A 72,089-nucleotide genomic window follows, 5' to 3' on the forward strand; every position below is an offset into this window, starting at 1 on the left:
CAGTGATGGACAGCTCCACTACTAGAGCGCCCTTTCCCACTGGGTATGCTTGTAAATGTACAGGATACAGTACACCTACTCTGCTCTTTCTAGTGGAAACCTACTTGGCTCATTTCTCTTTCATACTGGATGTGTACTGAGGTGTTGTGTGTGTGTGTGTGTGTGTGTGTGTATATATATATATACACACACACACACACACACACTACCGTTTTTCCAGTTTTTATTGAAATTTAAGCAGTTCAAGTCCAGTGAATAACCTGAAATGGTACAAAGGTAAGCGGTAAATTGCCAGAGGTTAAAAAAAAAAAGTTTAGGTTACCAAAAACTGAAAAATAATGTACATTTCAGTTATATAAAAAGGCCTTTTTCAGGGAACAAGTAATGGGTAAACAACTTACAGCTGTTCTGCAGCAATGGAAGTAAATTAAGCCTTGAAAGTTGATGCTGACAATTCCTACAGGTGTCCCAACCTTTGTTGTTTACTTACAAACACTCTGTCTCTATAAAAGCAGTGTTGGAACAGACTGTGTTACTATACCCTCTTAAGCATTACTTGGACAATATTGTATTGCGAGAAGTAGTATATTGCTATCGTAATGGCAAGAAAAAGGCAATTAACAAAGGAATACAGACCATTATAACCCTTAAAAGTTTAGGTCCTTAGAGAAATTGCAAAGAAAGCCAAGGTGTCAGTGAGTACAGTTTCCTACACCATCAAAAGGCACTTGGAAACTAGAGGAAACTGACAGGAAGAGGTCTGGCAGACCCAAATCCACAACAGAATCAGAAGACAAGTTTCTAAGAGTCAAAAGCTTGCGTGATAGGCGGTTCATAGGACAACAGCTTCAAGCACAGCTTAACACTGGTCGAAGTAAGCAAGTCTCAGTTTCAACTGTGAAAAGAAGACTTCGAGCTGCAGGTTTGACAGGTCGAGTGGCAGTAAGAAAGCCATTGCTAAGATGGCAAAATAAGAAAAAGAGGCTTGCCTGGGCCATGAAGCACCGCCAGTGGACTACTGAAGACTGGAAGAAGGTCTTCTGGACCGATGAATCAAAATTTGAAATCTTCGGTTCATCACACAGGGTTTTTGTACGCCGCCGAGTAGGCGAAAGGATAGTTCCTCGGTGTGTGACACCAACTGTCAAACATGGAGGAGGAAGCGTGATGGTCTGGGGCTCTTTTGCTGGATCCAGAGTCTGCGACTTGCACAGAGTGAGTGGCACCCTGAACCAAAACGGCTACTACAGCATTTTGCAGCGTATACGCCTAGTTGGTCAGGGGTTCATCCTACAGCAAGATAATGACTCAAAACATACATCCAGGCTATGTCAGAACTACCTTTAGAAGAAAAGAACAAGATGGTAGGCTTCAAATCATGGAATGACCTCCAGACTTAAACCCCATCGAGCTGGTTTGGGATGAACTGGACAGAAGGGTGAAAGCAAAGCAACCTACAAGTGCAACACATTTGTGGGAACTTCTGCTACAGTGTTGGGAAGAACTTTCCGAACAATATTTGATTTCCATCATAGAAAGAATGCCACGAGTGTGTTTGGCTGTTATATCTGCAAAAGGTGGCTACTTTGATTAGTCAACAATTTAGATTAAATTTTGTTAAACAAAACGATTCCATGATTTCTTTTTTATCTCCAATTGTTTATTTGTTCTATGCTTTAATTTAATAGTACATTGAGACATTAAACTGCGTAAATTCCAATAAAAACTGGAAAAATGGAGGTGTTCTAAAACTTTTGACCGGTTGTGTGTGTGTGTGTGTGTGTGTGTGTATATATATATATATATAAATCGATGCACCCTCTTTCAGATCCCTTACAAGAGATTCTTAAAAATGGTCCCAGTTGTATCGGCTGTGCCTTAAAAGTCCCCATGAGCTTAACTACAGTGCGCCAAATGTCACCAGTTTTATATTTGCTGTTGATATTACCTCAGTGGTTATTAATAATGACTGAGCTTGGACTATGATATTGTTATAGCTCATGATACACTGACCCAGATGTCTTTGAGGGACTTCAAATTAACCTTGAAGGGAAAAGTGGTACAGAATGTAATATTTCTCCAACAATCCCATGTATCACAACAAGAAGATTGTTTTAACACACACGTGTAAAAAGTGGTTATTTCAAAGTAACGTCACATGCTGCGTTCAAAAGGCTTTTTGATGTAAACGTAAATTGCTGCAGAAGAATTCAAAGTGTTTGTAGGTGAAGAGGAGGCTGAATGAAACAACTGTGCTTGTGTGAATAAAACTTCATCATGCTTACTAATAACGTAGGGAATGCTTTGTCTAATCAGAGAACCATGTACAGTATGCTAGGTTAGCTTTGGTGGGGGAATTAATAACTTAACATTAATTGTATCAACCTGCTTTAGAATTTCAAAACAGGTGTTGAAAAACAAGTATAACTTGTTTAGTTTTATTTCTTGTTTGATTCTAGTTTTGTAAAATTATTTAAGTGTTTTAATCTTTCAAAAAAAAAACTAAATTTAAGTTTTTAAATCTTGCCTGCATTTTTTAAAGAGCACAAATCTGTGTTATATTATACCTAGTCAGTTTTTTTTTTCTATTATTAATTAAAGGATTGTCTACAGTTGAAATCCTAATAACTAACCCTTCAGTTAAAACTCCCCTCTGTATGTTAACAGATGGCTGAATGGCGTGGTTGTGAAACTCCTTTTTTCTGCTTTTATGAAGCTTCTTTTTCTTTTGGGTTTCACTTTCATGTTACTGGGAAATCGTAACTCACTGATTTTGAAAGCAGAGCAATATATGTAAGTATTTATGTACTGTATAGAGAGATTTATGAATGCTTAAAGGTTTGTTTCAGTCAATGCAGCATCACTTGCTAAGCTCAAGAATAATTACACTTGCAGTACTTAATATATATTGGTATTGTCAAGTTTGAGCCGTATAAAGGTACAGCTCAGAAGGAACAATACTTCAGGTGGTTTAAAGATGTTTTACTCATGCACTGGCTCAAGTGAAATGAGCTTATGGACCCAATAAACTCTGAGAGGAACAAAAACCAGAGATGGCTCTTATAGTGGAATAGCAGCTTCCTTCGGAGAAGCTATATTTAATGAAGAACATGCAACGCTTCTATTCAGAACGTATCTCATTCTTAAAAAAAAAACATTTTACAGCATACAACAGACTTTTCTACCATTTGAGAATACCATCCTATTTTATTTAATTAAGCTTTGCAAAAAAAAAAAAAAAAAAAAAAGTTGAAAGAAAAGTAGTTCCTACAGAGATTATGTTTTAAAATAATAAAAATCCTATTTAAGAACTCAATTCTTATAAGAAACTTTACTGAAACAATGCTGTTATTCAGGCTTACAGATCTGGCTAAACCACCCCGCACGTGCATGTTCTACTTCTAATTCTCTTTAATACATGAATATTTGCTTGCCTTCTTTCCTGTGTATTTCAGAGCAGGTAGATGATGTCAAGTAGGTGAGGGTTTTTCAGGCAGAGTCTCGATTCTGGATTCAAACTGCAGTGGCTGGGTCCGGCAACTCAAGAACTCAGGTCGAGATTGAAGATTGAGGACAAATTGATATGCTTTGACTACAGGTATTTAAGGCCTTTTTCAAATGCCAACCCGTCCTGCTTGACATCACCACAACCCCTCTGCTTATGTGGTTACAATGTTTTTGAGAACTAGCAAACTCACTCAATGTTTAATAAAAATCATGCTACAAAATACTTATATATTTAAGCAAAAATGCACCTACAGCAAGTAAAAATAATTATAATGCATTTGATTGGTTATATATGAATGATAAGCTTATTCAACATTTTAACTAGAATAATAATTTCAGCAAGCTAGCAGTGAAGTTAAACATGCTGACTGGATCTTGTTCACCAGCAAAAATATACTCTGTGATGTTTCTTTAGAAGCACATTACTAGACCACAACGACCAGCCTTAGCCGATCATACTACAAGGCCAAGCAACACATTGGTTTTTAACTGATGGGAAATGCATAGTCTAGATGGCTATCACTGGGTACTAACTTATTTTCAGAAAAAGAGTTAGTTTGGAAAGTACTGGGAGTTTGAGATGTTTAAAAGAAATTGTTATTTTTCAGAATCTGTGTATGTGCAAGTCTATACAACACTACTGAAAACAAACAGGCTCAATTCTAGTACATTCACCCTTATAAAAGGTTCCCATATTAAAAGCATAGCAAAGTGTAATAAAGCACATTGAAAGCAAAGGTAAGCACTGCAAAGCCCAGAGAGGCATGGTAAAGCACATTAAAAAGCATGGCAAACCTGGGTAAACTATGGTAAATGCATAGTGTTACCATGGACAGAACATGGGGCAAGTAAAAACAATACCATGAGTAGCTTTATAAGAGCAAACTTATGGTCATGAGATATGAAAGACTAAAACTTTCCACATGTCATGGGTAGAAAGGGTATGTCTATGACGTGACACCTTTACAGCTGGATGCACATGGAGAGACAAAGAAAAAACGTGTAAAAACAAAAAGCTACACAATGCTTCCTTTTCTGTAATTATTCTTACCTTTTCTCACACGGGGGGAAAAAATCAGAAACAAACTATTATCTTTATCTTTGTTTAAATTGATCGGTATAAGACAATCACCTTTAAATGTGTTGATATACTGTATATGAGGGTCTGGATATTTGTGTCATTGGGGAACTAGGGGTTGTACATTCACTTTCTATCACAGCTTTTCTGTGCAGTTCAGCTTCAAGGCAGACTGAAGAATGTGCTCAAATTGAAAGAGTGGAGCCCAACCGGGGCCTTTATATCTTCCAATCTTGCTTCACCGATGCCTGGAGATAAAACTGAATGTCGCTGGCCACTTTCTGTACGACAAAGAAAATCCTTTTAACGAGGACAATTGATAAAAAAAAAAAAGAAAGAAAGAGTTTTTACCTGATTTACAAACAGCAAAAATGGTAAGTATCACTTCCACATTCTTTTTTTAATATCAAGTAACTATGATCAGGTTATATATTTTTACTCTTAATTCTTTTGAATGTAACTCAGGATATCTTATTAAAGAGTAGACTTTAACACATTTGTGTTTATTTGATCAGAAATACGATTATGCCATGTGCACATAAATAGGCTCACATAATAGGATATGAAACAGCTAGAAATAAAATATTCAGAAAATATTATAATAATAAATTATTATTTTTTTAAGTTGTCAGTTTTTCATTAATATATGATATATATATCACTAATATGAAAACTACAAAGCAGTATGCAATTCAACATGTTAACGTAACATTATTGGGCAGGCTTTATTCGGCTTTATGAAGCAACATTAGTTAATTCTATAGGGTGATGCAAAACTTTTGGCCATAGCTGTAGATAGTATGATGTTTCCATCAAGGCATATAAACAGTATAATAAGATTTTTTTTTTTTTTTCAGCACTAGTGCCTTCATCAGTTTAATGATGATAAAGGCAGTAGCCAAAAAGTTTGTCTAGTTGACAAAGGGGTTGATTTCAGCAAGCTCTACCCACCCAGGATAAGTAACATCTGTTGATGGTTATCCCTGGATGAATCTAGAAATGAGGTTATACAAACCAGTGGGATTCACGAATACTTTAAAATAGTTTCCCTTTAGTTTTAGAACTTTACATTTATAATCTATTGTTGAGTGTGTTTGAAGTTATGAGTGTTTTTTAAATTATATATTGAAAAAATATGGTAATTTGTTGCCACTGTTAACCCCTTTTGAGATATATATCATTTTGCTCCCCATTTTTACAGTCTAGCTGCGCATGCCTTAGCTGCACTATACATAAACAATTTCACTTAGAATTACTGTTCGTTTTATTTTGTATTGCACATCACAAACTAAAATATACAGAACAAGTAAAAACAAAGCATTAATTTCGTACTGTTATCATATACACACGCATTGCACAATAACACAAAAGCAATTCATTAGCAAAAGTGACAGGGCAGTGACGTCAGCTCCCTACCAACGTGTTGGGAATGGATTTTTCCAATGCAGCGGTTTGGACATTTGAGAAAGGAGAGGAAGACTCATGAAATTAATTGGAGACTTAAGTTGATGAGAAGCAATTACCCTCCGGAGTACGAATTATAACGGTGTGCAGATTTTTGCACAAAAAATGAGAAAAAGCAGGTTGTGTAGAGGATTTATATTGGATCCTGGTGCCCACGATAAAACAAGGGAGTGGTTGTACAGTATTTGTTATTGCATGGGTCTCCCTAACTCATATTTTAGGAACTAATCCTGTAATACAAGATGGTTAATAAATTACAGGGGGATTCCCCATGATCTCAAAGAATCCAAGGTGTAAATAAACCACTTAAGGCTAATAGCCTTAACAATCATTGTATTTTTTAGACATCATGTCTAGTCATGTGATTCAATGAACATGACTTGCCTAAAGTAATTGGCATATGTGAGTAAGAGTAAGATAACTGTGGAAAGATTGATTTTCCAATGTATTCACTTCTGTATGCTTTTAAAAAGGGAATTTATGCAACAGCTGTTTTTGAAGCATTTTTTACAGAAATATAGTTGTATTTGTAAGGTAGTTCCCATTACTCTAATATCTACAAAGCAAGCTGGTAAAAAAAAAAAATGTATATGGCCCGTGCTATTTAAGCAGATAGTAATATAATAATTTTTCATTCCAGATTTTTTGGAACAGCTCATTGAGTTGGATGACCTGCATCCTCTTTTTTTGCTACAGTGCTTCAATGCTCACTGCAGCCAACTGGTATCCCAAAAGCCTTCCTTGTGATGTGTCTGTGGGAAGAAATGGAACAACTGTCCTAGTTGAGTGTAATGAACGTCGACTTATAGAGGTACCAAAGGGATTTCCGGCAAATGTCACAAATTTAACTCTCACCATTAACCATATACCAAACATTTATAAGACGTCCTTTGCTGGACTTGAGAACATCACTGAAATCGATTTCAGATGTAACTGCATGCCTGTTAAAATAGGACCCAAAGACCATGTGTGCACCAAAAGTCTTCATGTGGAAGATGGAAGCTTTTCCTCACTTCCAAATTTAAGATCACTGTACTTAGATGGAAACCAGCTCTCCAAAATACCTAAAGGCTTGCCTCCCAACTTGCTGCTGCTAAGCCTTGAAGTAAACAAGTTTTCTGCAATTTATAAAGAAAACCTCTCAGAATTAACAAATATAGAAAAGCTGTACTTGGGACAAAACTGCTACTACCGCAATCCATGCAATGTTTCTTTTGATATTCAATATGGGGCTTTCTATGGTTTGAATAACCTTACTTTATTATCTCTCAAATCAAATAATTTATCTCAAGTTCCTCAGAACCTACCCCCAAGTTTAAAGGAGCTTTACCTATATAATAACAGGATTCAACACATAGCTAGATATGATTTCATGAACTTGACTAAACTGGAAATACTCGATTTGAGTGGGAACTGCCCTCGATGCTACAATGCCCCTTTCCCATGTACTCCATGCCCTAATAATGCCCAAATCAATATTGATCTATTTGCTTTTGACACGTTAAAAGATCTGAAGATACTACGTCTTCATAGCAATTCTCTTGAGACAGTGCCTTATCAATGGTTCCAACATACAGGAATGCTAAAAATTCTAGATCTTTCCTCAAATTATTTGGCTAAAGAAATTGAAAGAGCCCAGTTTTTGACGAATCTCAGCAAGCTGGAAGAGATAGACCTATCATTTAATTTTGAGCTAAAGCAATATCTTCCATTCTTAAGTCTTTCGAAAACCTTTTGTAATTTAATCTCGCTCAGAGTTCTAAGAATCAGGGGTTATGTTTTTAGAGAATTAAATGAAGCAGCCTTTGAGCCGTTGAAAAGACTTAAACAACTGGAAATTATTGACCTCGGAACCAACTTTATTAAATTGGCCAACCTGAGTATCTTAAGAGAGTTAAAGGCATTTGAAATCATTAATCTTTCTGATAACAAAATATCACCTTATTCTAACGATTCACCCTATATTTCAAGGTCTTGTTCAACTGCAAACACTAACAGGGCTCCATTGGGAAGTAGGACACAGATCTACCATGGAGAAGTCCAGGATATTCACTATTTCAGGTATGATGAGTATGCACGCAGTTGCAAGTCCAAGGACAAAGAGGCTGGTTCCTTGAGTCCGATTGTTAATAAAGATTGCAGTCGGTTTGGAAAAACACTGGATTTAAGCAGAAATAATATATTTTTCATTAACCCAACAGAGTTTAAGTATCTTGGTAACCTTAGATGTCTCAATCTATCAGGCAATGCCATGAGTCAGTCTTTGAATGGCTCTGAGTTCTCTTACCTTTCTGAGCTGGAGTATTTAGATTTTTCCAACAACCGCATTGATTTGATGTACTCTACGGCATTCCAGGAACTGAAAAATTTGAAAGTTTTAGACCTCAGTCATAATAACTTTTACTTTTTGTCAGAGGGGATAACCCACATGTTGAACTTTACCAAAAACCTGCCTAAACTTCAAACTCTACTGTTAAACTATAACAAAATTTCCACCTCGACGAACACAGTTATGGAAAGCCACTCCCTGGAAATATTGGAGTTCAAAGGAAACCGTCTTGATGTTTTATGGAGAGATGGAGACACAAGGTACAGTTATTATTTTAGAAATTTATCAAACCTAGTCCATCTTGACATCTCTCACAACAGCCTTAATTTTATACCTCAACTGGTTTTTAAAGGCATGCCATCAAAACTTCGTGAGCTGTACTTAAACAACAACAAGCTGACGTCTTTCAACTGGGGGAAGCTGCAATTGCTCACACACTTACAAGTCCTAGACCTCAGCAACAATAAACTAAAGACTGTTCCTCGTGTGCTTTCCAACTGCACCAAAACTCTCACCAAAATGATTTTACACAAAAATCAAATCCCAAAGCTCACCCAATATTTCCTTGAAGATGCTTTTAGCCTGAAATATCTGGACCTAAGTTTTAATCAACTCCAGTTTATCATGAAGTCTAGCTTCCCCGAAAATGTTGTCAATCGCCTGGAGGTCCTACTGCTGAACGGGAACAAATTTAAATGCACTTGTGAAAATCTATGGTTTGTTATGTGGGTTAACCAAACGACAGTCCACATTCCCCGCCTGGCTACAGATGTGACCTGTGCAGCTCCTGGAGCCCAAAAAGGCCGCAGTGTCCTCTTCGTCGATCTTCACACATGTCAGCTCAACTCTCTTTCCATCATATTACACATCTTGTCAACATCAATCATTCTCTGCCTCCTCGTGATTTCAATTTTAAGTCATCTCTTTTACTGGGATGTATGGTACAGTTACCACTTCTGTGCTGCAAAGCTCAAGGGATATCAAACCTTGTCCTCGCAAAGCAGCTGCTATGATGCATACATTGTGTATGACAAGAAGGACTCTGCGGTTTCTGACTGGGTTTTAAATGAGCTGCGTGTCCATATGGAAGACAAAGGTGACACCTGCTTCCATTTATGTCTAGATGAGAGAGATTGGATCCTTGGTCTTCCAATCATAGACAATCTTTCCCAGAGTATCCAACAGAGCAGAAAGACTGTGTTTGTACTAACCAACACATTCCTCTCAAGTGGGCACTTCAAGACAGCTTTCTACTTGGCTCATCAACTACTTATGGATGACAAATCTGATGTGATTATCTTGGTTTTTCTTGAAAGATCGCTTCAGAGTTCCAAGTATCTAAGACTTCGAAAGAGACTCTGCAGTGGCTCTGTCTTGGAATGGCCCAAAAACCCTCAAGCCCAGCGTTATTTTTGGCAGTGTTTGAGGAATGCATTGGCTACAGAGAACCATACACAGTATAACAAACTCTTCAGGGAGACTCTATAGTTCAATGTGCCTTTTTATAGCAATACAGCATGTTAAAAAATAGACATATTATTGTAAAATACTACTGAGATAACAAAAATGCATTTTCTTTTTCACAGCAGCTGATATTAATAAGAAATTATATGTATAAACATAACTATTAACACCATTTTTAACTGATAAATGATGACTATGCATGTGCTGGGCCAAATGCAAAATTGGATTAAATATGTACTGAATTACTGAGGAACACAAATGTAAAAGTCACTTTTTCTTTTGTAATCTGTTATGTGTTATGATACTGTTGTATCATAACACTTGTGTACCATTAATAAATGTATGTTCTATCTACTGTATTTCTGTGTACATATACTATGGTTATTAGTGTTAGTTAATGTGAATCTGCAAACATTTTAAAAAAGTGCTGCCATGCTTGCTTACACTACTACTGTTCCAGTTCATCTTAGTGAAACTCCTGTAATGTCATACAATGTCATGCACTTATTTGTTACTTTATCATTTAGAAATTTAAATTAACTGTTGAGTATTCAAGACACATAAAACTCAATACAGTAAAGAAAGCAAGCAGTACAGTCAGTGCTGCTGAAAAATAATGTACTTATCTGAGTGGAGCTTAAAATACTTTATAGTCAACGGAACCTGGAGTTTTCAATAGCGGTTGTCTAAAATATCAGTAAAAATACAGTAGGCTCTTAGTTATTGTTATTTTATTAGCCACAGTATTTTTACATTGAACCACATGAAGATAAAAGAGGAACTGAATAACATATGCTTAGGTTCTGTTTTTTTGTCAACTGCTCTAAAACAGAGGCTACTTCCTAGCATTTCAGATACTGTACTATTACAAACAAAATATAGCAATGTTTACTTTTACTGTTGTTTCCTGCATGGACCTCTGATATGGAAAGAAAATAAACCTGATAATGTTCCTAAACTAACCACATAAAACATAATATTAATTTGCCAAATAGAGGCCATAAAGTCCAAAATGCTGTAATAGTGATGTCGTGCCATGTGAAAATCTGCTCAACTACAGTCAAAGGAACACATTCAGACCAATGGGCATGTTGAGCTTCAGTTGGTGCCGAAGCAACAAGGGGATAGATGCTTGATCGGCAAGGGATAGAGAATCGAGCTGAAAGCACTTCTAATGCCAATCTGACATTATTATTATTATTATTATTATTATTATTATTATTATTATTTATTATTATTATTATTATTATTATTTTTATTATTTCAATTGTATTGTTCAGAGTATCTAATAAAAAAAAAAAAAAAAAAAAAACGTAAAGCAATGCATTTGGTCGAGTGCCTCTTTGGAATATTTTTAGACAGTTTACAAATGTTTCATAAATATCAGACTTTACATTTTTCATTTTAAAAGTCTTTACATCTTGAAGAATGTTCCCCAGTGTATCTTTATAATGTTGAACTTCTGTCTGAATACAGCTGGTGCAACAGAGCGGCTGTCCTCCACTTCCTGCCAATATGTAGCTCATATGCACGATTATGAAAGAATCTAATTTTACAACAAATGCATTTGCATTTAAAATTACATATGATACCATACTTTTGTAGGTTAGCAAAATTTGTCATTTCATCTGGAGGATGAAATTGTCCCCTCCCCTTGAACTGTTGGTGATATGTGAGCTACATTGCAGATTGAAGTGCATCATGAAAGGTCAGATGTATAGATTATTTCATTAGCTCACTGATTCTTGAGAGTTGGGACAAAACCTGCCTCAATTAAAATTACACCCTAGGATGTACTACACAAAGAATGAGAAGTCAGGTTTCTGGACAGTTACAGAATCCAAATGTCAGGATGCAGTATCAATCCAGGCATATACGGAACAGTTGTTGAAAAGCATCCGTGGGAAACATCCAAGTATTGAAACCAGCTGGTCCAAGTAAGCAATATAAGAATAAGGACACTGCCTGTCTTTTTTCTCTTGTTCCACCTACACAGAGATTCATGAGAGAGATTTTTATTCCAACCTTACATGGAGAGGGTGGAATTAGAGGGTCCGTTAAAAGGATAGCTGACAGCCTTGTCCTTAAGAAGAATGATGTGCCAAGCAGTCTACGATCTATCCACCTCTGCTATGTTGAGGACAGTGCTATTGATAAGTTTGATTGGCTTCTGCCTTCAAATCTTAGAACTTTGCCATAAACCATGATATGGTTCCTGATAGAAATCTGTTACGTCACAGAATACTGTCACAAGCAATCTTTCTGTCCTCGTTTCAACTTGGGTTGCACAAGTTTGCAGGTATACTTTCAGAATTAATCTTTTTTTATAACATTTTTATAATCTCAAATTAACAGTAATAACAGTGGCTTGATCTAAACTTTCCTTCTTTCTCTCCGTCAAATATTGCGGCAATTCTGTCAAGTGCACGTCAACACTGTCATACGGATATTATGCAGCGTTTTAGACAAAATAGTTTACAATTTCTTACTATTTACACTGTTTATAGTTCTTGTTGTCATTTTACTAGTGTTAGGGAAGGGAATTTTAACCCAGAACATTTCCTGTTTCTGAAGAGTGACATGTACACCCCACATTACAGGCTGAGGAGAAGTTAAGAGCTGGCTGTTTCTACTAATCTTTGGGCATAAAGTACATTTTCTGAAAATGGTAAGCTAACCTTATCCATCTATTATTTTTAGGTATAATTAACATATTGCTGATCATCTCTTGTTATGTACCTAATTAGAAAATGCAAACTAATAATTCATTGATCAGATATGTTATACTCTATGCTTATAATCTGCTTTACCAGCTACCGGTGCTATGATTTGACGATCCGTGTATACAATTGCATCGTGGTCCATTCATTTGGAGTGCATTCCAAGACTCAATTTTCCATATTTCTATGTAAATCTAATCCTATTCAATTGACTTTTTAGCTGGGAAATATTTTCAGTTTTGTTGTGTAAATGGACAGTATGACTCAACAACTGTGACAGTGTGGGTGATACAACACTATGGGTTTAAAGATCATTTTAGTCCAACAGAATGAGAACAAAGACCTTAACAATAATGAGAGAAATAAACCATGATTGGAAAACAATTCAAAACGTATGGTACTACCAAGCATATGCACTGGGTTTGTACATTTTTTGTGGTGCGCAGGGGTAAGATTTCTCTATACTTTGGGGTCTAGAGGAGAAGTTCTGAAAAAAAAATAGAAATAATCTCTTCTAGAACCTTGTTTTTAAACAAAATGTTTTTATATTTTCATTAAATCAAATTATTGGATAAAATGCCTACCTTATGTAAAATTATAGTTGCTGTGTACTTCAATATACAATTTTGGTGTGTACAGTATATATTGCTTGTCTAGTACGACACATTGCTTGTACTATACAATGGTATATATAGGAGATAAATGGAAAATATGCAGCAAAGTCCAGATGGATCCATAACCCATGAAAGTAGAGTGGGTTAATGAAATGTTCTGCACTTTCTTGTGTGTTTTATGTATTTAATGGGGATTTATCGTTTGTTTTATTTATACCACAACACTAACATTTAATAATAATAATAATAATAATAATAATAATAATAATAATAATAATAATAATAATAATAACAAAAATATGCAGTGTATATTTAATTGTAATAACAATAAGATGCAGTGTAGATTTAATTGTATTTTATTTTCAAACAATTTTAAATATTAAAACAAAAAACATATACTCTTTTTTAATGCAAGGCCCTGTATGGTTTCCAGTTAAACTGTAAATGTTCTTTATGCTGCTGCTCTGGCTGCTGGCTGTGAACACACTTGGCTTTAATTTCTGAAAGAGCAGGGAGTTTCACTCACAGTTTAATTGAGTATAAACAATAACTCAGATCAAGTCATTTTTAAAGTAGCAACATAGAAAGAACTCAAAATACAATAAGATACACAGTAATGAATCTCAATTACCGTAAATAAAGCATAAGTATATAATCAATAAATAACAAAAATATGTATAAATTACGTTATAATGATTGACTGCATCTACACAGCTGAAGTAAGACTTTCAATCATGTTTTGTAAATTGGCTTATAAACTAAATCGCTTCCCAAAATATAAAGGATATTTGAAAACCCATTTTATAAACATTATCATTTCATACCCTATTGTTACTGTGTATGCCATATGGACAGGACATAGTGCACACAGCTGAACTTCTACACCAAAATAATTAAGCCCACAAACCAGGAGAAACTAGTTAACTTAATTATAAATTTATGTTTTTACAAAGTAAAAGTTAATATTGATTAGTAAAGAGTGAAAACACTTTGCCACTGTTCAGTTCACAAAATACAGTAGTTAAGATTATGTCCATTTAATTTGTAAGGTTCTTTTAAACGTGCAGAACTGCCAAGTGATTCGGTCATTCTTGGCTCATACATAGTGGTTCACAAGGGATTTTTTAGTCTTCATAGGCAGACTTACACACAACTATAATATTGGACCCACTCAAGCATGCAAAAAATATTTGTAATTCATAATTAAGGCTGCCACCTTTAAACGTGTAAACACCTCAGTTTAGTTTACTAGTAATAAACATGTAGAAAATCCATAAACTATAAACTAACATTAAGCAGCTGACAAGTCAGTATCATTTTATCTGCAACATATTTTTTTTACTACAATATGCTGCAATCACTCCCTCACTAAACGGCATTCAGCTTCATTATTAAACAGCCTAGCCTTTTTCACGCAAAGATGCTTGTAGATGTAGTTTTCTTAACGTACTTGCATGCCAATACAGGTATACAAACGCTTGTTAAAAAAAACTACAATGCACCTGGCTGGAATCACCTTCCTGCAAAATGAATATTTAGAGGATGTCTTGTTGCCTTACTTGTTTATCATGATGCACTGTCAACATTGTAAAATACATGTTCCTCTGTATGTGGAACAGAAGGTAAAGGAAATAACTAGGCAAAATTATGTTGTTGTTTCAAATGATGATATATCTATAACTTACCCTGTGACACTTGTAAGTCACCTTGGATAAAGGTATCTGCCAAATACATTAATAATAATAATAATAATAATAATAATAATAATAATAATAATAATAATAATAATAATAATAATAACACCATGAGGTTTTCCTAATGCTCTGTATTCACCCACAGAGGCACAGGTGTGCAAACTTTTCCTTATGCATCTATTTTTTTCTGCATTACAAGAAAGTGTTGTGTTCTGCATAGTACTTGATAAATGTGAAATACTGTTTAATAGCCCATTAAAAATAAATGTTTTTTATTATTATTTTTATTACGGCCCCATCCATTTAAATATTGCCATTCAGTTTAATGCAGGTAGTTTACAAAAAAAATAAATAAATAAAAAATAAACGTGGAAGTCTTATTCAGAATTTATACCAATAAAATCCAAGACTTTACATTCAGTAGATAAACACAGGTAAATATAACTAGTTTTAGTGAAATACAAGGCTGTCTGTTTAGAATAAATGCTAGGTATAGGGAGATACTGTAATTACTGGTAAATCTTGATATCAAGTGCAACCAAAACGTTTTGTTTGAAGCTGTACCTTTCAGAGCTCCTCAAACAGTTTGTCTTTCTTTTCTTTATTAGGTTGTCACCTTCCTTGTACTGTTCGGGTTTGCTTCTAAGCTCCTTGCCCTGCAGTGGGTTTCCAGGACACTTCCATGCGAAGTCATTGTAAAGAGCAATAACACTTCGATACTTTTCGACTGTAGTGCTAGACGACTCACCCAAGTGCCTAATGAAATTAACAGGAATGCCACTAGCCTGAAACTTTCACCAAATAGAATACATCAAATTTCAAATCAGTCCTTCTACAATTTGAGAAATCTTACATTCATTGACCTTAACTGGAACCATCACACAGGAGGGATTTATATTGCAAACAAAAATATTCTTTGACAAGACTACAGGTATTACTTTTAGATGGAAATTTCCTTTGGAAAGTACCAGAAGGTGTCCCATCAGGACTGAAAATTCTAAGTCTAAATGCAAACCACATTTTTAACATCACTAATGAGGACTTCACTGGTGTGCCAAATGTAGCTGAGATCCGTTTGGACAAAAACTGTTACTATGGTAACCCTTGCAATATTTCTTTCTCTATAGAGAATGGAAGCTTCTCACATCTTACCAGTTTGAATGTGTTATCATTGAACCATAACAACCTATCCTGTGTACTCCAAAATCTGCCAACGTCTTTAGTGAAACTATATTTAAGTTTGAATAAAATACAGCATGTTGATCAATATGACTTCCAGAACTTAACCGAACTTCAAGTTCTTGACTTATCAGGCAATTGCCCCAGGTGTAATGATGCCCCATTTCCTTGTGAAGTTTGCAAGAATCCTGCCTCAGTTGAAGTACATCCTTATGCTTTTCAGAACCTTTGGAAACTGGAAGAACTAAGCCTTTCTGGTAACTCTCTTCGTATATTGAACAGCACCTTGTTCCAGAACTGTACAAACCTAAAATTTTTATACCTTTCCTTCAACTACTTAGTCAGTGAAATTGCTAGAGGGCATTTTCTCAGCATTCTACCACACCTGGAAGTGATTGATTTATCCTTTAACTTTGATGAAAAATCCCTCAGAGCCTTACACATTGAAGCCTATGTGTTCCAAAACATTGTTAAAGGTTCTCTGGACCCTCTCAAAAACCTAAAAAATCTGTCAGTGCTGAACGTGGGTACAAACTTTCTTAAGCATGTAAACTTTGTTGAGTTCCAAAAATTCTTTAACTTTCTTATAATAAGATTGACCTAGCCTATGACTATGCTTTTGCAGTTACAGCAACTGGAGATGTTGGATCTAAGCTACAATTTGCATTATTTTGTTGTGGCAGGAGTCACCCACAATCTGAGTTTTCTAAAAAACCTTCAGGTTTTAAAAGTGCTTAACTTGAGTGGGAATGAAATTTTTACTTTAACAAACAATGAACTGAGCAGCAAATCCTTAAAAGAGCTGATATTTCAAGGCAACCGACTCGATATCTTATGGAAGGGAAATAACAACAGGTATATCACACTTTTCAAAAATCTTTCGAATTTAACATATCTTGATATATCTTACAATAGACTTAAAATAATACCACCCAGTGTGTATTGTAGTTTACCATCTAACTTAACTGAGTTCTATTTAATTGGTAATGGCCTCCAGCTTTTTGACTGGGAGAAGCGCACATATTTTAACCAACTTGAGGTTCTAGTACTCAGAGACAATAAGTTGACATACATCACTGAGAAGCTCAGCAGTTACACAAATACTCTTAGATCACTTGACCTGAGTCATAACAAGATTACTCAGCTCTCTGACGGCTTTCTCCAACAAACAAGTAGCCTTCATTATCTTTATTTAAGTCACAACTACCTGAATCTCATAAACCAGCCAACCTTCCTATCTGGGCCAAACAATTATCTGAAGACATTAGATCTGGAAGGAAACCCATTTCAGTGCACCTGTGATATTTTGGATTTCATTTTGTGGATAAAATTAAACGATGTTGCTATACCATGTCTGGCCACAGATGTCAAATGTGCAACGCCTGCAGATCGAAAAGGAAAGGGCATCATAACCTTTGACCTTTATGAATGTGAAAACAGCATCACATCAGCCATATTGTGTTTGTGTTCGTTCTTTGTTGTTACGTTCACAATGGTGATAGCTGTTATAAAACGTTTATTTTACAGGGATGCTTGGTATTTTTTATCATTATTTTAAGGTAAAGGTGAGGGGCTACTGATCCCTTGAATCAACAGATAATGTCTAAGATGCCTTATTACATATGATACTAAAGATCCAGTCATATCAGACTGGGTTCTGAATAATCTCCGAGTCAGTTTAAAGGACTAGAGAGACAGGGCCTTGCTAATGTGTTCAGAAAAAAAGGGATTGGCAGCCTGTCATAGACAACCTTTCTCAAATTATCCGACAGAGCAGGAAGACTGTATTTGTGCTGACTGACAGCTATGTGAAGAGTGGGAACTTTAGAATAGCCTTTTACATGACGCACCAAAGACTAATGGATGATAATGTGGATGTGATTGAGCTTGTTTTACTGGAGCCTGTGTTACAACATTCTCAGTTTCTGAGTTTAAGGAAAAGGTTATGCAGAAGCTCCATTTTGGAATGGCCAACAAACCCCCATGCTGAAGACTGGTTTTGGCAATACCTGAGAAATGTGATCAAAGTGGACAATTGTGTGCTGTATAACAATCTCTATTCAGGTTACTTTACAGCTCAGTAATGTTAATACATATTTTTATATTGGAAACAAATAAACAACAACATTTTGATTAATTTGTGTATGTCACTATTTACCTTTAGTTTACTATGGTTGCCATGTGTTCTTCCTGACAAAATATATTGTGCTGAGCTGCTATGAGCATATTTTATAGTAAAGTTTGATACACTAGAGTAGTAAGTGTGCACAGTAAATAATATTGGCATTTTTTAAAATTAATTCATAGCTACTTCAGTATTAACCTAGGTGGACAAGAATATAAGACAGACTACATATTGGCTTTACCAGACAGCCTTCAATTCTGCAAACAACATGGAGGACACAGGGCTGCAGATCCAAAACATTCCACAAGGTGTCAGTGTATCTTAATAAATAGAATAATCTGTAACGATTTGAATTCAGTAAATTAGATGCAAATTCAGGGAAATTGTAGAGGTGAAGTGGGTTCTTATTGAAATATGCCACTGCTTAGATCATTAAAATAGACCCAATTATGTTGCATGATGAGGATAAATTGTTGTTTACTTTAGATGACAATAGCACTTTACCTCATTGTCTGTGAGAATAGGGGAATTCCAATAAATTCTGGGGAGACTATTAATTGTTTTGTTATACAACAAAAAATAATGGTTTTTTTTTGTTTGTTTGTTTTGTTTTTGTTTTTTTTTGCTAAAGCAAATCTAACTTTTGAAGTTTTATTAAATAAGTTTGTAAATACACAGTTGGTGACACATATTTACATAGCTGGCCAATATACTTTGTATAATTATATAAAAAACAAAACAAAACAAAAACATTGCACTACAGGTTCCTTCACATTGTCCAGTGTGGGTGGTGTAAACTGGTGTTTCTGCTACCTTTTAATCCATAATAACTTCAGGACTTAAAAACAAATATTAGGAAACACTATTAGAGAATAAAGCAGACATAACACTAGGACATCTTGCTACATGACTTACTGTACAGTACAAATATCTAAGAGCTGTTAGCTGTTAAGTAAGTTGTTTTAAACAAAACAAATAAATAAAAGCTTGAGTTAGAAAGTGGTGGATACCCAACTGCCACTGGAAAATCAAGGACCAATAAGTCATGTGTCTTCCGGGACTTGGGATCATCTCAAACTATTTAATTCAATATGGTAAATAAACCAAAAACTGTGGCATAAAATGGATTTCCATCCACTACTGATAGTTTACCCCTTCTTAATATAGTGACCAGTCTGTAGATGTAGAGGTGATGTATGTATAAATAGCTGGCATTAAGTCTTGGCTTGACCATCAAAGTGCTGGATTTTAGTACTGCTATAGAATAAGCCACAATAAAAACTGGCCCATAGGAGGAGTTGTCGTCCAATTCTAAGTGTTCAGGAAACATGCACGCTATGTGTAGATACTCCAGGAAGCGTGGATATTACTGGAGAATTTGACTCCAGACGAATCAGCAACACTCTGTTGCAGCGCATATCACATGGTTAATTAATTATGAGTGTTAACATCATTGAGTTTGTTTTTGCATCATTGTGTTTTCCGTAGCCTGTTCTGTGCCAATACCAAAATTCAGTACTCTACAAAACTAAATAAGCCAATACATGTGTGCTTGAGTCATGTTTACAAAAAGAAAGAGCTTTTTGCTGAGATATCTCTCTGTGTTCTATTTTAAATATGCTGAGGTCGTCCAAGGAATTATCTGTAGTGCCTGAAAGCAAACAAGGAAGTGTGAAGACGAATAACAGAAACCAAGGTGTGCTGGATCTGAGCGCAGTACTTTTGCTTCCTGTAACACATGATCAAAGTTCACTCTTTGTGTCTTTTTGGAGATTCCAAAAGTAAATAAATAAATACTAATAATTTAGATGATTTCTGCCAGTTGCCATCTAAAGGGGATTTTTGTGAACACAGTCACACTCACACCGTTTACTGAATTTAAAGCCTGATTTTAAACGTACAACACTCCAATGGATTGGTTAAATGTAGTAACTGTAGTAACCCAGAGCCATAGCTCAGAGGATAACAGCAACCTAATAGAGTGTCAGAGTGTGAATGAGGAAGCAGGCAGCATTATTTCATATGCATTATTATAATTACTATTATTAAAAATCCAACAATCAACCAGACAGAAGAGGTAAATATGGCATTCACATTTTCTAAATACATCTATAATTACAGAAGAGATTGAATGTCAATATAATTTTGCAATGGCATTTTGAAGGAATATCAGTGGAACAGAGATATGGGTCCCACACATGCCTATGTGGCGTGCAGGGTAAGTCATACAGTCAGAGGAGCACAGGTTTGCAGCATGGCTGTATGAAGATTTTTTTGCTGGGTTTCCTGCAGAATAGGGAACCAAAATCATCTAGAACTGCTTCTCCGCACTGTGCTACAGCACTGCAGCGGTGAGCTCCAGCAGACAACACCAGGGCTGGCCTTTGTCCTCCAGGATGACATCTGCTTTTTAGCTCCTGGGTGTAATAAGACAGAATAACTGAGTACTAAATTATATTAATTGATGCTACTGTACTAAAAACAGAAATGTGAAAACTAAGAAGAATGCAGGCAAGTTCATGCACGCCTCAAAAATGTCCTGCATGGATTATGCTGTTTCCTTATAAGCCCCTGCTTAAAGTACCAGCTGTTTTGATATTTCCTAGTAAATGAACAGTGTAACAAAAGCACCATCCAGGATAAAAAAAGACTGTAATATAGCTTTAAGTTTATTTATGACTACTGTTGTAATCAGTAGAAGACATTGTGTAGTGGAACATTATTGTTGGATACAGCAGTAGAATATTGCCTAAAAATATTCTGCTTCTTATTTTACTGTTTTCTAAATTATAGATCATATATTTTGGTAAGCCCGTATAACCAGAGAATATATATCGGTCAGGGCCTGCCTGTTGCTGCTCCCTTCTTGATGTGACTGAGATATTCCATTCTGAAAGTAACATGTCAGAACCTGTGAAATCACTGGCATTCTGTTGTCATACACATAATGGTCCTCCATACAGTAGTATAACTTTCCTCTTCAACACAAAGCTTTTGGCTTGAGTCGATTAAAGAACCTTCTAAAATGTTGTGAAATGGCTTGGGTGTGAAAAGGGCCCTGCGATTGGCTAAACAATATTCCTCATTTATGTGATGTGATGTTGAGTTGAGGTTGTGTCCTCCTATTTACCTGCATAGTGCCACTGAATAACAAAATAATGCTGCTGTAAATGTCTATTGAAACATGACAGAAACAGAACTTAAATACCTGAAATAACATGCAGGTAAATATATGTTTTTTGGATGTTTAAGTTGCAGCAGTCACTAGTTTTAGAAAACATTTTGCTCTTCCAACCCAGATAAGGGGCCCCAAACGGGCAAGTATTCTATGTTTATATGAGCCTGAATATACCTACCTGGTGGTCCTAGAGTGTAATACAAATACAGGTACTTTAAACTTTTCCATAAATTAACTCCATCCACCTCCAGTTAGGAGGTTCAGGAGAATCAAAATGACTGGAACTAGTTGAAACTGATTTCCAATGCAATTACATTGTTTCCATTTTAGACTGCATGTATTATAATGACGTGACCCCAGAGTCAGGCCAATCCCTAAAGCAACTCTTCAGAGATTGAACCACGTTGTATTGAAGTTTTGAAATGAGCACTCAGCCATGCACACTGGGGGCATTCACAGAGAGGCAGGGTGGCACGATGAAAGTCTAGGGCATTTTTTGACAAATCTAATGTTTTTCAATAAGGTCTCATTCACACCAGTGGCAGAGCGAAACAGCACGCAATGCCTTGACAAGCGATCCATCATTTTGGAGCAATGATTTTTTGGATACTGGAAAACGAATTTCTGGCAGTGCAACCTGTATCCTTGCCCCCTGCAATAGTTGGAACCTACAGTAGAGATGAATGCATTTTGAAATATGCACTGTATACTTTATTAGCATATGAATGCTTACAGATAAAAGCAGGGCATTTGGCCATCAGTGCTTGTCCGGTTCCAAGTAGCTTTGTCAAGTTGGATCTTAAAGGATCCCAGCATTTTAGCATCAATAACACAGCTAGGTGACCTTTCCGTACCCTCACCATTCTGTGTGTAAAGAAGTGTTTCCTACACTATGTCCTACCTCTTGGATGGTTGTCAGTTTCCCCCGCTCCTTATCCTGGTCCCTAACAAAGGCACAGCAATAATATTATTAATGATCTGATTAATTTAGTTGCAGTTTTCTGTAGCAGTGTAGCAATCCATTGTTTTAAATCCTCTGGAGGCAGTACTTAAACAATGCCATTGCTGGGAGCTAATATATAACTTATTTTCAATAACATCTTCTTTCTCACAACATAAAAGTAGCAGTATTGTATTGACCTACTCACAAACAGAGTTCTGCTATGTTTCATTGACTATAGGTGTAGTGTTTTCTATATTGTGAAACTCTCAAATCATGGTGAGACAAACGATACACCCTTTATAGTGACGTTTTGTTTTTTGAGTTTTTTCCAGGCCCCCCAACCCTTCCTTCAAGTTTGCCATAGTAAATTTGCACAGCAATTTAGCAGCTTTCTTATCTGTAATTTAATATGGTAAACTTGTACAAGGCTTACCATATGGAAACAAATCATCATAAACAATGTTGTGTTTTGACTGCAGTTGATTTCCAGGTAACATCCAAATTCAATTATCCAGTATAATTTATGCTTATGGAAGCTACAGTATTTACAAATAAGTTGATGGAACTCAAGAGCTGCCTACAGTAAGGTAAATATTAAGTGAAATAAAACTGGTATAAATGTTACCTTATATTTTCGATTGAGTGCTTTGAAGTTATGGATGATTGGCCATTAAGTTTTCTCTATACTGTAAGCGTTTTTTAAAATTGTAATACCAGATGCAGTATTTTTACAGTACTGGTACCATTGATTGCCCGTATCATAAAGACCACTAGTCTTTAAGGTGCTGGTCTTTTCGAACAGGTTTGTTTGACTGTATTAAGAAAATCATTTTTAAATAGGTACCCAGGAACACCCCAAGAAGGGGAGCTCTGTCTCAGAGCAGCAGATTGGATATCTGATGGAAATTGTGTTTGGTATAATGGAGCTGGACAGAATCTACCTTATGGAGATGAAAGGTCATTCCATATTGGGAATTTCAACCTGCTGTCCCACTTAAGCTTCAGTTATGGCCCTGGAAGCCTCTCTCGTTCAACCAGATGTCCCAATTGACCTCAACAGCCAAGATATGTCATGAGACTACTGTTACCAAATGCATCTTCATTGGGAATGCAGCAGCAATACAGTATCAATTTAGTGGTTATTTATGAGCTATTGGTGGGAATAGTACGAGCCAGCAGTAGCTAACCAATGGTGTAACAATAGTATGACACGCTACACACTAACATGAAACATTAGTACACCATGACTTGTGTATCCACTGTAGGGTCATGTAAAAATGTCAATGTGACATACAAACATTTGACTGATACATCCCTATACTCCCAGATTCTGATACACATCATGACTTCTGCTATAGAATGTCCTTTTCAAGTTTATCATGAACAAATGGTTCTCTAGATATATGTAAAAGTGTGACATACGTTCGCCTGCCTCCACTATATTCGTGGTGGAGATATGCACCCCCCTGCAGAACATAATAAGGCTGTATAGCACTTTAGTGTGGTCATCATGGTGTATTCACCCTGTCACAAAATGTTCATTTCCGGCAATGCTATGTTAACATCAGTGTTATCAGCTTATGTCTAATGATCAACTTGATAATTATTGCAAAGATGTCTACTAAGTTGTGCCACATCAAATGGCTTGCCAGTTCTGGAATAATGTATTCAAGTTTATTATTATTATTATTATTATTATTATTATTATTATTATTATTATTATTATACAGAAAAATGCAGGATATTTTATTTTTAATCTGCATGGGGAAAGAGCCACCAGGTGTCGCTAAGTTAAAGATTTAAAAGAAAGTGATGACACGTCCAAGCAAACAACACTTTTTTTATACATATATGGCATACATGTATATCTTAACTAAAATCGTTTTATTATCTAAAATAATGATATTGCATTACTATGTCCACATGAAAACATGTTTTTTGGTTTCATTATTTAAAGATCTGCGTGTTGCATTTTTGAGTTGGCCCTGACGTCATGGCTGTTTGATTTGCATATCTCAGAGTATAATAACTGTTCTTCAGCCGTCCGATTTCAGTCCACAGCTGCACCCAGCAACATAGTGATTCTTCGTACGTCTGTGAAACTCTGGTGAGCAGTAAACACTATTGTCTTTCTACATTTCTTTCCTTTTTTTTCAACACTGTTGTCTAAAGGACGCTTTTATTCTTTATGGACTAACATTTTGCATTAAAATATATATTACGTCACGTGTTAGGAAATATTTATTTGTCATCACTTATATATATATATATATAATAATTGCAGCTGTCTGCATGCTTTTTGTCTGGGGCTAGGAATGGATTTTACATATATTTTAATTGCTACTGTAACTCGGTAATATAGCTGGTATGGAAACATGCCAGTTTAAGACAATACTTCTTTCGTCTAAAAACATATTTTTAAATAGGTAACTTTGCATGTAATGTAATGCTTGGTAAAGTATTGGGATACACGTTTGGAAAAGTTTTTTTTTTTTTTTTCCTACAAATGTCCAATTGTATAGCTTGTGAACGAATAGATTTGTTTTCTATGTCAATCCTGGCTTTGTTGCATTTTTGTAACCTGCGTGATAATGAAGATGTCGAATATGGGCGGTGGTTGGTGCTTGTTCCTCAGACTGCGGGCTAAGCGCGGTTATCGGAGTAGGGGGATGGAGTGTTTAATGTAAAATGGAAAAAAAAAAAAAAAAAAAAAGAAGAAAATATATATATATATATATATATATATATATATATATATATATATATATATATATATATATATATATATATATATAGATATACACACACACATACACACACATGCACACATGCGAAAAACAAGAAATCTCTATATATATATATAATTATATATATATTATAGATATTATATATATATATATATATATATATATACCGTTATTTTTCTTGTACAGCCAAGCGTCAAGGCAGTTCCTTAGAGGGGAGGTGGCACGTCTCAAGAAAGCCAAGCGTGCAATTCCTTAGAGGCTAGGTATCATGTCTCACTAAATATTCTTTCATCCTTTGTGTCTGAAGATCCTGCAGATATGGATGACAAACCAAACCTGGCTGAAGTCACGAACTTCGACAAGACCAAGCTGAAGAAGACGGAGACTCAAGAGAAAAACCCCTTGCCCACAAAAGAAAGTATGTATATTGTGCAATACAAATTACTATATATATATATATATATATATATATATATATATATATATATATATATATATATATATATATATAAGATGTATTTCATATTAGGTAGTACAGTAAAATAACGCAATGCAAATAACTGCTTTCATTTCACAAGTCGAGGTATGCATTGCAAGAAGTTTATCAATCTGTGCAGAACTAACATGTATCTTTTTTTTTTTTTATAGCCATTGAACAGGAAAAGCAAGCTGAATCATGAAAGCGCACCTTCCAATACCCACTGTACATTCCACAAGCATTGCCTTCTTTTTTTCACTTCTTTTAGCTCTATAACTTTGTAACAATAAGTTGCATTGTGATGATTGGACGAAAACAGATGACTGTGCTGCCCCCTTTTTACAACAATTAATGAAAACAACTGACACTGTCATGATGGAGGAGCAGTCTGTCCGTCATACCTGCCTTGGCTTTCTTTGGTCCTGTTGCTGGCACTAAAGATCTTGCATGTCAATGAGGGAAAGACAAGGGTGTGACTACAGGGATCTCATTTAACATCTGAATACTATAAGGGGTCCTTGATCTGTAAAATGCTTTGAATTGGGTGCCATTTTTGTTGTTGAAATGATTTGAGTTCTTGGAATGCACACAATTTTGTTTTGATATGCAAATAAAATTTTAAAACATGTAACAGCTTGTTATACTTTTTGTGGAATCGTGGTGGGGTTTCATGGAATTGGAGTGTTGAAGAAGAGTTCCCACTTACTGTTATGTATAACTGTAACGCAAGGGGATCTGAATTGTATTACAGATGCAGATTTTACTGGACGTTCATCTTAATGGATAGCAGTACGTTTTATTTTTCAGTCTTTTAATGGTTTTCTGGATTACTTTGTTAAAATGTGAGTACAGTAAGTATCCTCAGCATACATGTAAGAATTTTGTTTTATTATTATGTTCCGAAGTAATTTTTTACTAAAATATATACTCAGTAGTTTAACTTAAAAAAATAAAAATGCACATAACATTTTAAAAATATTGGAAAAAAATGTTATTTTTTATGCAGAAAATCATATACGATTAATGCCAATATGCAAGCTTCTATAAAGGCCATGGTAAGATACTTACATCAGCTTGAATCTTGTAAATAGTGTTCATAGATCAATGTTAATTCACGGAAAGAAAATTACTTTTCGCTAATACTCTGTTATACAAATACTGCTAAAGGTTAATCAAATGTTTATGTTTATGCTGGAAGCAATGCCTATGTAAAAACATTCTCTGAAATGGAAGAGGATACTTGTACCTTAAAGTAAGAAGAGACTAGGTCTGCAAATTGTCACACGTTTATTCAATTCATGGCTGTCAGATAAAATCACGCCTGAGATGCTGAGCCCTGCTGAGGTCACACTCCTGTCCTATAATGCTCTTTGTGCAACTAGAGAAGCACACAGGACTCCTGAACACGTCAGTTTAGCTTTTTAAGGTATCCATTTATTAGTCTTTCATTAATGTAGCCAGACAACATGAGTCTCTGGGAGTGCAATATTTATTTTAAAGAGTACTCTTAAGGCAAGTATTTTTTGTATATAAAAAAAAAAACATGTTCATATTTCCTGGTGGAATGCTGCAGTACATTTCAATTTGAAGTTAAGCTTTATTTTATTCTGGCTATTCATTTTAATGTATGCTTCATAACTAGACAGACTCTAGATTTCCTGTTATGGATATATTATGGTAATCAGGTCATTTCTAATAGTATGAACACTTTCTAGATCTAGAATTAGGGTTTGCATGTATAATTAAACATGGATCTTCAAAATAAAATTGAGCAACATTAAGTTGTCTTGCAGAACAGCACAGAAACCGCCCTTTAATCTACGTGCCATTGTCTTCATAGTGCTGATAACAATCTATGGAAGGAGGCGTGCTAAAAATCAACTGCAGAGAGGGTGAGGTGTATTTACCGTAAGCCACAGTAAATCTAATTTAACTTGTGCTTTAAAAAAAAAAAATATTAATAACATGCTCTACGTTTTGCACTTCAGTATTAATGATTTAATTCACAAGAGAAATTAAACTGTACAGTACGTGTATAGCCGAATGTCACAAATCTGTTGGTGGGTAATGTACTATAATTATACAGTCAGATCAGCCAATATTCTGCAGAGAAAAGGGGGTGTTGCCCACAGGAGACATCCTTACGAAGGAGGTTTCTGGTGTTGACAAAGGCACCTCTGATGTGAAGTAATTTACTGGAAAGTGAGATCTTCAGTTGTCACCTTAAATTTATGAAGTCTGATCTACTAATACATTCCCCACAAGTTTTGTGTTACACTCTTACCTAACAATCTTAAACCTGGCACCTGCCTGTAACTCTCATAAAAAATGGAATAGGATTACTGATTCCCACAAAAAATATCCAGCCGTCATAAAAGGCCAGCTCTGCCTTAGAATGACCTGGAAGAAAGAAGTGAGTAACTGAAAATTAGAGGATTATTAACAGAACAGAGATGCAACTTTTCAACAATTTAACCAGGAGTTGTTTAAATTCTGAACCAACACTTGCAGCAGAGCATCTGCTGGGACTGTTTAGTGACTCTGCACAACTGTCTTTCCTCCATTTTGTGCATGCGTCAGTACGAAGTCAGGAATCTAAATGTAAATGATGGCTACATTTAATCACAAGCCTTTTGCCTTGCAGGAACTACCAGCAGTGCTATGCAGTTCCCTGGGGGTAAATATAGTGTCCAGATGATCCTACACCGTTTTTGTTTTTTGTCAATGTACTGTACCTGTTATTACAGTGTCTGGGTAGTATTTAATTCACTCTAGCAGGATCTTTGTCATACATCTCTTTCTAACTCTGCAGGGTTTCCAACGTGTTGTTGCTGAAGTTCTTGTGTTTTTTTTGTTTTTGTATTTAATGTCCCTGAGATAGCTTGAATTGTGTTCAAATCTGTACATGGCTTAAAAAGACTGCTTCAGAAGGTACCGTTATGGTAAAATGTATTGAAGATTTTACAGGTTGATATATTATGTTTTTTATGGTTACTATGATACACTGCTATAACAAAATTATGTTTTTTTGGTACAGGTTAATACTACTTTTGATGACAATATTCAGTGGATTTGTTTAAATATGTGTGCTTATTTCAGTATTCAAAACTACTGCAAACGCTGGTATGTTTAATTGCATCCTAAATGCTTAATGTAGATGCCAAACAAATATTGTTTTAATCGATGTGCAATTACTGTAATCATTTAAGAGAAGCTGTAGAGATTGACTGTATTAAAAGTGTAAGGAGTAGTTTCCTTACATTTACATTGCATTTTATTGGCAAGTGTTTCAGTAGCTTTCATGCTGGTATGGCAAGCACAGCCCTACAGTACATCATGAACTAGTCTCTTCTTTGTTGTATTTGATAAGTCATGGGTCTTATGGCTCAAGGGGGTCCATTGAAGCAGCCCCTTCACATGTCACTATTGGCCCAAAGATAGTGTCACATGGACAATCAATTGTTACGTAAGACATAAGATTAAAACATTTCAAGAGAAGCCTGGCCTTTATCTGCAGCCCCAGATCATTCTGTATACATAGCAGAATGGTCCCTCCTGTATATTAAACTTTTTTTTTTTAATGTCCAGCCTGAATGTTGGCTTAGAAACCCTGTCAGGGCCCCACTAATCTGAAAACTCTCTCCTAGTGATGTGAAAGATCTTCATGCTTCTAAGCAGAAGGCTTGCCCTCCACAGCATGCTAGTTCATTACCCTACTTGGATCAAAAGGAAGGCCAAGGTCAGCACTCCTTGTTCTCAAGCCAGTGAGAGTTCCTGATGATCAAACATTGGCTTGCCTAGAAGCTGTTCCCTTCTAACATTGTTGTAGGCCAAAGCACAGACTACCGTGGCATAGCACATCTGACAAAGAAAGGGAGAGAATTATTTATTTTAGCCTCACAATTCCTTTTTAGATACAGTTCAGTAGGACACTTTGTAATGGTACGACTGAAAACCTATTTCCCGGAAAGCATTGAAAATTGCATGTGGAGGCACTAAACGATGGTGGCTTTTCAATCTCTCTTCACTTTGACTATGATAAAATGCAAAGACAATCTTGATGTATTTTTTTTCTTTGTTTCTGTATATTTGTTTCAAAACAAATCATTCTGTCTTCATTGTTAGCCCCTTTCATAGCTAAATACCTAATTCAATAAGTCTTCCTTGTTGTGTACTTCTAGTCACTGTAGTTTTGAAAGAACCATGTTACAGCAAGTAGGTCTTTTATTTATATCTAATACCATATTAGGTAAAAGATAGTTATTCGTTTACTCTTGTGCTTCCTAGGTAATATCACCTTCCGGGCAAGTAAGGCATTACCTGAAAGTAATGTACAAATGCTAACTGAGCCAGACTAGATTGTGACCAAATAACTTTCCTAGTACAAAACATTTTTATGCAATGAGATTTTATGACACTCAAGTGGTAGAATACCTACATAATGCTTTGTTTCCAATTTATTTAATGTTATGGTGTTAATAGATGTTTATTATGATTATTAGAGTAAACATTTGCTTTCACTCATGAAATGGATGAGTCATTTGTGTATATATATATAGCAGGAACCCCATTCTAAATTGAACAAGCAATGACAAGTCTGTGTGAATTTTCTTATCAGATTAGCAATATCTAAACAAGTCATTAACTATGAGGCCTAACGTAAACATGCAGCTAGAGCAGACTATGTTTACTAAGAAATAAAGGGAACTGGTTTTACATTTGTATTTAATAATGCACAAAGGGACCCTTTAGTTGCATCAACACAGGTGTAGGGGAAAAGCAAGCTACAATAAAACTATAACACCATCACCTTAATATGTTTTTAACAGGGTATGCTGTTACAGTACAAGGTTTTTGGAGGTAAGCAATGATATCTTTAAATTTAAGCGTGGGGCCTATTTAGGTGTACATGCATGGCTTTCCATCACTGTGGAGTTGGATCTGCAAATTCCTTCGCTCTAAATTCTCTCTTTACTTTGTTCCGGTCCAAATTTATACCTCATTGTGACTGCGAGGCATTTTTAAGCTGGCACATGAGTGAAAGTAATTTCTTAGAGGGTTTTATTATTACATGTAATCTGGATCTCTGGCAGGATTACTAAATTGCATCCTCCTTATAAAAATTAATAATATCTGTATTATTACTCAATCACACAGCACCTGCAAAGAGAAGTAGGTTTAAATGTAGCTGGATTTTATTTGTAGCTGACATTGATTGAAGGTTGATTCCCAAATCAAATCTCTGCTCGACCTTTGGAGATGGTTTCAAAGATTTATCTTCCAATTCTCATTATCGCAGGTGGAGCATTCTGCATTAATCGTTAAAACCCTTTGCGTTCTTGCTGCAGAAAGCTATATTTCTTCTTGGCCATTTCTTCTTGTTTAAAGTAACTTCAACAGCACAAATATATAATAATGGATTCCACTGAATAAATTAATAATCAGTATCATTCAAATCTGAACACAGGTATTCCTCTTTAAGAAAACAAGTATAATAACATCGCAGGTAGTGCTCAGTGGTTTTAAGCAAAGCTGGTTAACGTTAGAGACCTTACTAATTAACAGGAGTTTAGAATCACAGATTTGACCAATCAATAAGAAGGAGAGTAGCAAACAGTGTGATATGAGATCAATAGCTTGTTAGAAACTAAATGCAAATCACAATAGGAACCGAATCACTAAGGCTGTAAGTCTGTGATAAATAGATTACAAGTTTAAACCTTCAGTGCAGACAGTTGTTTATTTGATCTGTATGCACTGTGTTTCTTCCATTCCTCTTCACGTTGTGCTTATTTTTTTCATTACTGGTTAAACTGTTTTCATTGTATCCCAGAAATTAACAACAATTAACAATGGTCCCACTTAAGAATCTATTAAAAAAAAACAAACAAAAAAAAAAACATCTACAACATTTAACATTTTAACATTATTAACAAGAAATGACCATTTATTACTTGATATCCAATGCAAAAAAAAGAGCCAGTATCAAACAAGCCTATTTTCCAATAGCTGTCAAATTTGGTATACCAAGACATGTATGGATAAACATGCAGTATAAAGAATATAGTTTATTAATCAACTAATACTAACATAAGCTGGCCTGATTAGCTGTACGTTTGCTAATGCACATTATTGCATGTGTCCTGGGGTGGCCCCTCAGAAGGGACATACTGGTGTGGCTAAATCAGACAAAGACAGTATTTTCTGCCCTTCCCCCCACTCTTACATTATGCCAAAGCTTCCTTCGCTTCAGCTTCCCCAGTCTGGGTACCATTTCTCTTTTTGTGATCTGATAAAGGTAAGCCCTTCCTTGTAATGCAGTTCACATCTGTGGATGGTTTTCAGACAGTCAGCTGGCACAGACACAAAGGGAAGATACCAGCTGATGTCTCGACTCTCTCTCTGTGCATTCCACTTCCCTGCCACACACATCACGCAGGAGCCAAGTGAAGCTGTGCTAATGATTGAAAATGATTGAACATAACAAATAGCTGCAAGAAATGTTCTCTTGAGTCCTGTTACTGTTTCTATAATGTGCTCAGATACAGATATACAACATATTTGTGGAGTTCTCTCATTGTAACATCAGTTATTTGGTATTCTACTGCTGATTAGAAAAAGATTGAATGTGAACAGCCAATCAGCTTCCAGATCTAGCAGGCTTCTATTTTGCTTAGATGCCCACTGGAACATTGAAGTGCTTAATTGTGAATTAAATTTTAAATAAATACCGGCTTTTTCCCTTAACTTTCTAATTTACAACTAATCTGAGTCATAAAAAGCTACTTAAACATTGATACTTTCTGATGCTGGTCTAGAGACAAGGAAAATCATGTCTGTGACAGGACACCATAATGAAGGCTCAATTCGCAGCTACTGGACAGCAAATCAACAGGAAAGACACGACTGGTCCACAATTCTGTCATCAGCTGGATCCAAACAACACCCTCCCTCAAAATCAGCCAGTCAAAAACTGCCATCCCTGTTTCAGTTCTTTCCGCACCAGCCAATCCACTCCCTGCCAGCTTGAATGACGCCCCGCCTCCAACAACAAGTTTCGAGTCTGACAATATACTACACTGACTGTTCAACAATCCTGCAGTTAATTTATCTGGCAATGTCATAATAATAATAACAATAATAATAAAGTTTTCTCTACGTGTATGTCATTTATCTATTCTAATTATAATTATGCAATTATGAGACTATTTTCCTCAGCCGAAGGTTACCCAGCAAAATATCACAGGTTCAAGGTAAATATAGGTTTTAAAGGTTTTTTTAAAGAGAAAATAAAGAAGAGCCCTCGCCTTTCTTTAGTACCCTCGCTTATGACGCATAACTCCAGTCGCGGTCATCTACCACACGGTAGAGCCCACATCGACAGGCTCTATTGCTTAATAAGAAAATCCTAATAATCTTTTCTCAAGTAATAGTAACACCTATAGTTAAGACCTGATAAGTAATGAGTTATAAAAACAATAGTAATATACAATATGATTCTGCATAATTAGCATAGTTTAAGCATTATTGTGTATTTGTTATTACAGTGCTCCCCCTTTATAATTCTGTAGTCGGGAGCCATAGATAGGAGACCGCGTTGTTTGTGTTCTGCCTTATAACGAGAATACTAGTGTTAGTGTAATGGTATTATGGGGCAAATGGGAACCATGACCGTACCACCTTATAACCTGTTCTGCAGTATAAAGGGCCGCCATAAATAATATGACTTCATATGAATTTAAATGGAATATGATAGTTCTGTAAATACTAGCAACATATTTCTACTAACAAAATTAGGCTATTCCACTGAAAAGTATTTTGCAGCTATTTTTTTTTTTTTACTGCTATGGTGAATGGTGCTCTGCGGTTCATTGGTACTAAGTGTGCTGTTACCACTGCAAGCCCTGTGTTATATGGTAGCCTACTCTATTTGTTTTCAGCACTCCCCTCTCTGACATGTGTAGCTCTAAGTGGGATGTCAGGAGAAAAATTGCTGGGCTTCCTGGACTGTATATAATTAACTAATTTCACGTCGAACGAAACCTGATGAATAATTTTACATTAACATAGTGAATTACATACTGCTTTGTAGTTTTCCATGTACCTAACAAAAAACTGACAAAAATCGCAAAATGTGACATTTTTAAATCTAACATAAAATACAGTACTACTATTATGGCTTCAGGTAGACTTTTGCGATACAATTTTGTAGTTTCTTTAGCCCCTTTCACATTGGCAATCTGTACCCAGGTCAGGACCTGGTGTCATGCGGGTCGGGTACGTGATTTCACATTGCTTTTGCTAAAGCAGGGTTGGCCTGAGTGACAGGAGGCTATGTGGTCCAGTTGTTAAAGAAATGGGCTTGTAATCAGGTTCAAATCCCAGCTCAGCCACTACTCATTATGTGACTCTGAGCAAATCACTTAAAAGCCTTGTGCTCCATCTTTCGGTTGGGATGTTGTTGTAAGTGACTCTCCAGCTGATGCACAGCCTAGTCTTGTATCTTGTAAAGTGCTGTGGTGGTGGTCCACCTATGAAAGGTACTACATAAAGATTATTATTACTATAAACAATGCGCGTATCAATGCCCTGGAAGCAGCTTGTTACTGACACTTCCATCCAAGCTTCTCTGGATTGAACCATTGGCCCGCATGTTAATAAGAGCAAATGTTTTTACATCCCTGCTGCAGTCTGGCTCATGCTGTGTCTCAATCTACAAAAATATGCCTAAACAGAATAAACAAAAATGTTCCTTGCAGAAGTGAAACCTTCATGCAGGCGTGGCTGTTTGTTATTATGTCGGCTCACAAATGGCAATCAAGCATTTTGTCTCACTTAGGCGAGTCAAAGCATGTCAACCCATGTCCTGAGGTGGGTCACTGGGACCCGGGTAAGTGGTTTCACACTATGAGGGATTGTGACCCGGTTAGCCAGGACCCGGGTCCAGACCTGGGTAGGAGTGCCAATGTGAAAGGGGCTTTTGATTACATGATGTTAAAAAATATCAAAATTATGTTGTGGCAAGCTGGCTTGGGTGGTGACATCAGACCTGGAAGAAACACAGCACTGCGAGTGAAATTAATGCGCTTCTTGTGTGTTTTAATAAATAACCAAATAAAACAGTTGAAAAAAACAAAACACAACACAAAACCAAAGGGCACGTTGGCCAAAACAAATAGACAAAACACGGTGAACACTAAACACACAAGCAATTGCTTTTTAGTTTTAAATTTAATCTCCGTCTCTCCCATTCTTTCGCCCGCAACAAAACAAAACTGTGATTTGTGCCTCTATATATACAGCTGTGCTGGGATTCAATTACTAATTAATAAGAACATAAGAAAGTTTACAAACGAGAGGAGGCCATTCGGCCCATCTTGCTCGTTTGGTTGTTAGTAGCTTATTGATCCCAGAATCTCATCAAGCAGGTTCTTGAAGGATCCCAGGGTGTCAGCTTCAACAACATTACTGGGGAGTTGATTCCAGACCCTCACGATTCTCTGTGTAAAAAAGTGTCTCCTATTTTCTGTTCTGAATGCCTCTTTGTCTAATCTCCATTTGTGACCCCTGGTCCTTGTTTCTTTTTTCAGGCTGAAAAAGTCCCTTGGGTCGACACTGTCAATACCTTTTAGAATTTTGAATGCTTGAATTAGGTCGCCACGTAGTCTTTGTTCAAGACTGAACAGATTCAATTCTTTTAGCCTGTCTGCAATCATTCACTTGAATCCCAGCATGTGAACTAATCTGTGCAATCCACATGCCCACATATTAATACACATTTTATCTGCATGTGAAGTGATTGTGCAATCCCTGTGCCTAAATACAAATACACATTTTAAATCACTTTGCTGCATAACCCACACTCCATGCACCAATACATACACACCATATGAAACATAAAAATATGCACAGGGGTCACGTCACAGATGTTCATATGATATTTTTCTGAAATTATGTCTCAATCCTAAAATTCTAGGTGATGCAAAATGTTTGGCCATAGCTGTCCACTCAACCACGAGGATGACAAATGGTTGGAAAGAGAAATGATCCCACGGGCCCTTCCACTTTCTTTGGATAATTCTGTCTGTGTACAGTATAAGCACAGTAACATATAAGCACCATTTTTTAAGATTACTTCAGATGGAGGGAGGAAAGTCATAATGCAGGAGTCGACTAATAACCAATTAGATCAGTCACCAGCAAAATAAGCATTAAAATACAAAAGGGTTGATGCAACAAATGTGCCTCTTTTAAACTGTGAAAATGTGTTCATTAATACAGTGTATTTGTATTCTTTATAGCTGACTGTACTGTACTAATTAACTGTCAAAAAGCTATATTCATAAATTGCAGAGTTGATGTATTGTGCTACTATATGTCAATACTTCACAACAACTAAACCACAACTTACATGAAAACATTCTAATCCAATGCTTTGCTATAGCATGCCTGCCACCATTTGGAAACTGTTCAGTGGGACAGTCACTGTTAAACAAGCACTTAGTTTTTTGTTTATTTTACAGATGCAATTTTCATTTGCTGGACCTGACCTTATTTAATATATATCTCAGAACCTTCAACACTACACTTCCAGTGACCAACAAATGCTGTATGAAAATGAAGGGTGTAGCTAACTTCTGTCCTTCACGTTCCATTGGCTCCCACATTTTACTCCAAATCATACACATCCAATCATATTGCAGCAGCGGTGAGGTCATGTGAACACAATCCCTGCCAGGCAGTGCAGTGCATGAGGGCCAGCAGCCGCTAAAGAGAGAGAGACAGCAAAGAAACAGAGCAGTGTGAGAGCAACATTTGTTAGAAAATCTGGACTGTCGTGGCCATAGGGACTGTTGGCATGTAAACTGACTTAAAGGTTGATATAAATGAATTATGTGATCAATGCAATTGGTATTAATGGGACTTTGATATTATTAGGAGCTATTTCCTGGGACATTTCATTGCATTAGTTCCAAGTTGTAAAAATCTTCATTCTAAAATTCATGGTCAAAGTAACACATTAAATAAGAACATTGTACATTTCATTAATTTATGTGTGCCTTCAACACAGTAATAGTCACTGTTGTAAGGGGAATACACTGTAACCTGAGCCAACAAAGAGTACAGTGTCAGTTTCTCTAGAATGAGGAAATACAGTCACATGACAAAAAAATATGCCCTGCTCCAAGCAAGTTCAAAGCCAGGCAGAGACAGCCAGTGACATATATAGAGACATATTAATCCATATTGGAGAAACAGAGCTACGAGCTGATTGCAAATATAAATAGGAAATTGTGGTTTTAGCTATAAACTTCTAGGTGACTTCAGAACAAAACAATCCCAGGTCCAAGTTGTTGCAGTTTGGAACAGTTTGAAAAACTCATTGCTTTCTTCCATTACTTGTCTGAGCCCCAAAACACTTCAGAACGGCTTGTGTTTCAAATTCCTGGGCAGCTGTTCCCAGCAGTTATACAGTCTCCAAAGAAATACAGGAAACTTGAAAATATGGTAGGTTCAGGTTGTACTTAAGAATAAGCTGTAATGGCACAAACACTTAATTGTAAATGTAATTGTATCGTACAGTATTATAGTAACAACTAATTAAACCAGTTGGGAGTTTTTAATTCTAATCTATTTTCATGTTGCTATGACGATTGACAAACAGAACACCAACTGTTGTGCTGCAAGTTACTCAATCAGATCTAATGCTTCAGTAATTAAGATCCTAATAAGCCCTCATTGTTGTAATCTTTAAGGAATTTTCCATATGTGAGTAGAGCAGTGTGTACATATATGTTCCTGTATACTGCAATGGGAGTTAGTGTTTCTAGCAGTGGGAAAAACAGAACACATGTTTTAATAGACTACGCATGTTTATATTCCAGACTCCATGATGATTACTCATTATTGTAATATGTCGGACTGATGACATAAACCCCAAAGGAAACGGCCAACTTGGAGTTATAAAATTCTGTTGACTCTTTTTGATACTTCAGTCCAGAACAGCAACATGATTTAAAATATCTTTGAGTCGCAGGACTACCATATTGTTTTAGCTCTGTCGCTTAGCATCCTTAGCCATCTTTAAATCTTAAGTGGTAGCCCTGCAAACATCTATACATATATTGAAAAGGTGAATTCTTACAAGCGATTTCCAGATAATGAGTTTAAATGTACAAAACATGAAACAACAGTAAGGGGATTTGATACTGAATAGAAAAGAAGTAGCAACCTGCTAAAGAGGAAGCACACTTCACTGCTGCTTCTGCTTCCTGTGTAGATTATGAGTAGATTTGGCATGCAATACAGTAGGTGGGTGTCTGCCTTGAAAAACTGGTCATTAGATTGTATTTAAAAGACCATCACTGATTTTAATTGTCTCAAAACCAATTACAAGTATCTAATATAATAAGTGTGTAATGCTCACTTTCCAATTGCAATTCAAACTTCAGATGAAATCAGCCTTGTATTGTATTAAAGCATTTTATTATATTCATTAAGACACAAGAATAAATGTACATTGCAATTTCAGAGTCGTCAGCTTTCATTAATAGATTTTTTTTTTTCTGTGTGTGTGTTTTAATTTACCTTCATTGTTCTGGGGTTCAATTGCTCTGGCCTGATAAGAAAGAGAGATATTAGTGAACTTCCTTGAGGGAATGCTCAATCTGAAATCTTACAGATTCATGCCTGTTGCTAGAAACATGGCTAGAATCTAGAATTAAGGTTGCTATAGAAACTTTTTTTAGGAAACGTTATGTAACTCAGTGTTCTAAACTAATTCATTTGAAAGTTGAATACTTACAGATATATTTTTCAGCTAACTTGTCAAATTCCAGGTAAAGGTTCTCTGGGTTAGCAAACTGTTAGCTAGCTCCAGCACTATGAATATTGTTTTTGTTGCAGAAGGTACTGGGTATGATCCCTGCTGCTAAAGCTTGTCTTAGTGTAACTGTGACAGGATGACGTGTGGTGACGTCAGGCCTGAATGCAGGAACCAAACACACAGACAAGTACTGCAGTGAAAGCGCTGCAGTGCAGTTTATTTTCAATAACACACAAATAAAAGGTTTAAACAAAAACACTGCTCACAGAGCAAAATAAAGGTTCAAACAAAAACAAATCACAAACACAAAACACTGGTATGATCGAAGTCAGGCTGGGCAAATCGCCTTCTCTGTTCCTACATGTTTTTATTTTCTCTCTCCCTTCTCGCTCTCGTTCCTCCTCTCAAACACCCACCATGAGTGCAGAGAGCTGCAGGCTTTTATGCAGGTGACCATCTCCCGATCAGCAACAAATGAATCATTCTAGTTAATTTGGGAGATGACCACCTTCTGCACAGGTTTTTTAATTATTAATGTGGATGGGCTTCCCATACATGCTGCAACATAAATACAAAAACAAAACATATGGCTACGCCATCAAAACAATAACTCTTGCCGTAATTTTCACACATAATAATAAATAAATCATAATACATAGCTACAAAATAATACAAATGAGACACTGCGGCGGAGAGGGAGACCCTGTTCTAAAATAAACAAATAGAAAATAAAAACAAAACAATAACGTGGCAGATGGCACCTCTCTCTTCCTCCACATACAAAAACAAACATTTTATGGCAGGGCTTTGCCCTGCCCCCTTTTCATGTACAGGGCTCCTGGCCCTGTTACAGTAACATACTGAGTAATTAAATTAAAATCACTAGTGTTGGTAGTTTGAGTGGATATGTTGGGATACCTGGTCAAAATATGGCTCCATTGCAATTAAAGCTGCTCATTGGCTTGGTGTTAGTGGCCAGATTCAGAGAGGTGAAATCTTGGGGCAGTCATCCCAATGTCCCATTGCAAAGCAGAAATGTAAATTCTCCAGCACAATTTAAAACTGTATGCTTGTGACCTGGCAGACCAAACCACAGGACTACAATGGATTTTTTGACATAAAACAGTCCAAATAATTCCATTCCTTTCTAAATGACATCCATATCTGTGATGAATTTCATTTTTAGTGTTTCATAGCAAGTTTGTCCAAAGTTCACGTTTGCCTAATTTCAAAAAGCCTGGTTTCTCCAAAATAGATGGCTTGTTTTCCATAGGAAAGATGGTTTGTATACTGTGTTGGTTCATTAGTTCTCAATAATTTTCTTGGGATATTGTCGGGTAATATTAGGAACCACAAATCTGAGGTCAAGCTTTGTAACATAGAATTTAAGTTTGGGGGGGACTGACTATTAAATCCAAAAGGCACTGCTCTATTGATTCCTCACTAGAGAAGCATGGACATAATGTCTTCTCTTTTGGGCCGTGTGGCAGGCTGGCGAGTGGATAGAGGCCCAGAGACAGACTGCAGTTCAAAAAATCATAATTTTATTATAAATAAACACAAAAATAAAGTGCACAAGGGCAAAACAAAGGAATTGAAACACAAAAAGAAAAACCAAAAAACAAAATTTGCAAAATAAAGGTTTCTAGGCTGGGCAATGCCTTCACTGGATTTAACAACATTTCAAAAATACAAACAACCACAAAAACCACCAACCTGCTTCCTCAGCTCCCTCATCTCAAATGAGAAGCAGAGGCCTCCTTTTATGTCAGGTGGCTGGGCACTGATTGATCATTAATTAACCTAATCAACTAATCAACCCCAGCCACCTGAACATAATAAACCCAGGCAGGTAGGGGAAATTAACCCCATCCCTGCCAATTTAAAAAGGGCGGAGCTTTGCTCTACCACAGGCCTTGTAACAGAATTTCATCAATAAGTTTCAGGAAAAGTAATGTGCCAACGCCAGAATAGAATTATTGCCAACAGCTGCAAGATTTACATAGAGAAAGAACAACAAATGCGATGGATTCCCCTATTCAGTAAGTTCCTGTTATTTTTATTAGTTTTTTCAGGATGTATGGAAAAAGAAACTTGAGATGTCTGTAACTTCAGATGTCTAACCGAAACACCAGGCAGCACAAAATGAATGCAACTCCCAAGGCTTCACATAATGGCTTCTACTCATGTCACTCACTTCAGATAACTGCCCTGTTTATATTTATAGCCTGTTGTCTTACCAAATCTAAAATTGCAAGGTGTTCTCCAGGATGTTGCCTTGCTTATGGTCTTTGTAACTCAATATACAACAGTTATTGTTTTTCTACAATTGTTTATGTACCTGGAATCCTGTTATTTTAAAACCATGTATCTAATCTTCTCTAAAAATTACTTTGGGTACATCAGGAGTGGCCATCCTGCAACTATAAAAGTGGGTCAAATAATGTCTTAAAAATAGTGTAAGATTTAAGTCATCATTACCTCATGAGACATGTTTAAGATTGCAGCCTTCTAGTTGTTTCCTGTAAAAAACTTTATCCGTACAATTATTGTTAAATATACCGATTTTGTTTCTTGAGTAACAACAGAACTGCAATGTTTCAAATTTAGCCTTATGCTGTTGCAAACATTTAGTAGGGATATCTTATTATTGGGCCATTAACAATGTTGTGGATATTTTATTATTGGGCCATTAACAATGTAATTAAATGCAGCCCAGAAAATGATAGTTAATTCTTTGGAGGACAATATTATTTCCTTTTTCTCCTTCCTGTCAGCCCTCTCTGCAGCTGCAACATTATTTTGTGCATTCAGAATGTGATGTAAAGCTGAAGTGGCATTGAGCAAAAAAGTTGCACTCACTGTGCCACATATTGAATTTTTCTTATCTGTTCATAAAGGACTGAATTCCATTCCACAGCTTTTGCAGTCGTTGCCCTACTTTTGAGATGACTGTCTGCACTCATATGTGTTACTGGGGCCTGCTTAATGCAGGTTGGCTGGCTTCCAACACGCACATTCAAGAAACCTCATTTCCTGTCTTGCTGTACTGCAGCAGAGGAAAGCTTCTTTGTTATTTCTGTGGCTGTTTTATTTCATTTTGTTATTTCTGTGGCTGTTATTTCATTATGGTCTTCAAAAGCACTTGCTATTACCTGGGACAAATGTGTATGTTACGGTAAAAGTCAGAATCTGGTAATGGTAATTGTCAGCCTTTACTAAGTAAGGTGGTAAATGTCTGGAATCATGAAGAAATACAGTACTATAGGAAGTATTCACCCCCCTTGGATGTTTTCACAGTTTATTGTGTTGCAACCTGAAATCTTGATGTATTTAAATGGGATTTTTTGTCCATTTGATTTACACAACCTACTCAACACTTTCAATTTGTGAAAAAATGCAGGGGGGGGGGGATCAATTAAAAATAAAAACCTGAAAATCTTTGCTATGACACTCCTAAATAAGTTCAGGTTCAACCAACAGCCTTCAGAATTCACACAAGTAGTTAAATGGAGTCCATCTGTGTGCAATAAAAGTGGTTCACATGATTTCAAATTAAATACACCTGTCCCTGTAAGGACCCGCAGCTGGGTAGTGCATTCAAAGCAAAGATACTACCATGAAGACCAAGGAGCTTTCAAACAACTCCTAGATAAAGTTGTGGAAAGGCACAGATCAGGGGAGGGGTATAAAAAAATTTCAGGAATTGAATATCCCATGGAGCACAGTCAAGTTGAAGATTAAGAAGTGGAAGGTATACGTCACCACCCAGAATCTGCTTAGAGCAACCCATGTAAAATCCAACTTGGAATTTACAAAAAGGCACATGGGAGACTGAAAAGATGTGGCAAAAGATTCTGTGGTCCGATGAAACAAAAATGGAACTCTTTGGCCTAAATGCAAAGCGTTATGTCTGGTGCAAATGCAACATAGCACATCACCCAGCTAATACAATCCCTACTGTGAAGCATGGTGGTAGCAGCATCATGCTATGGGGATGCTTTTCATCAGCAGGGACTGGGAAGCTTGTCAGGGTAGAGGGCAAAATGGATGGAGCTAAAAACAGACAAATCCTTGAGGAAAACCTGCTTCAGTCTGTAAAAGACCTAAGACTGGGACGGAGATTTACCTTTCAGCAGGACAATGACCCCAAGCACACAGCCAAAACGACACTAGAGTGTCTTAAAAACAAGAAAGTGACTTGAAGATTGCTGTCCACCAATGATCCCCATCCAACTTGACAGAGCTTGAACAATTTTGCCAAGAAGAATGGGCGAATATAGTACAATCCTGATGTGCAAACCTGGTAAAGACTTACCCCAAAAGACTCACAGCTGTATTTGCTGCCAAAGGTGGTTCTACCAAGTATTGACTCACGGGGTGAATACTTATCTAACCAAGACAGTTCAGTTTTTTTTTTTCCATTAACTGTTTTTTTCACAATAAACATTCGCTTGCCTCTTCAAAGTGTTTAGTAGATTGTGTAAATCAAAGGAAAAAAATCCCATTAAATGCATCAGAATTTCAGGTTGTAACACAACAAACTGAAAACATCCAAGGGGGGTGAATACTTCTTATAGACACTGTATATTGTTTTTTGGACATTTACTGGTTAATCTTATTATTTATTTTATTGGCAAATGTCTAGAATTATGAAGAAATATCTCTTTTTGGACATTTACAAAAAGCTATTTGGCAAAGGCACCTGGTTATTTTTGAGATTTACAGGTAAATGTCCGAAGTAAAGTATTATGGTGTTTATTTCGGACATTTGCCGCTTTACTTGGTAAATGTTGATATTTAAAAGTAAATCTTGAGATTTGCTAATATTCTGACTTTTAGTGTAACATATACACAATAAAGAAAATAATTCATTATTTCAAGATAAAAAAATCCATAAATTTTATTAAACATGGTAAACTGATATTACATTTTGGGGGACATCAGAAATGTGTTCGTGGTTGAGGGAAATAGTCAAGACTCAACAGGGTTTACCTGTGAGTGTTGCTGTCATGTTGAATGGCCTAGTCAATAAGCAGTACATGGCTAAAACTATTACTCATTTCTAGCCAGATGGAGAAAAACAGTCTCCATAATCTGGTGTATGTAAATGTGTTCTGGCCTTTTAAGAAATGTTGCCTCATGACCATTTTGCATCAAGACTCATTCATTTTCTATAAAAACACAAAAGACAAAACAAAAGCTTATTATTCAAATTTTAAAAACGGTGCCAATGAAACGGAAATGCTTTCAACTACCACAAAATGGAAACTGCTCACTATTCCCCCTAAAGTCTCAAACATTAAGGCAGCCTTATTAAAGGGCCAGACCACATTTACATACAACTGATTATGGAGACTGTTTTCTCAATTTGGGTACACATTCGTTGTTGTTGTGCATGTAAAGGGTAGCTCAGATAATATTACCAGAAACGGAAACAGTGGATTTTGATCATGAACGCCTAAAGTATATATTTTTTACTTTATTGCGGATTCTCTGAAGTACTCGCCTCCTCCTTCTTGTATGGATTGGCTCTTGTCCCCTTAGACTTCAGATCTTCAGGTCATCACTGTGACCAGGAGCTTGGTGCACTTTTGCATAGAAATATGCTGAGTATTGAGTAACACACTTTTTATTTTTGTATTAGTCATACGCAATCTGATTACTCGGAACAGCCCTAGAACACACTATGTTTGATGGACACAATTCTAATTGTTCCAATTTTTTCCAATAAAAAAAAAAAAGTAATTTTTAATTTTGTTTAGTCATACTGATTAAATGTCATGTACTACATCTGTATGACATCCTCACTACCATTAAACACCGTGGGCAGGTTATCTTTTGAAATTAAATATCTATAATATATAGATATATATATATATATGTTATATAAACATAACCTGTTTGTTTTATAATTGACAGAATAATGTGATAGTGAAATCATTATACTGTGCTGTAGCTTAACTTGAAAGCTGAAACTTGAATTTACTTTTCTAGACCTATAAGTCTAACTTTTGAGTTGAGTACATTTAGCAACCACCCTTTAAACTATCAAAAACTGTAACAGGTGAAATGCTTTATATACAGTTTCTTCAGATACATGGCAAGTGTTTGCAGTCACCCCTATATACACCATATCCCTTCCTAAGAACATGGTTTTATCATGTACCATGTATGTAAAAAAAATGTCTTCGGTCGAATACAGCCGATCAGCAGGTATTGAAACAAGGATTGTGTGCTGCTTGTCTTGGACTTTACCCACAATGGGAGTGGGAGCAAAAATATCCAAGCAATGTTTAGATTTAAAATTGTTAATGCAAGACTGGAGTAGGAACCAAAAAATATATTTCTCACACCAGGTAACAAAATCTGTAGCTTTTGTTGTGGCTGGCAAGCAGGAGTTGCATGAGTGAGGATATCCTGCCTGCCTGAGCCATTGTCTGTAAATGTGGTATGAGTATTGCATTGGGGGAGGTTTTTATTTTTATTTAAAGAGGCCAGGCCTGATTATTGCATTTAAAAAACTGTAATTTGAATTTTCTGTATAAAAAGCATAAATAGAATCTACAAAAACAAACAGGGTACACCCTGATTGACTAATCACCAGTGTGTTTCAAATATTTGCTTTGAAAAAAACAAATGTGTGCAGGAGAAAGGGGGAGGGAGGAGCAGTTAAGAGGACATTTATAAGTGAGGAAGCGGTGACTCAAAATAAAAGTAGCTGTCACATGCTGATTCGGGTTCAGAATTGAGCATCCTAGGTGCTGAGAAGTCTTTACTGTTCTTTCCTGCATTGTTTCATCGGATAACCTGCAACTATGTCTGACAAACCAAACTTGGAAGAGGTCACAAGCTTCGACGTAAGCAAGCTGAAGAAGACGGAGACTGCGGTGAAAAACCCTCTACCGACAAAAGAAAGTATGTTTTTTTTTTTTTTTTATATATATATATATTATATATATAATATATATCTCTTTTATATATATATATATATATATATATATATAATAAATCTCTCTCTCTCTCTTTTAGACGATTATGCATTTGCATGATATTTTTTGTAAGGTTTTCTTATTTTTTATTTTAAATAATTACATTCCTTTAAGTCAGATATGCAGCTGTGGATTTATGCTCTTTGCAAAACTATATTTTGATGGGGTTTTTTTTGTCTTTTTTTCCAGCCATTGAACAAGAAAAGAAAGCAGCTTCATAATGGAAACCACTGAGAACTGTGCACTCCACAAGAATTGGTTTTAGCCGTTTTTAACTTCAACAAGTTGCATTATGATTGACAGATGACTGCGCTGCCTTTTACAACAACAATTCAAGAAAACTACACTGTCTGTACAGAGGAATTGCTTTCTTTGGTCCTATTGCTGGCACGAAAGACTGTGCATGTCCATGAGGGGAAAACCAAGGGTGTGATAATTGAGTATACAACCAGGGTTCCTGTGATCTGTAAAATGCTTTGAATCGAGTGTCTTTTTTAATGATTATTTTGTTGTTGGTTTTTTTGTTCAAATGAATTGAATTCGTGGAGTGCACAACATTTTGTGGAAAATAAAATTTGAAAGTGTATCTTTTTTTTCTTGCTTTTTTTGTGCAGTGATGGAGAATTCCTAGATTTAAAATATTGCAAAAAGATATCATTTGTAGAGTGGTCATGCGATGGGATCACAATAATATATAATAAAGATAGGAGAACTTTAATTATTACATTTATAGAGCAGCTTCCCTAAAGTGTATTAGCCTAGTTGACATACCATTTTTGCATTTTGTTAGAAGAATTCAGAAACAAACAGCTTATAGTATTTGACCTATACAGCAAATGGAGTCTAAAAAAAATAGCTCTGTTATGGATATAATGTTAGTAGAATCAGTAGAGTAAACCTTTATCTTAAACCAAGTACAGTAAATCAGCTGTAAGAAGATGCTGTTGGGTCTGCCAATTGTCTTAAATTGAATCGGTTCATGGCTGTCAGATAAAATCTGCTTGGTATGCTGTACCCTGCCGAGGTCAAATTCCTGTCCTGTAAAAATGTTTTAAATTATTAACTAAAGATATATTAAACTGGCCACAACAGCTTTAGCTTTATGTTATGAGAAGCAAAATAGTATCCTGATTGTCCTACATAAGACAGATTTGATAAAGCATTAAGGCTTTTCACAGCTCTTCCCTAATTATAATTTGTTTTTATTTTACAGCCTCAATGGGTTGTTTTAAGGCAGTTCTAATTATGTTTTTTTTCTGTAATTTCTAATTGATATTATGTTGTTTAGTTCAATTTGCATTGCGGAACACAACATTTTCTTAGTGGAATTGTGTGATTGTGTGCCATCACTTAGTTACTGATCTTCATGTTAAAGTGACACACATTTTCGATCAGAACACAGCCCCAAGGAAACCATTTGTTTCAACCTTTGTTCAACTACCTGGTTTCACAGATTAAATATTTTTAAATCACTTTCAATCATGAAATGCTTGTTTCTTTAGTTACGTTGCTTTCCATGTTCAACTTGTTCATATTGTATCTGCTTATGTTTGCTACTGCTGTTTTGCTTTTACTCTCCATATAGCTCAAATTTACCCTTACACCTAGGAGCCTGTTACATCCGCTTTCTTGCTCTAGCTGTAGATACATGGCGCCAAAAGGCATCATAGCACAACATCCTAACACTAAACAATTCTTCCCACCAGTGTTGTTCTTAGCTCCAATTAGCACATGCAACATTATCATTGGTCCTCTTTAGATATTTTGACGCTGTTTTTTTTTTTTTTTTTTTTAAAGATTAGTAAGTGATTTAATAGTTAGCATGAATCACAAATAAATACAGTGTTTAAGCATTCATTCAGTTGGCAGGAATCAAGGGGGGTGAGGTTGAAAGAAGCTGATTACATGTCTCATGAAAGATTACAAAAAAAAAGCAACATACCACACAGAATGAAATAAAGTAACCTCACATTTCCTTTAAATTACAGTCTGTATTTATAACGGCAAGAAACACATTACAATGAGCTACCACTAACTATACAGTACTGTTTATATACTATAAATAGACTGTGTGATTATGGTACACAGAGATAGTAACTGTCTCAAAGAAGGTAATGGTGGGTAACAGTCATTAGAGGATGAGTACTCCATTAGAGCACCCTCTCCCGCCCCTCTTTTTTAAAGGAACAGTACTGAATTAAATTGTGATTGGTACAAAGCAAATAAACAGTCAACAATTCGGGCTTTGTGCCATTCAGTGGAAGATTAAAACCTTTTAAATAACCAGACACATGGGTCTTGAAGGGAAATCCTGGTTTCAGAAGAGTCAAATGCCAATCAACAAAGTCCAGATTTATGCAGCCCATTTAATACAGACTTTGAATTGTTTCAACCTATTCTAGTAGTCTTTCCCTAATTTTCTCCAGAGGTATGCACAGTATAGAAGATGTCAGCCAAACTTTATAAATTAAACTGATTGCTGGCATTATATTGTCAGACTGCGTCCCATGCTTTCTGTACCTGCATGCTTTTTACACTCCCACTCGCAACCTCCGCTCTGCTGATCTCAGACTGCTGTATGTCCCGCCTGCTCGTCTGCGCTCTATGGGCAATCTTCTGTTGCTATGCCCCTAAATTATGGAATTCTATTCCACTAGAGGTCAGTGACTCAGCTTCTTTGAGTGTTTTTAAAGTTAATTTAAAGACTTACTTTTTTAGAAAGGTGTTTTTATGATTTTTATGATTATTTCCTTGTGTTTTTTTTATGCATAATCTGTTTATGTATTGCAGTAATTGTGAAGCGCTCTGAGATAACTGCTTTTAAGGGAGCTATACAAAATAAAGTTTATTATTATTTATTATTATTATTATTATTATTATTATTATTATTATTATTAAAAAGAAAACTGTGCGTGCACATACAGGGGCCCTCATAATTGTATATTAAGTGCACAGTACATGAAAGGGTTCAAATATTTGCACTAAATCGAGTTCGTCAGATTAGAGCCAAATGCAATACAAAATGTCAACAGGAGGCTACGAGGTTAAAGGTTTGGTGAAAATTGGTTCAAAATCAAGGCAGTTATGATTTTCACCCTGTAGACAGACAAAGTGACACAACCAGCTCATAAGGTTCCCAATTCTTAAATTAAATAAAATCAGATTTTTTTTTTTTTTTTCCTGATTTTACAAGTAGTATGCTTATGATGAAGTACTTAACAGATTAGCTACCTGCAACATGGACCATAATATACTGAAAGTGATTTAGGCAAATGAAAGCAAACCTGGCTGTACTGTATTGTACTATTAAAATACATAACTTTGGCAAGATGATTTCTATAGCTTGTTTTACACCTATAGAATGACTCGTATTTTTCTTAAGCATATATATTGCTGGCACGAAAGACTGAAATATATAAACTTATCACTATTATAACACATTTATTTTTTGGGGAAAAAAAGGTATATAAATGATGGACATTGACGAAATGTTTTTGGTTTCTTTTTAATCACTCGATCATTCATCCTTGCTCATGACACGCTTGGCGACTATGACTGAAGCATATGTACTTAATCACCTAATTAGTGAGACAGTTGATTGGACACTGGATATGGAGTGATTTCAGCTGTTGAGTTGCAAGCTTGAATAAAACCAATAAAAAAAATCAGTCAAGAGAGCAGAGCCTTCATGCAATAGACATGTTGGAGGCTGGACTAGGGCAGCATACTGTGGCTCACAGTCTTGGGTGCTCACAGCCAGCAATTTCAAACCTGGCGAGACGGTATAACCAGACACACTCTGCCAATGACAGGCCACAAGCTGGGAGACAACGAGAGTCACAACACCTGCCCAAGATCGGCAGATCATTTTGCAGCATCTTCATGATGTCAGTTGTTAATCAGCACAATAAAAAGTCACTGCAACCACTCTAAAACAGAGTTTGTCATTTTTCAATCACATCTAGCTAATTTTATCAAAATATAAGTGATACGTTTCTTTTGATGCTCAAATATAAGAGATTAGTTTCTTCTGATGCTCAGTATATATACTGGTGCAAACCAGACAGGGTATAGGAATACAAGGACTGCTCTTTCCTTGGTTTGAATATATTATTGATTGTGCTAGTTTTATCCTCTTAAACTTAACCCAGTTTTGTGACATGCTCATTAGACTGTGTTCATTTTTCTGGATGATTGCCAGCATATTACTTTAGCACTGCAAAATGCAGCTGAGACTTGCAGTGATGCATTTTTGTGATTGGAGGTTACACGTTGTCGCAAGGACAACCTCATATTTCAGCAATTAATTATGTTTTGAAAATGCTTCATCAGTAACATGCTTAAGTTATATTACCCATTAGTTTATTAACTAAGGGCCTCCCCCACGGATCAGCATGACAAGTAGAGCCATCATTAGTCTCTGTATGTACTATTATTATTATTATTGTTTTATTTTAATTAATGTCAAAGTGTTACAGGATTGCAGCAGGAAAGAGACTCAGAGTCAAATAAGCTGCAGTTTATATAACACCAAACAAAATGGCACAAGGGCCAAAATAAAGGTTTAACAAAACATAAAAACATTTTCAGGCTGGGCATTCGCCTTCACTAAACAAAAATAAAATACAAACAGATTCACAACACTCACCAACTCCTCTCCCCAAAAGGAGGCTCTCCTTTAATATGATGTGGGTGCTCCCAATTAGCACCAATTATTCCATTAAGGAATTAAGGAATCCAGACACATTCTCACATGTATTTGGCAGGGACAGGAATTAACCCCATCCCTGCCAACCACCACCAAAACACAAACAAAACACCACAATATTTACAGGCAGAGCTCTTGCTCTGCCACACAAAGATAAACAACTAAAAGTGTAGAATAGCATATTATTACAGCTTCTTTAACAGAGATATAACATGTTGTTTTTTCTCATAATATATTGAAAGACATTATCAGTCTCTATAAAGAAAATGTTAATCATATCAACGTAAAGACAATGAAGCATGAATAGTGTCCTGTGACAGGGCAAGGAGCCCTGTAAATGTATTGTTTATTTATTTTTAGACCGGGGTCTCCCCCTCCACCCCTGTGTTATTTTGTATTTGTTTATTATAATTTATTTATTGTATTTGACGACGAAAGCCGTGCTTTTTGTCTTTATGTTGCAGCGTGGATGGAAAGCCCATCCACATTAATAATTAAAAAGCTTGTGCAGAAGGTCATCTGCATAAAAGCCTGCAGCTTTGTTTTTGCAGTCGTGGTGGGTGTAAGGAGGAGAGTACGAGAGCGAGAGGAGAGAGAACAAACAAATTAAAATTAAAAAAACTAAGGAACCTTAGTTTTAGCTGTATCATTGTGTTCGAGATTTATTTTGTTTAATTATTTTATTTTTGTGCTCTGTGAGCAGTGTATTTTTGTTAAAATATTTTATTTATTTTTTGTCTGAATAAACAGTGCACAGCGCGTCTTTTGCCTGCAGTACCTTGCTGTGTTGTTCTTCCTGCATTCTGGCCTAACGTCACCACTCCTCATCCTGTCACATGTCCCATAATTGATTATTCATTCCATTGCCCTGTTTTTACTTAATATCTCACAGGTGGGTGTGCTTGAGAAGCTGGCAATCTATGAATATATTTAGAGCTACTAAATGCTTTGTACCTGTAGTCTGTGGGGATGACTATATAAACAAGGGTTTTGGCTATTCAGAAGGACCTCTTGACATCATCGGCTTGTCCTTGATTGATTATATTTTCTCCAGCATTTGTTGAAAGCTGTTAGCTTATCAAGGTTGAAAAGAATCAAAGACACAGCTTAAAGCTCAGGTAGCACAACAAAAGCAACTTAAATACATTATTTAATTTGTCTGTCCCCTCTTAACATCTAGGATTAAAAGCACACACTGTAACACACATGACATGCAATACCCCGTGAGAATGAGATGGCATGATTCACTTTTCATGGTCATAATCAGTCTGGAGAAGGGAGAAATATCAGTAAAGAGGTGAAGTCACCAGTCTTGTTTTGAGAGCTACAGATTATTTTTTTTTTTTAAGGGGAAATTTTATTTATTTCAGTCTAAGTTTATTTTATTGCAGGAAAAACAACTTCTTTTATCTTTTTTTATGACTGACTGACTTCCACGGTTTAAACACACAGATAATTAACTTTTTATTTGATTAACTAGAACAAACCAGAGACCAGGGCACAGCGGGTGTAATTCACAGCAAGATGTACAAATCCCTTATCTCAAAGTCACCAAGTGTTTTAATATTTTATTTGCAGAATCTGAAGCTGTTATGGGGTGGGGAGTATTTTTAACAGCAAGTGTGTGAATTAGAGAACAATGACACTGGCTCTGTCTCAAGCACAGTGAGGCCAGATAATACAAGGAAACTGTCAGTGCTGTTCAGTCTACAGCTGAACAACTCAATTCATTCTTGGGCCTCTCTCCTGCAGACTGACAACTGTGCATAATTATGTATTGGGAACTGCTCAGTGGCAAAAACCACATTTTGTTGCCACTGCACCATACAATAGATCTGCAATGTTTTATAGTTTTTCCATTCCCTTTAAAAAACAACCTAGTTACTAAATATAATGACCAGTGTCATATTAGTTTTCGGTGCAGAAATGATACTTCTATCATTCAGGCTTCAGAGCTTATCTTGTGAAGCAGGGGTTTGGTTCTACCACAAAGCAATCTGAGAAATTTATTTCAAGCACAATTTAAAAAAAAAATAAAATAAAAAGACCAAATACTAAAACATAAAACTAGCACAACATATATTCATAGGTTTATTTACTAAATAAGTGGAGGAGCTGAATGAGTCAGAGCTGATGTGTTGTTTAGACGCTGTTGAAACTTTGAAGTGATACTGAATGAAATGCTAACTAAGAAATTGAGAAATGTACTTGAATGAATACCTAAAGTAACACAACCAAATTCTGTCTGCCGAACATCTTTTCAGGCTGTAGCCTGTTTCTGTGAAATCGCTGCTGCTATCTTTGGCAGCACTCAAGCCTTCCTTGGAATTCCAGTTCCTTGGAATTTCAACATACGCTGTTGATTGTAATGCAAAAGTGCTCCAGCTCAAGTCTGCAGCCCCGCCCACCGAAGTTGCCAGAAACAGCTCAATCCCCCCACTGCACATGAGATACTGCCAGCACCAGTTGTCTTGAGTGATTATTCAGGATTTTATGTCACAACAGGGGCCCCCACCAGACATTATATTACAGAGAAGGAGGTGGCGCGTACATGAAAGAGGCGGCATTCATTTTCAGTCGTTTACTTCTAATTAAGTCACCAGCAGGCCCCAACAGCTGTCTTCCCACAAGGGTGAAGATTTCTTAAAACAAACACAGAATATAATTGATCATCCAGCAGTTTCAACAAGATTAACTTGTATATGCAAGTGATTGCACAGAAAATCAGCAGCATTGGCTATCTGGTCACATAAGTTTGTTGTGAAACTAAAACCAGTATTTTTCAGGGGGAATAAATATATATATATATATATATATATATATATATATATATATATAACTATTTTGGGTAACATAACAAAGTCCATATAAATAAAATAATATATCTATATATATATATATAATATATAGCCGTATCAATATATCATAATATTATCCAATATATAACTTCACGGCAGTGTTGGGTAACAGGGGAGGGTTCCACACTTGTTCTTTCCAAAACAACTCTGGTCTGAAAAGCTGTAATGCTTATTAACTGTAGAGCATGTACAGTACAGCATGTGCCTAGTAGCTCACTTTAGTCTTCTACACACTTCCTTCTCACAGCCATCAACAATGCTTCTTTGTGGTTCTCCTGGCACAGTCTGCTTCTTCTGCAACCTCTTGTCCTTTTGTTTAGGCCATGTACTATTGTGAGCCATCTAATGTCAGACATCCAGTTCAGATTTGCCTGTTCAACTTAAATGACTTGAACTTAACCCGATAACAGTCAAATGTACTAATGTCAGCATTTAGCCAAAACTGTTCGACAGCGTTTGACTTGCAAAAATCATTAGGGATATACAGAATACAGATCTCCGAATGGTGTGTACAGCATTACTCATTCTTGAAATAGCACTGATGGGAACTGGGAAGCAAAATATTCATACATCCTTTTATTAGTATGTTAATTTCTCAAGGTTTAGAAGTGTCATCCTTTATGGCATTACTAGTTACAAGTTCAGCCCTCTATTTCTTCTCTAATGTTTTTCAAAAGGTTGAGATAAGGGAACATTGCCTTATACAGTCTGCCAGTCATGACTGAAAGACATTTATTCCCGAGGAAAAGAACAGTGTTTTTTTTTTTGTTTTTTTTAAACATACATCAATGCATGGAATTTGTACGTTTCACACTTGTACAAGGTAAGGTAAAGGGTCATACATATTGCCATGCGTGTTTAGTTATGTAATGATATAAATTTTATTTTAATCCATGATCTTTTCCATTATTATTTGGAGTAAGCTGATCAATCAGTACCAGGGTCCTTGCAAAGTGGGAGTTGAGAGAGATGCTAATGACATGCAGACTCTGTGTTGATTGAGATGAATTTGGCATGAAGCGCCGTCGCGCCATCTGCCAATGTTATGATGGCAATACTGCCTTTAGCATAGAATGCAGCTTTTCCACTAGCTGCAGATTGTGGCTTTGTAGAAGGCCAGTAAAAGGAAGCATTATTGCTCAAGAATCTACTGCTGCAACTCTGGATGTAAAGTAATGCACACTAATGTAATTCTACAAGGTTTTTCAGTGTCATCATTTAAAGATGGTTCCCATTTGTTCTTTTAATCTTGCATGTGTACAAGATAGCAAGGTTCTGCAGATAGAACAATAGGGGGAGACTGGGCACTCCCCAAGTGTCTTTATCACTGTACAAAAAAGCCTGTTTCATTTTAACATAATGTAGGTGATCTGCAGCTGGTCATTTGAGAAACAGAGTCACTGCACCAACAAAGGGTGGAGATTGATCAGACTGGTGACCATGCTCTCCACAGCCAAGTGTCTTATTTACTGTATAAAAGAGACAGCTTGTATGCACAAGAGTTACAGTGCTTTTAAATCTCCCCTTGCTTGCTGGGATCAAAATCCGTAATGACGCTGCATCACACAACACTGCCCTACTACACAAAGCACTAAATCCCAGTAAAATAATATCCAAATGTAGAATACCAGTATATATATATATATATATATATATATATATATATATATATAATATATATATATATATATATATATATATATATATATATATATATATATATATATATAAACAGTAAAAAAGTATATTAAAACATAGTTTAAGTGTCTTTTTATTTATACAGAGGCTACTGTACATTTTTTAGATACATTTCAATGGATCCCATGGCCAACCCAAAACAAAATAAAGCAATCATTTAATTGAAACATCCTGTTTACTTCAAATGGTAAATTCCATAGGAAAAAAAAAGTAAATGCATTGTATCCAGGGGATATTCTACCTAACAAAAGTACCTTTGTGATTTGAAGATGGATATGAAACACAATCTGCACAATTCTTATCCTTGGAGTATATCACACGCATACTGTGCCTCTAGGTCATGGTCGATGCTAATAGACTTACCATTACCCCCTTATCTTCTGCAATGTTTTGTGGAGACAGCTTGTCTATTTATGCAAATACAAAGAGAAACAAAAATCAGCGACCACTGACCTTCACCTCATGGCTTTCCTAGGAATATAAGCTTGGACACATGATTTACCATTTCCTCCAGAATGATTTGCTGAAGCAAATCATTGTAAAATGTAAGATTAGCTGTTAAAAAAAAAGAAATGTCTTGCACACCTAGCTTAAATATATTTTTAACAGGTAGAACACATTAGCCTTTTAGCAAATGTGCATCATGTGTCCAAATATGTTGTGGGTAGGTGTGACGAAAAGATGAGTTCTGGTGATGAATCTTCCTCCCGACCTGTGAGGGCGCTAAAGAACGAGAGGAGAAGTATCTGGAAGGGCTGGCCTGACAGTTTCCGGGTCAGGGAAGTGGGTCAGCCTGGAAAGAAGCGCGACTCTGTTGTAAGACCGTATTTATTTGAAAGGTAAACGAGAAGCAGCTGCAAGTAATAAGGCAGCTGCAACCATTTACCTAGATATCATGCAGGATTACATATAGGGGCCAGGGTAACGCTGATCTTTTCCTTCGTTTGGGTAGAACGTTTGGAGGAAGAAGGATTGAGAGTGGAACTCGCAGTGTTTTTATGATTACGTGTTGTGTTTGTTTATTAACTATCTGTGTTTATTTCACTGTAGACAGTTAGAGCACTACTCCGGAGCTGTCGCAAAGGGTCAGCACTGTCTGGAGCACCCCTGCACACCACCGTATCTGTGTATTCACCACGCACCCTCACGTCTGCACTCACCCAGGACTGGTGACCGTGGGTTCATTTTTGTTCTGGACTGTGCCCTGTTTTGTTATCTCCGCGCTTTACACATGGTTGTGTATCGCCGGGGATTTATTATTTTACGGTCACCAGTCCTGGATTATAAATAAAAGCACCTTTTCAATGGAAACTGTTGTCGGCCTGTCACTCCTGCATCGCATCACCGCTATACCTGTTCCCCTCCACTAGCCACTTTGCCACAGTAGGTCATTTCCTCAGAAGTCAAAACTGCTAAAACCTCTTGCAGGCACTTGCAGAACCGTGACAAAATTCTTCCATCCGCAGTTGATGGATTACACTGCAGTACCTTGTGTAAATTGCAACATTCTGTTGCAGAGATTTCTTAATAGCCTCAGCATTCATGACCTTATGTTGTACTGAAAAAAACTGTGACTTTTAATGATGGAAACTGAAGGGTGACAAAAACAATGAGGTTGCACTGGTCAAAATGAAAATAGGTACAATACACAGGTATGATCTGCAATTGCAGTGACAGGGTATCAACTGGATCAGTAACTGCTGGCTGTAGTTAGACAAAAAGTATGTATTTATTCATGGTTCAGCCATGAACTATTAACATGGCCCATTTGGCTATCATTTACCAAGCTTGCTATTGCCAGGGCATGTTTGGTATATGGCACCACTGCCAAACCTTGTATAACATTTTAACAAATTTGCCTTGCTTTATAGCACACGGTTGCACACCATAACCAGTCAGCAATGACATCATGGTTTTACTAAATACTTACTAGATTCCCTCCATTTTCCAAGATATGTTGTAAAAGATGCTGTAAAGAACTGCATTCACACATAACTCTAAGGAAATGGATGCATTCAGATAATGGGGAGTTTATGCCCATGTTACATATGGTTATAAAAGGATAGGCATTGCAAAATACATACATACATAAGAACATTCAATATTATAGCAGGAGATGTATTTCTGAATATTTAAACTAGACTTGAAAGTTCTACCATAAATCCAGTATTTCAAAACTAAATAATTGTCAAACCTGTCTGATTTGATGCCAGGCAAATTCAAAACAAGTTATTTTCTTTTTTGCATTTTCATTGCCCGAGGTAACCTGTTCTGTAATTACTAGCTGAGGCTGGCAGTCCAAAGCCCTGGTAATGCATGCTAGTTGTAGTTTTACTGTCTTGGTCAATGTTCCTTGTGAGCTTATGGCCATCAAGACCTACAAACTTCCACCCTTTCAGTGTTTTAATACTGTCACACAGGAAAGTAAATAAAGAAATAATCTAACTCTTGACATCAACTATAACAATTCTTCATTGATGAAAAGAGGAAGGTTTCTGTGAATGTATAGAATACACATACTTTGCCCCATCTATCCACTGTACCCCACCTGATCCATACTGTAAAAAGTAAATGACATGGCCTGCTACTGTAAATCACACAAACTGGCCAGCAAGCCTGGTAAACTGCTTGTGAACTCATCTACAGAAACTGTAAAAAAATAACTGCTGACCACAGGAAAACATTTGGAAACAAATGGAATAACTCTCTTTATAAGTATGGCACATTATTTTTTAACCCACAGGAACATTGTAAGTTTAGGCGGTGTTATTAAGATCTTTAAACCAGGCCTTGTTGCTGCTGTTGTTTCAGTAAGTGGAAGATATTCTCATAGAAGATAGCTTGGTGTACAGATTCACAAATAAGAGTGCTTGCCCAGGATAAGTCTACAGCTGAATATGGTTTGGAAACTTAGTTCGCTCTCACTGCCTTCTCTCAGTGTAATTACTGATACGGCAAGCTTAAAATCACACAGCCCACTCAACACATCTCAAGGTGTTGAGAAACAAATAAATAAATAATATACACAATTTACATTTGTGACAATGCAGGCACAAACAGTACGTTATTCATCTTCAAGGTTTGAAACATAGCGGTGGTGCACATTGAGGGCCATTCTAGCCCAGATATATGTTATTATCATACCCTTAAATACTTAATTGAACCAATTAATCCTCTATTCAGATAATAATCTGTTAGTTAATTGATAAAACTGAAAGTGTAATGGCGCTCGAGGACTGGAGTTGTGCACCTCTGGTTTATAGTATTTCTTTAATTTAAAATTTTTGTTTTTTATAAATATCTCAGTCTGACCTGAGCTGTTGTTGACTGTCGAAAATATCTTCTGAAAGGAAATAGACTTGCCATAGAGGAAACCATGGTGCTTTCAGTCTGTCACTTTTAGTAAAAAATCAGTCTTATTACCAATGTAGATCTATAACATCCTTTTCATTTAAAATAAAGTTTTTAGTTAATTTATGGTAAAAAAAGGCATTATATATAAGTGTGTTGTAACTATGGGGTAGCTAAACTACTGCACAATTGTGTACACAATACCTAAAATGCTGAACTTGAAAAGTTATGTGTTCAGAATAATAAACCACAGACACAAGAAGGCTACTGATATTTTCTGTATGTGTAACATTTAATGAATGCCGATTTGTTCTCTTTTTTCATTTAGTGTGCCAAATCATTTAGCCCGATTTTCTCCCCAATTTAGTATGTCCAATTATTTTTTCCCCTCTCCACAGCAATTCCTCACACAGCTCAGGGAAACTGAAGGTTTAGTGGGTCCTCTGACCTCTGTCCTACGGCCAAGCCAGCATCCTCTTCCAGGAACTCGAGAACAGATGTCAGCAAGCTACCGGCCTCTGGAGGACAAAGGCCGGCCTGCAGGTGTCTGTCTGAGCTCACTGGGTGCCTGGCTAGCAGAGTCCACTGTAGAGGAATGAGGAGAATCAGTCCCTGCCGGTTTTGCCTCCTTAACCAGCGGTAGCACCTGAGTCAATGCAATGCTCCCTCTGGAATCCCCAGTGAAGACCAGCAACAGCCAGGACACAAACCTGGGCTCCATTGATTGTATGATTCACCTTGCATACCACGTGGCTGTGCTTTTACTAAAAGAGCCACTGTGGCAAAGCGGTTTGCAGTGCGCAGGTGTAGAGGTGATGCAGTGCTCAAGATAATCACAAACAACAAAGCACTGGTGAAATGGTGGTTTATTTATAATCCAAAGTCTGATGACAACAGTAAAGAAATGGGGGGTTGGCAATACACAACGATGTGTATTGCACAGTTCAATAAACAACAGGTTGCAGTCCCGAAATAGACACAGTTAAACACATACAAAACACAGACACTGTCACAAGTCTAAAGTGAATGCTGTAGTCCTCATGGTGAAATACAACTTTAATCTGTTAACAATGGTGCAGTGTTGTGACAGCTCCGGATCATGTTAGTCATCTAATAAATAAAAAGCAGTACAATCAGATGATACAAACAAACAAAACACTCACGGTTATTTTACACTCATCCTTCAGCAGTTCTCTTAACCATAAACAAAGGAACAGATCACCTAGCCACATCCCCCTTTGTACCTTCTTTCACGCCCCCTTGGTTAGCGAGTGAAGACTTTTCTCCTCCAATCCGGGGTTGCCACATCACGTTCCCTCTTGGGCAATGACTTAATGTAGCTGTGCCACCTTTCTAGATGGCAGACTTCCACCTAATGAATGAATTGTCAGGCCATCCAGTCCAGGGTACTCTGTTCCATTTATTGAATACGGTCACTGGTTGGGCGATAGATTTAATCACTAAGAATCATTCTGTCTCTATCACAGCCACTCTGGGAGCCGATTTGTTCTCTTTTAAATGCTATTCACACTATGAAACTTCATCAAAACCACTGTATATAATCAAGCATCATGTTTGCATTTTTCATTGCTTCCTGTCACTGTCTGGATGGCAAAGAATGGTAAACCATAGAAAACTACAATAAATGCATAGTATAAGCAGAGTAAACAGCATGTTTACCATACAGAATAACTTACTTGTGACTATCAACTGCATCTACAGGGAACATAGTTTCTTCCACTCATGTAGAAAATGGAAGTTGTATACACTGTTATGAAATAACCACAAGCTTTGTTTGCAAAACAACTGTAGTACATTGTGTTTGAAAGCAGAAGCGATTAGCAGTGTCAGGGTTTCATGAACTTTACTTTACTTTACTTTACTTACATGTTGCTTCAGGCTTTTAGCTGTGGGGTTCACTTTTTTTACATCTCATGTTGGCAGAGACTTGTTTTATATATTTTAGCCTTAAATGTGGTTAGTGCTTTGTGGAGGTTTAGGAAACTGCATTCATAATACTTATATTAAAAGGTGGTTTTGTCATTTGCTAATAGTTAACTAAACGTTTATTCAACAGCAAACTAAGGATGTATCTTCTGTTTATGATTACTCAAACTGAAAACATCACTTAATTATCAAGATGGGGAAAACTGTGCATACTCTACAAAGGGAGCAAACTTAATCAAAGTAGTAGTCTGTCAAAATGTATTGTTCATGGATTCCCAGCCACAGTTATGGCTTTCTTTGATTATTCATTCAGTGAACAGACTTTCTGAAAAACACTCTATAAAAACACTGTTTATACCAGTTAGAAGGTCTCAAAGCTGAAGCTGTTGGTCATGATATTATTCAGTACTGATAAGGCATTTTATTAAGGAGTTGTATTATTAAAATGACGTTTGTTATTAAATGTTTTCACAGTGTTCTAATATACTGTCCCTGTTTAATTTACACCGCTCTATTCGTGCTTTGTTGGTATGTTTTCTCTTGGCTTGAAACAAAACTAAACAATATTATGTGCTTGGACAACACAGTAAGAAACCATTATATGAAGGGGTTTTGAGAGTTATTCGTAACTATAGGGCAACTTCCTGGAGCTGAATATTTCAAAGACCACATGTTTTGCTTTCTCAGTAGTACTTTTTTGTGTTTATTAATTTCTTACAATGTGCCAGTAACAAAATGCATGGTTCTTGAGAACATGGTTACTGAGGGGAAGTTTATTATTTTTTGGTTTTTGGTTTTGAACATTTGAGGAAGAAAAATTTTAATCAGATTGTGGTTTCTATTTTTCACAGTTATTAATTTAGTGACTTTATTTAGTTATGAATAATTAAAGCACTATAAACACATCAGAACTAGTTGAACTCAAGTAATATTGCAAATCATATTGTACTCATAACCTGTAAGAGAAACAACTCACTTGTATTCTTGGCTCTACTGTTTTTATTCTCATATAGGAAGTTACATATGTTTTTTTTTTATTGTTGTTGTTGTTTTTTTTTTTTTGTTTTTTTTAACTAACTATATTGATCTACTTATTAGTTTCAATGTAATTTACAGAAACTGCAAACACATTATCTTAAAGCAATTTTGTTATACGACCCTGACTTTTGACATTTCTTTCACAACAAAGAAGTATCCTTAGGTTCAAAAACTACTTACTTCGGGTCACGTAACCTGGTAATCGGTTGTTTGGTGGTCGGTTAAAAGACTTTATGTAAAACGATTGACCGGAAACACAGAGTACAGTGTCAACATGTTTATAAAATTTATATAACCAGTCCTTGGTAGCATATATATATATATATATATATATATATATATATATATATATATATATATATATATATATATATATATATATATATATATATATATATATGTGAGGCGAGAGTGTATTAAATGGAATGTCCAGACAGTAATTTATGTGTACAGAAATAAAATAATTTATTTTTATTTTCTATACACAACAAAAAGGATTAAATAACAAAAAAAAAACAAAATGGTGTGAGGGAAGGAGTGCAGGGGTGAAATCCAAAACAAACCGTGATGACTCGTCTTTAATTTGTCTTCGTGGTGACCATAAACAAAAAAAAAGACAAAAGAAATGTTAGTATTTCAAAAAAACCCGCTGCACAAAACCAGTCTCTCCCTTCACCCGTGACTCCTCCTACTTTTTCTTTCGGACCAACCCCGAACACAGTAGTACGTTCCCTTTAGTATGTAATGTCCCGCCTCTGTAGTCAGTGGAACACCAATCCCCAGCTGACACGTGTCCTTTTCCTTCACTTGACTCCAGTGGCTGGAAGTTACATACTCGTACTTCCGCCCCTCACCAAGGTGCCGCCCCTCAAAAGATGACTTTTGCCATGGTCACGAGATCTTGGTAAGGGAAGTCCCGAGTTGGTTTGATGCCACCTACTGTCGGGAGGCTGAATCACAGACCGAAACCCCTTTGACTCATCACAATATATATATATATATTTATATATATGTGTGTGTGTATATGTATGTATATTAAAACGCGGTTTTGATTTACCTATTTCTGGATTCCCTGTGCGTGTCATCTTTTAAATGATTATAACAAATATGATTTGAATAGTTCTTGGCACTCCAAACTGTTGCTAAAATCTTCCAATACTATATTTCTAGTAGTAGTAGTAGTAAAGTTCAAAGCATTTTTCACATTTTTAGGCAGAGAAAGTAAAAGTAGGACCTGCTTTGCTAATTAAGCTGCTCTTCATTGGTGCATAAGAGCTGATATAAAGGGCCCTTATGACATCAGCCAACACTCAACAACTGCAAAGCTTGAATAATGGCTCAATTAGCATTCAGCAAGGGCCTTGTTTACTAAATGTTCTCAAAAGTAGCCATAAGACGTGTGTTAACACAATCCCGTAACACGCCTCTTAAAACTATAAAGAAGTTATTATTTACTAATGTGAACGCCGCTTATTAAGACGCGTGCTATAGAAATCATTTGCATATTAAGACATGCCTTTTCACAGAAGATAAGGCGTGTCTTAACAAACTGACGACATAGGGGGTCACTGACTATACAGGAATGAGCAGAGATTGAGCTACACAGTTGTTAGTTCTTGACTTTTACTATATATATATATATAAAATACTCTATAATGGAGTTTGAATGGCAGGATCACAAAAAATAAATAAATAAGAAACAGACCTACCTAGACACCGTCATGGTTGTGCAGTATATATAAAAATAATTTTGCTTATACAGTATAGCTACCTTTTTTTTTTTTTTATCCATCATTGATTAGATCAGTCTGCAGCCCTTATGCTACATCAATGAAACTGTGAATACAATGAAGTATGGAGTTGGCATTTAGACCAGATGGGATATTTCAGCGATTAACGCATTTCTGTACATTGAAATGCCATTGACATTTTTTACAATGTAGATCTCACAGACAACAATTGAAAGAAATGCACAGGTAATAATAAGTAGGAGTAACTACACTGTACATAGCCTACTGTATTATCTATTGTAGCTAGACAACGAATCATTTTGTACAGAAAAGTGCAAATAAGTTAACCTGTGAAGATAGTGAATTATTTATACAGAAATAAAAACAGGTATGCACCCCAGTGCATTGTCTGAATAGCATTAGCCTCATTAGTGCTCTCATGCACTTCATTTGAATACATCACCATGCATTTTGCATATTCAACAGATGCTAATGTACCATCGTGTTATTTTTAAGGCGTGCGTGCTAACTCAGGTCTTACGCTTTAAATCGGGATTATATACCACGTCCCTTATCCTTGGATAACACGCATAAGAACCTTTAGTAAATGAGGCTCTAAGAGTCAAACTGTGTCCTTGGTAAAAGGATAATGTAATTCAGCAGAAATGATACATTTGTGAAGTGTATTTTTCACTGGTTTAATTATGATATTACAACAATCTTTTGGAAACATTGGGTGTCACATGTTGGTTCTACATATACTTTTCCCTTAAGTTATTTTCTTACATACTGAATATTGTAGCCAAGGAATTACCAGTACAGTAATGAATACATCTATTCTGGTTATTGGAAGAAAAAAAAAATACTATGAACAACATCTGCTATTTATTGTATACTATTATGTCTGCAACAAAGCACTTTCAACTGTTTAAATGAGCAGGTTGTTTATTTATGGATTGGTTACTTTATTTGGTAAATACTATTAAAAAAGTTTGATAAAGCACACATCATTATATAGGTATGTACAGTTAAATTATGTAAAACAGTTAGTTTAGAAATCTCCCCTTCTTACTTTGTGGTTAACGTGATTCACCCCACAGTATTCAGTGCCTTGGTAAAAACAGGCTAAACACTGTTTAGAGAAATTGTTTATGCAAAGTGATGCCAATTGAGACCATTGAACATAAACATTAACTTCCTTATTTGGATATCACTATCTGCCTCAAATCCAGTTTTAATCAGAGCTATCATAAGTCATTTTAAATAAAATGCCATGTTTCTTAAAGCAGGAAATCTGGCAATTTGTCTTGAATTTCTACCAAACAGTCTTAAAATGTAACAAAAACAAGCAAGCTGATCAACCTGTATCCAACAGAGATAAGCCCCAGCTGAATTTGTTTAGAGTGTTTTACAGTACTGGGGAATCACCCTGTCTTGCATGACCCACCTTCCCATAGTTACCATGGAATTAACCCAATAGCCTAAGCAGTTATTGCAATTGGTCATCAAATCTGTAGATGCTTCACAAGAAGGCAAGAATGTTTCAAATGAAAGGACGTCAGTTTACATGTAGCTGAGAAGGAACCGCTGAAATTTATTTCCCCGGTGATATATTCTATAGAGACATTCAAAACAAAAATGAAACACTGGTTTATAATCCATAGTCCGAAGAAATCCTGCAAAGTATTTCAAATGGCGAGTACTTGTGAAGACAATTACTATCTTTAGTTGAAACAGTGGGAATTTGAATCCATGGTCCAGGCTGTGCTCTTCAATCTGTAATGTGCAAACGCTGTGTTTATGTTATCAGTGCTTGTATTTTAATGACCATTCATAATCTGTGATAGGAATGGAACTGGTAACCAAGGGAGAGAAAGGCGAGTGTGCTGTTTGAATCACTAAGGGTGCCACTTCTACATAGGTTATTTGAACACCCATACTGTTGCACTCAGTTATAAGGTGACCATGACTGGACAACTTCTCTTGCCATGACTCTACTAACTGCCCCAAAAGTTCTCCCAGGTTACACTGGCAGTCAATCCTACTGCAAAGCAGTTGTGTACACTGGGTGTACTACAGGTTTAGCCCAGGTTACACTATTACCCATATAGTAAAAGTTCTCATTATACTGTACAGTATGCATAATATCCATCATAGTTTACATCCAAAAAGGGGTGCATTTTTAGGTAAATATGGAATTGGTATCAACTTTTTTCAGTGCTACAGTGCAGGAACTTGGATGATGGCTCTTGTTAAATTTATCCTACATGGAGAAAATAATAAATACATGAATAATAAAATACAGGTACAAATAATACAAATTAATTCACTGCTTAATATTGTGGCAGATGGATACCAAAAACATTGCATAACCAATAGCCTTTTAACAAATGGCAGTACTCCCCACGAAATAAGATTTTTTATTATTATTTTTTTATTTTTTTATTTTAACATCAGTCTTGATTACAAACTGCACACAAACACCCATAAAAACGCAGTGAATTTTATTACATAATAGGTGATTTTTTTTTAAGACAAGCAGACATTGCTGTTAGCTTCTGCGTCATACTCCGCGGCACTGCGGTGTACGTTCTTTATTACGGACTAGCACAAAAGGAACAGTACAGTACACACTGAAAACTTTTTTAAAAAGTACACAGTACCCTTTGACCTTTTAATCCCCATTTTTCCGGAAGAAATTCAAGTGATATACAGATACACCGTTAGACAGATTATATTTGCTTTAATATTCTGAAAACATTGGCAAACTGTTAAAACAGGTCATGGGAAAATGTTATCACAATAGGACAAGTGCTTCTCTAGATATGTAAAGTGTGACATGTATTTGTGATATACTCACGTAGACCTGCATCCACTATATCCCCTGTGGAACATAAGTATCAATGGGGAGAAAAACAATTGAAAAAAAAAAGTGGCACTGAACTATTCCTTCCTCTTTAAAGTGTGTTTCATGCGGATACTGACATTTAACATTATATGAGCTGATTTTTACTTGCCAAAAACAGACTTACTGTAATCTGACGCAAAGCAGCAACAAAGAAATTTAAAACACAAAGAACGATTTTTGCAAAATCCAAGTGTTGTTGAAGACCAGCTGTTGCCTTCATTCAGTATACTACGTTAATCCACCCACTGGGTATGTGTGGGAAAGTTTCCATAGCAGCCACTGTTCAATTTATAATACATTTGCACTGACCTTTTTCTCAAAGGGTAGCTAAATATGTTATTTGTATGTGTTTTTCATTTGCAAGAAATTCGTTTTTTGAGTTGAACAAGCAATGGGAAAAAAAAAAAAAAAACATTTGCCTGGATATAATTCAAGTGATAAAGAGGTTTGTTTTTCATGGGAATTTCACCAAGACACTAGCACATTATATTTATAACCAGATGGAAAGTTTCATCAAGCTTGCTATTCATCATAAATACAAAACCTGACCAATAAGTCTCATAGTTACAAAGGTCAACCAAGCAGCTGTGTATTTTTGGATTCTTAAGTCAATCCACTTTATTTCTCCATCATACAGTAACACACAAATAGTCAGATACAGCAACCTGGAGTATAGTACTTTTATAGTTTACCTTCTGCTATTTATTGCCAGTTTATGGTACTATGATACAACATTAAACTAATCAATAATAGTGCTCTTTACCAACTGTCCGTCCAACTCCACTCTCTGTAATAACACACTCAAAATATAATTTCTCCATTGGGAGGTAAGTCTTCAAAAAGCCTAAACCTTAAAGATACAGTATATTGTAAACAGCTTTGTGTGACTTTCATTTCAAATGTGGGCTTTAAACCTGATTCTGTAAATGGATGAAGTGTTCCTGACATGCACTTAAAAGAAAGAAACTAAATGCATAAAACACTGCATAAAAACTTAAACACAATAGATGACTGTGTGGTAAATTACAGCACTGGTAAATGCATGCTACTTCCCCAGTGATTCTTCCTTACATTAATGTAATTTGTTGCCAGCATGAAGCAACCAGGATTACATTTCGACAGCCTTCAAAGCAACTGCACCATTTATTATGAAGAGAAAAAAAAACACTGAAATTTAAAAAAAAAAAATTGAACAATTCCAGGGTTTTTTTTTTTTTGTTTTTTTCACATATTTACAAAACTTAAACAACTTTTTTAGGGATGTTTTTAAAATGAAATAATAAAAAAGAGTACTCTTCTAATCCTTTTTAAAACAACTTGTAAACTGCACGCTTTGCATAATTAATCAAAATCTTCTTTAAAAAACATATAATTTCTTGAAAGAGTTTTGTGGCTATTAAGGGTGGTTTAGTTTTTTTTTTTTGCAGAAAAAATTCTGCTAATGTTGGCATTTCATCAATTTCTGAAGTACCTAGTCATGCCTGTCTACATGTTGCATGTTCAAAAGGATCTCTTTCATGCATTGATCTCAGTTATTCCCTCCCCCTATAAATTCATCTTCTACAGAGTGTTGTTTCTTGAGCTGGAAGGAGGGCTGTTGAACTGATGAATGCTTCTGCTGGCCAGGTCACACACCATTAACCTCCATTAGCCAGACGTACCCTGCAGCCTCATGTACATTAGCAACTGCCACTCCCTATATATATATATATATATTATATATTAATATATATATATATATATATATATAAACATTGTTGAAATCCAGAATATCATTTAAAAGGAAATAAGGTCATCATTATCCGTTTGTACAACTTTTTTAGGCAAACATTGTTGAAATCCAGAATATCATTTACTAGGAGGCTTGTTGCTAGGGAGGTGACATCATTTCCCTGTGCCTTTTTTTTATTGCTGCCTGCTACAACTGAACAACTCGTCTGCTAAAATAAAAACTGCTTCAGCAAGTAGATTATTATTTACTTGTTTTTGCTTTGTATTATTGTGCAATGCATGTGTATGTGGATAACAGTACTATATTAATGCTTTGTTTTTAATTGTTTTGTATAATATTTTTGTGACCTATATTAACAGTAATGATATAAAATGTACAGTAAGTCTATCCAAAATTGCATATATATATATATATATATATATATATATATATATATATATATATATATATATATATTGCAGCTAATGGTTAAAATCTGATTATTCTTTAGTAACGTATGGCTCGCTACAAACATTAGGTTAAACTACTTTTCTAGATATGTAGCCCATCATAAAAATTTGATTGCACACCTTTGAACTGTATTATTGGGATATGCATTGGAATATATTTTAATGTTAAATTGAGCAGTTAATATCATTGTAGAAACTGGTAAAGGAGAACAAGGAAATAGCAATTACATGGAGTGGTTGTTGTAAGTCTGTTGTATACAGCAGACAAACATATATGTATCTCCACCCTTGCACGATGTGCTCGAAGATCCTGTAATTCAAAGCATGCAACTTTAACTTTACCATGCAACTAGGACTGTAAGAGTGATGGCCTTATAGGGAACACCAAGCATCTAATTTAATTTAAGATACAGTTTATTCCTTGAGCATTGGTAGCTCTGTAGGGGGGACTATTGTCTCCACACCAAAAGGTCACTGGTTCAAATCTTGGTTAGTTAAAACCTAGACACACTGTCTACCAACACCATACAAGCGCAGTCCTGTTGTAAGTGCATTCATTAAAATGAAGACATAAAAAACAAATCCCCATCTGCTTCCCATGCAATCAGTCACAGGGGAACAGCATTGACCTCGGGACGTGGTGACATTTTTTGCAAAGAAAATGACCAGGAATGTTGGTCAATAAAAACGTTAATGGTAGATCCACATAGACTGTTCTTATTTTGATTAATAATTAGTCTACAAAATGTAGGACTGCATATTTAGCCTGTAATGGGATATATAACATTTTTGCTCCAGTGAAATCTTGGGGAGCCTATTCACTCTGTCTCAATAATAACAGATTGAAATACTTAAAACACAGAGATCTTGTATAACCGAACATATCTGGGAGTCCTGCCTGTGTATTTCTGTAGTATTTAGAACTGCTGACAATTGTTTTAACCCTCTGTAGCTGGCTTGAGTGGTGTGTGTGGGTGACGTCAGGTTCAGGAAGCAGTAGTAAACACAGAACATACGGGGCAAAACTGCTGCAGCAGTTTATTTATTAAACAAAACAGTTTAACAAAACACAGAATAAACAAAAGAGCATGCAGGCCAAAGTAAAAATAACCCAAATCTTTTATCTATAACGAGTACCTTTGTTCGCTGACTGGTAGCATTTGTTCTTGCTCTTAATTCTCCTAACTCTCCTTTAATGAGCTAAGGCTGTCTCTTTTATATCCTGTGGATGGAGCCTTAAATATCCATTGATCAAACAATTACCTTATTAAGGCTCCAGCCACATTCTCACATGTTTATTTAAGGAAGGGGAAGTAACTCCATCCTTGCCAAATTATAACATTAATGCCGGCCACAAATAATAAACAATAACGTTGGACGGCTTTTGTCCGTCCGCACACAAATACAATAATAATAATAATAATAATACAAATGAAAACAATAATCATACATAAATAAAATAGACACAAGGACTGGACACCCCGTCACACCCCCTTGGTGGCTAAAAAGCAAAAACAAATATTCTTTAAAGCACATCTTTTTACATATAATGGAGCCTATCATTAAACTTGAACTTCTGTAGGAATAGGAATGGGCTCAATGATTCACAAAGGAAGGGATCCATTTGACTTGAAATATGAATAAAAAAAGTTATTTGAATTGCGAACAATATGGCTAACCTGTCGCTGTAGTCCATTGTGTGATGTGCTAAACTGGGGAGCTTTGCTTACATGCTGTTTGTTAATTAAATGAAGCAGGCAGACTTTATAGTACCTTCCCTTTGATACTCAAGACCCTTTAAAGCTCACATCTGTGCACTAATGACCCTACTCCACTCCATTCATCTTGAATGTTATAGGAACGTATTGAATATCGTCAGGATTTAATGTATTAGTTGACCAAGGAAATATTATACTTCTATTCTGGCTCTTAAAAGAAAACCAATTTGCTGACGATTTTGAACACAAATTGATACATCTCTACAACCAAGACACTTCTGTTACAAGTCTTATCTAAAAGCTCTGTTTTTGAACTATATGGCTGTATTTATATGCATTGCACCTGGTGTTAGAATTCCACAGTTTTCTTTACTTTAAATGTTATATTTTCAAAAGTATCAGTTTGTATGATTGTTTTTTTTTTTTAATGAAACAGGAAAATATTGAGTGAGAAAGGTTTTTAATCGAAACATTTTTGATTGACTTATCATAATTAATTTTATTATAAAAACATTTAGACATTTAACTAACACTTGAGTTTATTTTCACCATGCAAAATATGTAAAAAACCAGGAAGGGGCATGTTTAATGATTTTAGTAATGTCTGTCTTTAGATTGTTTTGGTAAATTGCATAGACTCCATTGTCCTTCATTGTATAGTAAACCATTCAATAAAAGCATGTGAAAAGCATGGGCAGCAGTTACATACAGGGCAGGAATAGACATAGAATTACATTGTAATAAGTGAGGAATTATTAATAGTCCCTGCTCCTACATGGTCACTATTGTGTACATGGATATAGACTTGAGAACCTCTTGTTACAAGTCAACATACAAATGTATTAACTGTACCAAAGTTGTTTCTTGTATCACTGTTGTTTTTTCTTTCTTACGGCAATTTGGAAGCAAACTTTGCACTTTCTTCAAAATCAGTCTATTAAGTGTGAATGGTAGTACTGCGCCAGAGGTCCAGTGCTTTTCAAACTGGACGAAAGACCCATTTCTCTCTTTGTATTGCAGTGCATTCACAATGGAAAATATTGAACTCTACCACATTCCACAACTCTGCCAACACTCCACAACTGTGTCAACATTCCACAGGACATGATGTCACACAGCTGCGAGACTTTTCATTTATAGTATCTCACCTGGCTATTTCAGAAAGTAATGTTCAATGTGCCCTTTTATGTATGTAATGCCTTTTTTTAGGTTGCAGTGTAAACGGCATAAGAAGTGGCTGTGACCAAATCAACACTGGCTATGATATTGATTGGAAGGAGCTTCCCAATTACTTTCTGCTGAGCAACTTTCTGATTGCTGGAACTGTTGAATGAACACGGATATAGATACTGTATTGTTGTAGTCACAGTATGGTGGTGTATTAAACAGGTTGACATGAAAGGTTAATAACATTTATTGAGTGTAAATAATCCTTTTCAATACATGATTATGTCACTAGCTTATCAGCTTATTAGAAAGTCATTAGGTTGATTTCAACTTTTAGTTAATGTCCTGCATTACAGCTACAAGTGTTCAATACAGTTGTCAATTTACCATACTGCCTTCCCTGACAGAGGCTCAATGTGGTTTATTAGTATACATCTCTTTTATCGATTCATTTATAGCAAAATACTCCTGGCATATCCGCACTTGCAGAAGCAACAACACGCCCACATGTAACATAAACTTTGAACTTACTTCTAACCCTGTATTGAAAGTGTGGATGTTCCTTGGGCATTGAGAAGGAATCAAAAGCAATACTTGCCTAGGTGTTATCATGCTTTTGATAGGCTTTTGCTATGCTTTGGTATTATACCAGAGAATGCTGCAGGAAGCCTTTATTCAGCATGTATCAATAATAGGACTAGGTAGGCTAGTGTGGGCAAACAGGCAGGAGTGTAATGAGATGAACATAGTATGGCAAGCCAAAAGATCATTTAGAGATAGCTCACATTGCATTTTAAGATATCTTTAAATATTTAAAGCTATCTCTACATCATTTTATGATATCTAAAATAAATTGAGATATGTGAAAATTATTTTCAGATTGCTTTAAATGGAGCTTTAAATTAGATATCTAGCATGCATTTTGAGATATCCTTAAATCATCATCTCTAAATGAACAGGAAGACGTTGAGATATCTTAAATTCAATTTCAGATATCTGAAAATTATTTAAAGATATCTGGAAATCCTTTTCAGATATCTGTAATTGTATTTTAGATATCTTTAGCCTTACTCCTACTAAGTTAGAAAATGCTACTGGGGTCAATGCAGTTCCTGTGTGCAAAAAGCCCTGTGTATGTGACCATTTTCACATACATCTTATCAAATGCACTTTACAAAGTTAACTTAATTATAGAAAATCAAAGAATGTAAAGCGATGAGACGGTTCATACATGAAACTCTAAATACAACTGCAAATATGATCATTTAATTGACAGGACAATCTAAAAGGTAACTAAGAAAGTAACTAAGGAGGCAACTCCCACATATTTCAGTAGCAGCTACCAATTTTTAATCAAGCCAGGGTGAATGAAAACCTATTTCTCTTTATAATTAGTGCCACACTTGTTTCAACTGTTTTTATGCTCTAAATTGTTTGACTGCATTCC

The 72,089-nt window shown here is 36.0% G+C and overlaps 2 protein-coding genes and 1 pseudogene across 2 annotated transcripts; all 3 read left to right on the forward strand.

Annotated features, from left to right (window-relative positions):
- Positions 1 to 6,707: 6,707 nt before the first annotated feature.
- On the forward strand, positions 6,708 to 10,082 carry LOC121327655 (toll-like receptor 7). Its single transcript, XM_041271792.1, has one exon. It carries the CDS (start codon positions 6,717 to 6,719, stop codon positions 9,864 to 9,866), a length of 3,150 nt encoding a protein of 1,049 aa, XP_041127726.1. The 5' UTR covers positions 6,708 to 6,716; the 3' UTR covers positions 9,867 to 10,082.
- Positions 10,083 to 13,868: 3,786 nt separating this feature from the next.
- LOC121327519 lies at positions 13,869 to 18,133 on the forward strand (annotated as a pseudogene).
- A 6,179-nt stretch (positions 18,134 to 24,312) lies between these two features.
- On the forward strand, positions 24,313 to 26,151 carry LOC121327477 (thymosin beta-12). Its single transcript, XM_041271551.1, has 3 exons — positions 24,313 to 24,402; positions 25,350 to 25,460; positions 25,691 to 26,151. The coding sequence occupies exons 2-3, from the start codon at positions 25,361 to 25,363 to the stop codon at positions 25,720 to 25,722; spliced, it is 132 nt and encodes a 43-aa protein (XP_041127485.1). The 5' UTR covers positions 24,313 to 24,402; positions 25,350 to 25,360; the 3' UTR covers positions 25,723 to 26,151.
- Positions 26,152 to 72,089: the final 45,938 nt, after the last annotated feature.

This window comes from Polyodon spathula, chromosome 15, assembly GCF_017654505.1.
Source record: "Polyodon spathula isolate WHYD16114869_AA chromosome 15, ASM1765450v1, whole genome shotgun sequence".
Lineage (NCBI taxonomy): Eukaryota > Metazoa > Chordata > Actinopteri > Acipenseriformes > Polyodontidae > Polyodon > Polyodon spathula.

Excerpts from the sequence above, each read along its gene's own strand:
- LOC121327655 (XM_041271792.1), top strand. The coding sequence starts at position 6,717 with ATGACCTGCATCCTCTTTTTTTGCTACAGTGCTTCAATGCTCACTGCA.
- LOC121327477 (XM_041271551.1), top strand. The coding sequence starts at position 25,361 with ATGGATGACAAACCAAACCTGGCTGAAGTCACGAACTTCGACAAGACC. Across the intron at positions 25,461-25,690 it reads CCCCTTGCCCACAAAAGAAA|CCATTGAACAGGAAAAGCAA; the intron begins GTATGTATATTG and ends TTTTTTTTATAG.